This window comes from Scyliorhinus torazame, unplaced genomic scaffold (genome assembly GCF_047496885.1).
Source record: "Scyliorhinus torazame isolate Kashiwa2021f unplaced genomic scaffold, sScyTor2.1 scaffold_594, whole genome shotgun sequence".
Taxonomy (NCBI): domain Eukaryota; kingdom Metazoa; phylum Chordata; class Chondrichthyes; order Carcharhiniformes; family Scyliorhinidae; genus Scyliorhinus; species Scyliorhinus torazame.
This window is the reverse complement of record NW_027308321.1, coordinates 63014-128985: the sequence shown is the minus strand read 5'-3', so window position 1 is coordinate 128985 and position 65972 is coordinate 63014. Positions and strand designations below refer to the sequence as shown.

At 52.7% G+C, this 65972-nt stretch overlaps 2 protein-coding genes across 3 annotated transcripts in view; both read left to right on the top strand.

The window, feature by feature from the left end:
* Positions 1–5281: 5281 nt before the first annotated feature.
* Positions 5282–44102, top strand: LOC140406535 (mitogen-activated protein kinase kinase kinase kinase 5-like; the record flags this gene model as incomplete). The annotated part of the gene is made up of 9 exons (XM_072494538.1): positions 5282–5399; positions 5682–5740; positions 18061–18167; positions 23772–23946; positions 31508–31576; positions 35751–35837; positions 36190–36260; positions 42922–42977; positions 43866–44102. Coding segments are annotated over 9 exons (830 nt in total), but the record flags the coding sequence as incomplete, so codon positions are not given.
* Positions 44103–55380: 11278 nt separating this feature from the next.
* The window catches only part of LOC140406536 (splicing factor 1-like), a 25180-nt gene continuing 14588 nt past the window's right edge, over positions 55381–65972 (top strand). For both annotated transcript variants that reach the window (XM_072494540.1, XM_072494539.1), the window contains exons 1-2: positions 55381–55608; positions 61562–61693. In XM_072494540.1, the coding sequence (XP_072350641.1) occupies positions 55548–55608; positions 61562–61693 (193 nt within the window). In that variant the 5' untranslated portion in view covers positions 55381–55547. The remainder of the gene's footprint in view (positions 55609–61561; positions 61694–65972) is intronic.

The window sequence follows — 65972 nt, the reverse complement described above, 5'->3', positions numbered from 1 at the left end:
TGATGATGTTGTGTTGTGTGTGGAGATGGGGGTTTATGGTTGTGTTGTGTTGTGTGTGGAGATGGGGGTGTATGACGATGTTGTGTTGTGTGTGGAGATGGGGGTGTATGACGATGTTGTGTTGTGTGTGAAGATGGGGGTTTATGACGATGTTGTGTTGTGTGTGGAGATGGGGGTTTATGACGATGTTGTGTTGTGTGTGGAGATGGGGGTTTATGACGATGTTGTGTTGTGTGTGGAGATGGGGGTTTATGACGATGTTGTGTTGTGTGTGGAGATGGGGGTGTATGACGATGTTGTGTTGTGTGTGGAGATGGGGGTTTATGACGATGTTGTGTTGCGTGTGGAGATGGGGGTTTATGACGATGTTGTGTTGTGTGTGAAGATGGGGGTTTATGACGATGTTGTGTTGTGTGTGAAGATGGGGGTGTATGACGATGTTGTGTTGCGTGTGGAGATGGGGGTGTGTGACGATGTTGTGTTGTGTGGAGATGGGGGTTTATGGGGGTGTTGTGTGTGGAGATGGGGGTGTATGACGATGTTGTGTTGTGTGTGGAGATGGGGGTGTATGACGGTGTTGTGTTGTGTGTGGAGATGGGGGTTTATGACGATGTTGTGTTGTGTGTGGAGATGGGGGTGTATGGGGGTGTTGTGTTGTGTGTGGAGATGGGGGTTTATGACGATCTTGTGTTGTGTGTGGAGATGGGGGTTTATGACGATGTTGTGTTGTGTGTGGAGATGGGGGTTTATGACGATGTTGTGTTGTGTGGAGATGGGGGTGTATGACGATGTTGTGTTGTGTGTGGAGATGGGGGTTTATGGCTGTGTTGTGTTGCGTGTGGAGATGGGGGTTTATGGCGATGTTGTGTTGTGTGTGGAGATGGGGGTTTATGACGATGTTGTGTTGTGTGTGGAGATGGGGGTTTATGACGATGTTGTGTTGCGTGTGGAGATGGGGGTGTATGACGATGTTGTGTTGTGTGTGGAGATGGGGGTGTATGACGATGTTGTGTTGTGTGTGGAGATGGGGGTTTATGGCTGTGTTGTGTTGTGTGTGGAGATGGGGGTTTATGACGATGTTGTGTTGTGTGTGGAGATGGGGGTGTATGATGATGTTGTGTTGTGTGTGGAGATGGGGGTTTATGACGATGTTGTGTTGCGTGTGGAGATGGGGGTGTATGATGATGTTGTGTTGTGTGTGGAGATGGGGGTTTATGACGATGTTGTGTTGTGTGTGGAGATGGGGGTTTATGACGATGTTGTGTTGTGTGTGGAGATGGGGGTTTATGACGATGTTGTGTTGTGTGTGGAGATGGGGGTGTATGACGATGTTGTGTTGCGTGTGGAGATGGGGGTGTTGTGTTGTGTGTGGAGATGGGGGTTTATGACGATGTTGTGTCGTGTGTGGAGATGGGGGTGTATGACGATGTTGTGTTGTGTGTGGAGATGGGGGTTTATGACGATGTTGTGTTGTGTGTGGAGATGGGGGTTTATGATGATGTTGTGTTGTGTGTGGAGATGGGGGTTTATGACGATGTTGTGTTGTGTGTGGAGATGGGGGTGTATGACGATGTTGTGTTGTGTGTGGAGATGGGGGTTTATGACGATGTTGTGTTGTGTGTGGAGATGGGGGTTTATGACGATGTTGTGTTGTGTGTGGAGATGGGGGTTTATGACGATGTTGTGTTGTGTGTGGAGATGGGGGTGTATGACGATGTTGTGTTGTGTGTGGAGATGGGGGTGTATGACGATGTTGTGTGTGGAGATGGGGGTGTATGACGATGTTGTGTTGTGTGTGGAGATGGGGGTTTATGACGATGTTGTGTTGTGTGTGGAGATGGGGGTTTATGGGGGTGTTGTGTTGTGTGTGGAGATGGGGGTTTATGACGATGTTGTGTTGTGTGTGGAGATGGGGGTGTATGACGATGTTGTGTTGCGTGTGGAGATGGGGGTGTATGACGATGTTGTGTTGCGTGTGGAGATGGGGGTGTATGACGATGTTGTGTTGTGTGTGGAGATGGGGGTTTATGACGATGTTGTGTTGTGTGTGGAGATGGGGGTTTATGACGATGTTGTGTTGTGTGTGGAGATGGGGGTGTATGACGATGTTGTGTTGTGTGTGGAGATGGGGGTTTATGGGGGTGTTGTGTTGTGTGTGGAGATGGGGGTTTATGACGATGTTGTGTTGTGTGTGGAGATGGGGGTTTATGACGATGTTGTGTTGTGTGTGGAGATGGGGGTGTATGACGATGTTGTGTTGTGTGTGGAGATGGGGGTGTATGATGATGTTGTGTTGTGTGTGGAGATGGGGGTTTATGACGATGTTGTGTTGTGTGTGGAGATGGGGGTTTATGACGATGTTGTGTTGTGTGTGGAGATGGGGGTTTATGACGATGTTGTGTTGTGTGTGGAGATGGGGGTTTATGACGATGTTGTGTTGTGTGTGGAGATGGGGGTGTATGACGATGTTGTGTTGTGTGTGGAGATGGGGGTGTATGACGATGTTGTGTGTGGAGATGGGGGTGTATGACGATGTTGTGTTGTGTGTGGAGATGGGGGTTTATGACGATGTTGTGTTGTGTGTGGAGATGGGGGTTTATGGGGGTGTTGTGTTGTGTGTGGAGATGGGGGTTTATGACGATGTTGTGTTGTGTGTGGAGATGGGGGTGTATGACGATGTTGTGTTGCGTGTGGAGATGGGGGTGTATGACGATGTTGTGTTGCGTGTGGAGATGGGGGTGTATGACGATGTTGTGTTGTGTGTGGAGATGGGGGTTTATGACGATGTTGTGTTGTGTGTGGAGATGGGGGTTTATGACGATGTTGTGTTGTGTGTGGAGATGGGGGTGTATGACGATGTTGTGTTGTGTGTGGAGATGGGGGTTTATGGGGGTGTTGTGTTGTGTGTGGAGATGGGGGTTTATGACGATGTTGTGTTGTGTGTGGAGATGGGGGTTTATGACGATGTTGTGTTGTGTGTGGAGATGGGGGTGTATGACGATGTTGTGTTGTGTGTGGAGATGGGGGTGTATGATGATGTTGTGTTGTGTGTGGAGATGGGGGTTTATGACGATGTTGTGTTGTGTGTGGAGATGGGGGTTTATGACGATGTTGTGTTGTGTGTGGAGATGGGGGTTTATGACGATGTTGTGTTGTGTGTGGAGATGGGGGTGTATGACGATGTTGTGTTGTGTGTGGAGATGGGGGTGTATGATGATGTTGTGTTGTGTGTGGAGATGGGGGTTTATGACGATGTTGTGTTGTGTGTGGAGATGGGGGTTTATGGTTGTGTTGTGTGTGGAGATGGGGGTGTATGACGATGTTGTGTTGTGTGTGGAGATGGGGGTTTATGACGATGTTGTGTTGTGTGTGGAGATGGGGGTTTATGGGGGTGTTGCGTGTGGAGATGGGGGTGTATGACGATGTTGTGTTGTGTGGAGATGGGGGTGTATGACGATGTTGTGTTGTGTGTGGAGATGGGGGTTTAAGACGATGTTGTGTTGTGTGTGGAGATGGGGGTTTATGACGATGTTGTGTTGCGTGTGGAGATGGGGGTGTATGACGATGTTGTGTTGTGTGGAGATGGGGGTTTATGACGATGTTGTGTTGTGTGTGGAGATGGGGGTTTATGACGATGTTGTGTTGCGTGTGGAGATGGGGGTTTATGGGGGTGTTGTGTTGTGTGTGGAGATGGGGGTGTATGATGATGTTGTGTTGTGTGTGGAGATGGGGGTGTATGACGATGTTGTGTTGTGTGTGGAGATGGGGGTTTATGACGATGTTGTGTTGCGTGTGGAGATGGGGGTGTATGACGATGTTGTGTTGTGTGGAGATGGGGGTTTATGACGATGTTGTGTTGTGTGTGGAGATGGGGGTTTATGACGATGTTGTGTTGCGTGTGGAGATGGGGGTGTATGACGATGTTGTGTTGTGTGTGGAGATGGGGGTTTATGACGATGTTGTGTTGTGTGTGGAGATGGGGGTGTATGGGGGTGTTGTGTTGCGTGTGGAGATGGGGGTGTATGACGATGTTGTGTTGTGTGGAGATGGGGGTGTATGACGATGTTGTGTTGTGTGTGGAGATGGGGGTTTATGACGATGTTGTGTTGCGTGTGGAGATGGGGGTGTATGACGATGTTGTGTTGTGTGTGGAGATGGGGGTGTATGACGATGTTGTGTTGTGTGTGGAGATGGGGGTGTATGACGATGTTGTGTTGTGTGTGGAGATGGGGGTGTATGACGATGTTGTGTTGTGTGGAGATGGGGGTGTATGACGATGTTGTGTTGTGTGTGGAGATGGGGGTGTATGACGATGTTGTGTTGTGTGTGGAGATGGGGGTGTATGACGATGTGTTGTGTGTGGAGATGGGGGTGTATGACGATGTTGTGTTGTGTGTGGAGATGGGGGTGTATGACGATGTTGTGTTGTGTGTGGAGATGGGGGTTTATGACGATGTTGTGTTGTGTGTGGAGATGGGGGTTTATGTCTGTGTTGTGTTGTGTGTGGAGATGGGGGTGTATGACGATGTTGTGTTGTGTGTGGAGATGGGGGTTTATGACGATGTTGTGTTGTGTGTGGAGATGGGGGTTTATGACGATGTTGTGTTGTGTGTGGAGATGGGGGTGTATGACGATGTTGTGTTGTGTGTGGAGATGGGGGTTTATGACGATGTTGTGTTGTGTGTGGAGATGGGGGTTTATGACGATGTTGTGTTGTGTGTGGAGATGGGGGTTTATGACGATGTTGTGTTGTGTGTGGAGATGGGGGTGTATGACGATGTTGTGTTGTGTGTGGAGATGGGGGTGTATGACGATGTTGTGTTGTGTGTGGAGATGGGGGTGTATGACGATGTTGTGTTGCGTGTGGAGATGGGGGTGTATGACGATGTTGTGTTGTGTGTGGAGATGGGGGTGTATGACGATGTTGTGTTGTGTGTGGAGATGGGGGTGTATGACGATGTTGTGTTGTGTGTGGAGATGGGGGTTTATGACGATGTTGTGTTGTGTGGAGATGGGGGTGTATGACGATGTTGTGTTGTGTGGAGATGGGGGTGTATGACGATGTTGTGTTGTGTGTGGAGATGGGGGTTTATGACGATGTTGTGTTGTGTGTGGAGATGGGGGTGTATGACGATGTTGTGTTGTGTGTGGAGATGGGGTGTATGATGATGTGTTGTGTGTGGAGATGGGGGTGTATGGCCGTGTTGTGTTGTGTGTGGAGATGTGGGAGTGCTGAGTTATGTCTGTGACCTGTGGTTGAATTTCCCCTTTCATTTCCCAGGTAAGTCATTACAGCTCTACTCGCACAACTTGGCGACGCTCTTCGATCAGAGGAAGAACTCGCACAACCTGCATATCTCCCTCACCGCCAACAAGCTGACCGACAGAATCATTCCCAAGTAAGGGTTGTTCCGGACTCCCGGTCCTCTCTTGTCTTCTCTCTCCATCCCGACCTTTCCCAAAAGCTTTGATCCAATTCTGCTCAGACCTCCTCGATCCCCCTCTCTCCCTCATTCTGCTCCCTGCCTCTTTACCCTCCCTGTGCCAAGTGCCTTCCACCCGTCTCTGCTCCCATCTCATTGCTCCCCAGACTGTGCAATGCCTCACCTACTTCCCCTTGACAGGTTTGAGAAAACCTCAGCTGGGACACCAGCAGCTAACTCTCTCTGATCCTATTGCAGAAAGTTCGCCCCTTCTTTGAAAATTCCAGACACGAAAGGCTGCCGGAAGTGCCGTGTGGGTAAGAAACTGACCCTGGAGGAACCCTCTCTTTGAGAAAGAGGCTCTTCCCATCTCTGTCTGTGTCACTTCCAGCAAACCCGAGAAACAATTCTGTACCACCACCTGTACTGTCACCCCGTTTTTCACCAGGCCAACCCCTCGATTAGATTCCAGTCTGTAACTCACTCCCGGGTATCTGTTATTCTGTATATAAACTACCCCGAACCCCTCGATTAGATTCCAGTCTGTAACTCACTCCCGGGTATCTGTTATTCTATATATAAACCACCCCGAACCCCTCGATTAGATTCCAGTCTGTAACTCACTCCCGGGTATCTGTTATTCTATATATAAACCACCCCAAACCCCTCGATTAGATTCCAGTCTGTAACTCACTCCCGGGTATCTGTTATTCTGTATATAAACCACCCCGAACCCCTCGATTAGATTCCAGTCTGTAACTCACTCCCGGGTATCTGTTATTCTATATATAAACCACCCCTAACCCCTCGATTAGATTCCAGTCTGTAACTCACTCCCGGGTATCTGTTACTCTATATATAAACCACCCCGAACCCCTCGATTAGATTCCAGTCTGTAACTCACTCCCGGGTATCTGTTATTCTGTATATAAACCACCCCGAACCTCTCGATTAGATTCCAGTCTGTAACTCACTGCCGGGTATCTGCTATCCTATATATAAACCACCCCGAACCCCTTGATTAGATTCCAGTCTGTAACTCACTCCCGGGTATCTGTTATTCTGTATATAAACCACCCCGAACCTCTCGATTAGATTCCAGTCTGTAACTCACTGCCGGGTATCTGCTATCCTATATATAAACCACCCAGAGCCCCTCGTTTAGATTCCAGTCTGTAACTCACTCCCGGGTATCTGCTATCCTATATATAAACCACCCCGAGCCCCTCGATTAGATTCCAGTCGGTAACTCACTCCCGGGTATCTGTTATTCTGTATATAAACCACCCCGAACCCCTCGATTAGATTCCAGTCTGTAACTCACTCCCGGGTATCTGTTATTCTATATATAAACCACCCCGAACCCCTCGATTAGATTCCAGTCTGTAACTCACTCCCGGGTATCTGTTATTCTGTATATAAACCACCCTGAACCCCTCGATTAGATTCCAGACTGTAACTCACTCCCGGGTATCTGTCATTCTATATATAAACCACCCCGAACCCCTCGATTAGATTCCAATCTGTAACTCACTCCCGGGTATCTGTTATTCTGTATATAAACCCCCTGAACCCCTCGATTAGATTCCAGCCTGTAACTCACTCCCGGGTATCGGTTATTCTAGAAAAACCACCCCGAACCACTCGATTAGATTACAGTCTGTAACTCACTCCCGGGTATCGGTTATTCTATATATAATCCACCCCAAACCCCTCGATTAGATTCCAGTCTGTAACTCACTCCCGGGTATCTGTTATTCTAGAAAAACCACCCCGAACCCCTCGATTAGATTACAGTCTGTAACTCACTCCCGGGTATCGGTTATTCTATATATAAACCACCCCAAACCCCTCGATTAGATTCCAGTCTATAACTCACTCCCGGGTATCTGTTATTCTATATATAAACCACACCGAACCCCTCGATTAGATTCCAGTCTGTAACTCACTCCCCGGTATCTGTTGTTCTATATATAACCACCCCGAACCCCTCGATTCGATTCCACTCTGTAACTCACTCCCGGGTATCTGTTATTCTATATATAAACCACCCCGAACCCCTCGATTAGATTCCAGTCTGTAACTCACTCCCAGGTGTCTGTTACTCTATATATAAACCACCCCGAACCCCTCGATTAGATTCGAGTCTGTAACTCACTCCCGGGTATCTGTTATTCTATATATAAACCACCCCGAACCCTTCGATTAGATTCCAGTCTGTAACTCACTCCCGGGTATCTGTTATTCTATATATAAACCACCCCGAACCCCTCGATTAGATTCCAGTCTGTAACTCACTCCCGGGTATCTGTTATTCTATATATAAACCACCCCGAACCCCTCGATTAGATTCCAGTCTGTAACTCACTCCCAGGTATCTGATATTCTATATATAAACCACCCTGAACCCCTCGATTAGATTCCAGTCTGTAACTCACTCCCGGGTATCTGTTATTCTATATATAAACCACCCCGAACCCCTCGATTAGATTCCAGTCTGTAACTCACTCCCGGGTATCTGTTATTCTATATATAAAGCACCCCGAACCCGTCGATTAGATTCCAGTCTGTAACTCACTCCCGGGAATCTGTTATTCTATATATAAACCACCCCGAACCCCTCGATTAGATTCCAGTCTGTAACTCACTCCCGGGTATCTGTTATTCGATCTATAAACCCCCTGAACCCCTCGATTAGATTCCAGTCTGTAACTCACTCCCGGGTATCGGTTATTCTAGAAAAACCACCCCGAACCCCTCGATTAGATTACAGTCTGTAACTCACTCCCGGGTATCGGTTATTCTATATATAATCCACCCCAAACCCCTCGATTAGATTCCAGTCTGTAACTCACTCCCGGGTATCTGTTATTCTAGAAAAGCCACCCCGAACCCCTCGATTAGATTACAGTCTGTAACTCACTCCCGGGTATCGGTTATTCTATATATACACTACCCCAAACCCCTCGATTAGATTCCAGTCTATAACTCACTCCCGGGTATCCGTTATTCTATATATAAACCACACCGAACCCCTCGATTAGATTCCAGTCTGTAACTCACTCCCGGGTATCTGTTGTTCTATATATAACCACCCCGAACCCCTCGATTAGATTCCACTCTGTAACTCACTCCCGGATATCTGTTATTCTATATATAAACCACCCCGATCCCCTCGATTAGATTCCAGTCTGTAACTCACTGCCGGGTATCTGTTACTCTATACATAAACCACCCCGAACCCCTCGATTAGATTCGAGTCTGTAACTCACTCCCGGGTATCTCTTATTCTATATATAAACCACCCCGAACCCCTCGATTAGATTCCAGTCGGTAACTCACTCCTGGGTATCTGTTACTCTATATATAAACCACCCCGAATCCCTCGATTAGATTCGAGTCTGTAACTCATTCCCGGGTATCTGTTATTCTATATATAAACCACCCTGAACCCCTCGATTAGATTCCAGTCTGCAACTCTCTCCCGGGTATCTGTTATTCTATATATAAACCACCCCGAACCCCTCGATTAGATTCCAGTCTGTAACTCACTCCCGGGCATCTGTTATTCTATATATAAACCACCCCGAACCCCTCGATTAGATTCCAGTCTGTAACTCACTCCCGGGTATCTGTTATTCTATATATAAAGCTCCCCGAACCCCTCGATTAGATTCCAGTCTGTAACTCACTCCCGGGTATCTGTTATTCTATAAACCACCCTGAACCCCTCGATTAGATTCCAGTCTGTAACTCACTCCCGGGTATCTGTTATTCTATATATAAACTGCCCCAAACCCCTCGATTAGATTCCAGTCTGGAACTCACTCCCGCGAATCTGTTATTCTATATATAAACCACCCCAAACCCCTCGATTAGATTCCAGACTGTAACTCACTCCCGGATATCTGTTATTCTATATATAAACCACCCCGAACCACTCGATTAGATTCCAGTCTGTAACTCACTCCCGGATATCTGTTATTCTATATATAAACCACTCCGAACCCCTCGATTAGATTCCAGTCTGTAACTCACTCCCGGGTATCTGTTATTCTATATATAAACCACCCCGAACCCCGCGATTCGATTCCAGTCTGTAACTCACTCCCGGGTATCTGTTATTCTATATATAAACCACCCTGAACCCCTCAATTAGATTCCAGGCTGTAACTCACTCCCGGGTTTCTGTTATTCTATATATAAACCACCCCGAACCTCTCGATTAGATTCCAGTCTGTAACTCACTGCCGGGTATCTGCTATCCTATATATAAACCACCCCGAACCCCTCGATTAGATTCCAGTCTGTAACTCACTCCCGGGTATCTGTTATTCTGTATATAAACCACCCCGAACCCCTCGATTAGATTCCAGTCTGTAACTCACTCCCGGGTATCTGGTATTCTATATATAAACCACCCCGAACCCCTCGATTAGATTCCAGTCTGTAACTCACTCCCGGGTCACTGTTATTCCATATATAAACCACCCTGAACCCCTCGATTAGATTCCAGTCTGTAACTCACTCCCGGGTATCTGTTATTCTGTATATAAACCACCCTGAACCCCTCGATTAGATTCCAGTCTGTAACTCACTCCCGGGTATCTGTCATTCTATATATAAACCCCCTGAACCCCTCGATTAGATTCCAGTCTGTAACTCACTCCCGGGTATCTGTTATTCTGTATATAAACCACCCTGAACCCCTCGATTAGATTCCAGTCTGTAACTCACTCCCGGGTATCTGTTTTCCTATATATAAACCACCCCGAACCCCTCGATTAGATTCCAGTCTGTAACTCACTCCCGGGTATCGGTTATTCTAGAAAAACCACCCCGAACCCCTCGATTAGATAACAGTCTGTAACTCACTCCCGGGTATCGGTTATTCTATATATAATCCACCCCAAACCCCTCGATTAGATTCCAGTCTGTAACTCACTCCCGGGTATCTGTTATTCTAGAAAAACCACCCCGAACCCCTCGATTAGATTACAGTCTGTAACTCACTCCCGGGTATCGGTTATTCTATATATAAACCACCCCAAACCCCTCGATTAGATTCCAGTCTATAACTCACTCCCGGGTATCTGTTATTCTATATATAAACCACACCGAACCCCTCGATTAGATTCCAGTCTGTAACTCACTCCCCGGTATCTGTTATTCTATATATAACCACCCCGAACCCCTCGATTAGATTCCACTCTGTAACTCACTCCCGGGTATCTGTTATTCTATATATAAACCACCCCGAACCCCTCGATTAGATTCCAGTCTGTAACTCACTCCCGGGTGTCTGTTACTCTATATATAAACCACCCCGAACCCCTCGATTAGATTCGAGTCTGTAACTCACTCCCGGGTATCTGTTATTCTATATATAAACCACCCCGAACCCCTCGATTAGATTCCAGTCTGTAACTCACTGCCGGGTATCTGCTATCCTATATATAAACCACCCCGAACCCCTTGATTAGATTCCAGTCTGTAACTCACTCCCGGGTATCTGTTATTCTGTATATAAACCACCCCGAACCTCTCGATTAGATTCCAGTCTGTAACTCACTGCCGGGTATCTGCTATCCTATATATAAACCACCCAGAGCCCCTCGTTTAGATTCCAGTCTGTAACTCACTCCCGGGTATCTGCTATCCTATATATAAACCACCCCGAGCCCCTCGATTAGATTCCAGTCGGTAACTCACTCCCGGGTATCTGTTATTCTGTATATAAACCACCCCGAACCCCTCGATTAGATTCCAGTCTGTAACTCACTCCCGGGTATCTGTTATTCTATATATAAACCACCCCGAACCCCTCGATTAGATTCCAGTCTGTAACTCACTCCCGGGTATCTGTTATTCTGTATATAAACCACCCTGAACCCCTCGATTAGATTCCAGTCTGTAACTCACTCCCGGGTATCTGTTATTCTATATATAAACCACCCCGAACCCCTCGATTAGATTCCAGTCTGTAACTCACTCCCAGGTGTCTGTTACTCTATATATAAACCACCCCGAACCCCTCGATTAGATTCGAGTCTGTAACTCACTCCCGGGTATCTGTTATTCTATATATAAACCACCCCGAACCCTTCGATTAGATTCCAGTCTGTAACTCACTCCCGGGTATCTGTTATTCTATATATAAACCACCCCGAACCCCTCGATTAGATTCCAGTCTGTAACTCACTCCCGGGTATCTGTTATTCTATATATAAACCACCCCGAACCCCTCGATTAGATTCCAGTCTGTAACTCACTCCCAGGTATCTGATATTCTATATATAAACCACCCTGAACCCCTCGATTAGATTCCAGTCTGTAACTCACTCCCGGGTATCTGTTATTCTATATATAAACCACCCCGAACCCCTCGATTAGATTCCAGTCTGTAACTCACTCCCGGGTATCTGTTATTCTATATATAAAGCACCCCGAACCCGTCGATTAGATTCCAGTCTGTAACTCACTCCCGGGAATCTGTTATTCTATATATAAACCACCCCGAACCCCTCGATTAGATTCCAGTCTGTAACTCACTCCCGGGTATCTGTTATTCGATCTATAAACCCCCTGAACCCCTCGATTAGATTCCAGTCTGTAACTCACTCCCGGGTATCGGTTATTCTAGAAAAACCACCCCGAACCCCTCGATTAGATTACAGTCTGTAACTCACTCCCGGGTATCGGTTATTCTATATATAATCCACCCCAAACCCCTCGATTAGATTCCAGTCTGTAACTCACTCCCGGGTATCTGTTATTCTAGAAAAGCCACCCCGAACCCCTCGATTAGATTACAGTCTGTAACTCACTCCCGGGTATCGGTTATTCTATATATACACCACCCCAAACCCCTCGATTAGATTCCAGTCTATAACTCACTCCCGGGTATCCGTTATTCTATATATAAACCACACCGAACCCCTCGATTAGATTCCAGTCTGTAACTCACTCCCGGGTATCTGTTGTTCTATATATAACCACCCCGAACCCCTCGATTAGATTCCACTCTGTAACTCACTCCCGGATATCTGTTATTCTATATATAAACCACCCCGATCCCCTCGATTAGATTCCAGTCTGTAACTCACTGCCGGGTATCTGTTACTCTATACATAAACCACCCCGAACCCCTCGATTAGATTCGAGTCTGTAACTCACTCCCGGGTATCTCTTATTCTATATATAAACCACCCCGAACCCCTCGATTAGATTCCAGTCGGTAACTCACTCCTGGGTATCTGTTACTCTATATATAAACCACCCCGAATCCCTCGATTAGATTCGAGTCTGTAACTCATTCCCGGGTATCTGTTATTCTATATATAAACCACCCTGAACCCCTCGATTAGATTCCAGTCTGCAACTCTCTCCCGGGTATCTGTTATTCTATATATAAACCACCCCGAACCCCTCGATTAGATTCCAGTCTGTAACTCACTCCCGGGCATCTGTTATTCTATATATAAACCACCCCGAACCCCTCGATTAGATTCCAGTCTGTAACTCACTCCCGGGTATCTGTTATTCTATATATAAAGCTCCCCGAACCCCTCGATTAGATTCCAGTCTGTAACTCACTCCCGGGTATCTGTTATTCTATAAACCACCCTGAACCCCTCGATTAGATTCCAGTCTGTAACTCACTCCCGGGTATCTGTTATTCTATATATAAACTGCCCCAAACCCCTCGATTAGATTCCAGTCTGGAACTCACTCCCGCGAATCTGTTATTCTATATATAAACCACCCCAAACCCCTCGATTAGATTCCAGACTGTAACTCACTCCCGGATATCTGTTATTCTATATATAAACCACCCCGAACCACTCGATTAGATTCCAGTCTGTAACTCACTCCCGGATATCTGTTATTCTATATATAAACCACTCCGAACCCCTCGATTAGATTCCAGTCTGTAACTCACTCCCGGGTATCTGTTATTCTATATATAAACCACCCCGAACCCCGCGATTCGATTCCAGTCTGTAACTCACTCCCGGGTATCTGTTATTCTATATATAAACCACCCTGAACCCCTCGATTAGATTCCAGGCTGTAACTCACTCCCGGGTTTCTGTTATTCTATATATAAACCACCCCGAACCTCTCGATTAGATTCCAGTCTGTAACTCACTGCCGGGTATCTGCTATCCTATATATAAACCACCCCGAACCCCTCGATTAGATTCCAGTCTGTAACTCACTCCCGGGTATCTGTTATTCTGTATATAAACCACCCCGAACCCCTCGATTAGATTCCAGTCTGTAACTCACTCCCGGGTATCTGGTATTCTATATATAAACCACCCCGAACCCCTCGATTAGATTCCAGTCTGTAACTCACTCCCGGGTCACTGTTATTCCATATATAAACCACCCTGAACCCCTCGATTAGATTCCAGTCTGTAACTCACTCCCGGGTATCTGTTATTCTGTATATAAACCACCCTGAACCCCTCGATTAGATTCCAGTCTGTAACTCACTCCCGGGTATCTGTCATTCTATATATAAACCCCCTGAACCCCTCGATTAGATTCCAGTCTGTAACTCACTCCCGGGTATCTGTTATTCTGTATATAAACCACCCTGAACCCCTCGATTAGATTCCAGTCTGTAACTCACTCCCGGGTATCTGTTTTCCTATATATAAACCACCCCGAACCCCTCGATTAGATTCCAGTCTGTAACTCACTCCCGGGTATCGGTTATTCTAGAAAAACCACCCCGAACCCCTCGATTAGATAACAGTCTGTAACTCACTCCCGGGTATCGGTTATTCTATATATAATCCACCCCAAACCCCTCGATTAGATTCCAGTCTGTAACTCACTCCCGGGTATCTGTTATTCTAGAAAAACCACCCCGAACCCCTCGATTAGATTACAGTCTGTAACTCACTCCCGGGTATCGGTTATTCTATATATAAACCACCCCAAACCCCTCGATTAGATTCCAGTCTATAACTCACTCCCGGGTATCTGTTATTCTATATATAAACCACACCGAACCCCTCGATTAGATTCCAGTCTGTAACTCACTCCCCGGTATCTGTTATTCTATATATAACCACCCCGAACCCCTCGATTAGATTCCACTCTGTAACTCACTCCCGGGTATCTGTTATTCTATATATAAACCACCCCGAACCCCTCGATTAGATTCCAGTCTGTAACTCACTCCCGGGTGTCTGTTACTCTATATATAAACCACCCCGAACCCCTCGATTAGATTCGAGTCTGTAACTCACTCCCGGGTATCTGTTATTCTATATATAAACCACCCCGAACCCCTCGATTAGATTCCAGTCTGTAACTCACTCCCGGGTATCTGTTATTCTATATATAAACCACCCCGAACCCCTCGATTAGATTCCAGTCTGTAACTCACTCCCGGATATCTGTTATTCTATATATAAACCACCCCGAACCCCTCGATTAGATTCCAGTCTGTAACTCACTCCCAGGTATCTGATATTCTATATATAAACCACCCTGAACCCCTCGATTAGACTCCAGTCTATAACTCACTCCCGGGTATCTGTTATTCTATATATAAACCACCCGAACCCCTCGATTAGATTCCAGTCTGTAACTCACTCCCGGGTATCTGTTATTCTATATATAAACCACCCCGAACCCCTCGATTAGATTCCAGTCTGTAACTCACTCCCGGGAATCTGTTATTCTATATATAAACCACCCCGAACCCCTCGATTAGATTCCAGTCTGTAACTCACTCCCGGGTATCTGTTATTCTATATATAAACCACCCCGAACCCCTCGCTTAGATTCCAGTCTGTAACTCACTCCCGGGTATCTGGTATTCTGTATATATACCACCCTGAACCCCTCGATTAGATTCGAGTCTGTAACTCACTCCCGGGTATCTGTTATTCTATATATAAACCACCCCTAACCCCTCGATTAGATTCCAGTCTGTAACTCACTCCCGGGTATCTGTTATTCTATATATAAACCACCCCGAACCCCTCGATTAGATTACAGTCTGTAACTCACTCCCGGGTATCGGTTTTCTATATATAATCCACCCCAAACCCCTCGATTAGATTCCAGTCTATAACTCACTCCCGGGTATCTGTTATTCTATATATAAACCACCCCGAACCCCTCGATTAGATTCCAGTCTGTAACTCACTCCCGGGTATCTGTTATTCTATATATAAACCACACCGAACCCCTCGATTAGATTCCAGTCTGTAACTCACTCCCGGGTATCTGTTGTTCTATATATAACCACCCCGAACCCCTCGATTAGATGCCACTCTGTAACTCACTCCCGGATATCTGTTATTCTATATATAAACCACCCCGAACCCCTCGATTAGATTCCAGTCTGTAACTCACTGCCGGGTATCTGTTACTCTATACATAAACCACCCCGAACCCCTCGATTAGATTCGAGTCTGTAACTCACTCCCGGGTATCTGTTATTCTATATATAAACCACCCCGAACCCCTCGATTAGATTCCAGTCGGTAACTCACTCCTGGGTATCTGTTACTCTATATATAAACCACCCCGAACCCCTCGATTAGATTCCAGTCTGTAACTCACTCCCGGATATCTGTTATTCTATATATAAACCACTCCGAACCCCTCGATTAGATTCCAGTCTGTAACTCACTCCCGGGTATCTGTTATTCTATATATAAACCACCCCGAACCCCGCGATTCGATTCCAGTCTGTAACTCACTCCCGGGTCTCTGTTATTCTATATATAAACCACCCCGAACCCCTCGATTAGATTCCAGTCTGTAACTCACTCCCGGGTATCTGTTATTCTATATATAAACCACCCCGAACCCCTCGATTAGATTCCAGTCGGTAACTCACTCCTGGGTATCTGTTACTCTATATATAAACCACCCCGAACCCCTCGATTAGATTCCAGTCTGTAACTCACTCCCGGATATCTGTTATTCTATATATAAACCACTCCGAACCCCTCGATTAGATTCCAGTCTGTAACTCACTCCCGGGTATCTGTTATTCTATATATAAACCACCCCGAACCCCGCGATTCGATTCCAGTCTGTAACTCACTCCCGGGTCTCTGTTATTCTATATATAAACCACCCCGAACCCCTCGATTAGATTCCAGTCTGTAACTCACTCCCGGGTATCTGTTATTCTATATATAAACCACCCCGAACCCCTCGATTAGATTTCAGTCTGTAACTCACTCCCGGGTATCTGTTATTCTATATATAAACCATCCCAAACCCCTCGATTAGATTCCAGTCTGTAACTCACTCCCGGGTATCTGTTATTCTATATATAAACCACCCCGAACCCCGCGATTAGATTCCAGTCTGTAACTCACTCCCGGGTTTCTGTTATTCTATATATAAACCACCCCAAAACTCTCGATTAGTTTCCAGTCTGTAACTCACTCCCGGGTATCTGTGATTCTATATATAAACCACCCCGAACCCCTCGATTAGATTCCAGTCTGTAACTCACTCCCGGGTATCTGTTATTCTATATATAAACCACCCCTAACCCCTCGATTAGATTCCAGTCTGTAACTCATTCCCTGGTGTCTGTTATTCTATATATAAACCACCCTGAACTCCTCGATTAGATTCCAGTCTGTAACTCACTCCCGGGTATCTGTTATTCTGTATATAAACCACCCCGAACCCCCGATTAGATTCCAGTCTGTAACTCACTCCCGGGTTTCTGTTATTCTATATATAAACCACCCCTAACCCCTCGATTAGATTCCAGTCTGTAACTCACTCCCGGGTATCTGTTATTCTATATATAAACCACCCTGAACCTCTCGATTAGATCCCAGTCTGTAACGCACTCCCGGGTTTCTGTTATTCTATATATAAACCACCCCTAACCCCTCGATTAGATTCCAGTCTGTAACTCACTCCCGGGTATCTGTTATTCTGTATATCAACCACCCCGAACCACTCGATTAGATTCCAGTCTGTAACTCACTCCCGGGTATCTGTTATTCTGTATATAAACCACCCCGAACCCCTCGATTAGATTCCAGTCTGTAACTCACTCCCGGGTATCTGTTATTCTATATATAAACCACCCTGAACCTCTCGATTAGATTCCAGTCTGTAACTCACTCCCGGGTATCTGTTATTCTATATATAAACCACCCCGAACCCCTCGATTAGATTCCAGTCTGTAACTCACTCCCGGGTATCTGTTATTCAGTATATAAACCACCCCGAACCCCTCGATTAGATTCCAGTCTGTAACTCACTCCCGGGTATCTGTTATTCTATATATAAACCACCCCGAACCCCTCGATTAGATTCCAGTCTGTAACTCACTCCCGGGTATCTGTTATTCTATATATAAACCACCCCGAACCCCTCGATTAGATTCCAGTCTGTAACTCACTCCCGGGTATCTGTTATTCTATATATAAACCACCCTGATCCCCTCGATTAGGTTCCAGTCGGTATCCAGGTCCCCTGGTTTGCTGTTCCTCATTCTGTCAAGAGTCAATAGCCTCTTACTGCCGAGCTGTCAGAACGAGAGCAGGATCAGTGGACTGTGATGCCCATCAGTGTCGAGCAGCCGCCAGCACGTGGCGAATTGTAACAGTCTATTTGTGTGTTACAGTGAGGAATCCTTACACAAAGTGCACCTTCCTGTGTGGGGTCCTGGACAGCGCAATTATCCTGATGCAGTGGTACGAGCCCCTCCAGAAATTCATGCTTCTCAAGAAGGTAAACGTCGTCTTCTCGCTGATCAGTCTTGTTAGAAAATTGACCTCTCCCTCACGTTCGGGTTAGCCACAGTTTACTGCGCTGGATTAGAAGCAGCGCACTGTCAGAGGGTCAGTACTGAGGGAGTGCTGCACTGTCAGAGGGTCAGTACTGAGGGAGTGCTGCACTGTCAGAGGGTCAGTACTGAGGGAGTGCTGCACTGTCAGAGGGTCAGTACTGAGGGAGTGCCGCACTGTCAGAGGGTCAGTACTGAGGGAGTGCTGCACTGTCAGAGGGTCAGTACTGAGGGAGTGTCGCACTGTCAGAGGGTCAGTACTGAGGGAGTGCCGCACTGTCAGAGGGTCAGTACGGAGGGAGTGCCGCACTGTCAGGGGGTCAGTACTGAGGGAGTGCCGCACTGTCAGAGGGTCAGTACTGAGGGAGTGCTGCACTGTCATAGGGTCAGTACTGAGGGAGTGCCGCACTGTCAGAGGGTCAGTACTGAGGGAGTGCCGCACTGTCAGAGGGTCAGTACTGAGGGAGAGCTGCACTGTCATAGGGTCAGTACTGAGGGAGTGCCGCACTGTCAGAGGGTCAGTACTGAGGGAGTGCTGCACTGTCATAGGGTCAGTACTGAGGGAGTGCCGCACTGTCAGAGGGTCAGTACTGAGGGAGTGCCGCACTGTCAGAGGGTCAGTACTGAGGGAGAGCTGCAGCGTCAGAGGGTCAGTACTGAGGGAGTGCCGCACTGTCAGAGGGTCAGTACTGAGGGAGTGCCGCACTGTCAGAGGGTCAGTACTGAGGGAGTGCTGCACTGTCAGAGGGTCAGTACTGAGGGAGTGCCGCACTGTCAGAGGGTCAGTACTGAGGGAGTGCCGCACTGTCAGAGGGTCAGTACTGAGGGAGTGCTGCACTGTCAGAGGGTCAGTACTGAGGGAGTGTCGCACTGTCAGAGGGTCAGTACTGAGGGAGTGCCGCACTGTCAGAGGGTCAGTACTGAGGGAGTGCCGCACTGTCAGAGGGTCAGTACTGAGGGAGTGCCGCACTGTCAGAGGGTCAGTACGGAGGGAGTGCCGCACTGTCAGGGGGTCAGTACTGAGGGAGTGCCGCACTGTCAGAGGGTCAGTACTGAGGGAGTGCTGCACTGTCATAGGGTCAGTACTGAGGGAGTGCCGCACTGTCAGAGGGTCAGTACTGAGGGAGTGCCGCACTGTCAGAGGGTCAGTACTGAGGGAGAGCTGCAGCGTCAGAGGGTCAGTACTGAGGGAGTGCCGCACTGTCAGAGGGTCAGTACTGAGGGAGTGCCGCACTGTCAGAGGGTCAGTACTGAGGGAGTGCTGCACTGTCAGAGGGTCAGTACTGAGGGAGTGCCGCACTGTCAGAGGGTCAGTACTGAGGGAGTGCCGCACTGTCAGAGGGTCAGTACTGAGGGAGTGCCGCACTGTCAGAGGGTCAGTACTGAGGGAGTGCCGCACTGTCAGAGGGTCAGTACTGAGGGAGTTCCTCACTGTCAGAGGGTCAGTACTGAGGGAGTGCCGCACTGTCAGAGGGTCAGTATTGAGGGAGTGCCGCACTGTCAGAGGGTCAGTACTGAGGGAGTGCCGCACTGTCAGAGGGTCAGTACTGAGGGAGTGCCGCACTGTCAGAGGGTCAGTACTGAGGGAGTGCTGCACTGTCATAGGGTCAGTACTGAGGGAGTGCCGCACTGTCAGAGGGTCAGTACTGAGGAAGTGCCGCATTGTCAGAGGGTCAGTACTGAGGGACTGCCGCACTGTCAGAGGGTCAGTACTGAGGGAGAGCTGCAGCGTCAGAGGGTCAGTACTGAGGGAGTGCCGCACTGTCAGAGGGTCAGTACTGAGGGAGTGGCGCACTGTCAGAGGGTCAGTACTGAGGGAGTGCCGCACTGTCAGAGGGTCAGTACTGAGGGAGTGCCGCACTGTCAGAGGGTCAGTACTGAGGGAGTGCCGCACTGTCAGAGGGTCAGTACTGAGGGAGTGCCGCACTGTCAGAGGGTCAGTACTGAGGGAGTGCCGCACTGTCAGAGGGTCAGTACTGAGGGAGTGCCTCACTGTCAGAGGGTCAGTACTGAGGGAGTGCCGCACTGTCAGAGGGTCAGTACTGAGGGAGTGCCGCACTGTCAGAGGGTCAGTACTGAGGGAGTGCCGCACTGTTAGAGGGTCAGTACTGAGGGAGCGCCGCACTGTGAGAGGGTCAGTACTGAGGGAGTGCCGCACTGTCAGAGGGTCAGTACTGAGGGAGTGCCGCACTGTCAGAGGGTCAGTACTGAGGGAGTGCCTCACTGTCAGAGGGTCAGTACTGAGGGAGTGCCGCACTGTCAGAGGGTCAGTACTGAGGGAGTGCCGCACTGTCAGAGGGTCAGTCCTGAGGGAGTGCCGCACTGTCAGAGGGTCAGTACTGAGGGAGTGCCGCACTGTCAGAGGGTCAGTACTGAGGGAGTGCTGCACTGTCAGAGGGTCAGTACTGAGGGAGTGCCGCACTGTCAGAGGGTCAGTACGGAGGGAGTGCCGCACTGTCAGAGGGTCAGTACTGAGGGAGTGCCGCACTGTCAGAGGGTCAGTACTGAGGGAGTGCCGCACTGTCAGAGGGTCAGTACTGAGGGAGTGCCGCACTGTCAGAGGGTCAGTACTGAGGGAGTGCCGCACTGTCAGAGGGTCAGTACTGAGGGAGCGCCGCACTGTCAGAGGGTCAGTACTGAGGGAGTGCCGCACTGTCAGAGGGTCAGTACTGAGGGAGCGCCGCACTGTCAGAGGATCAGTACTGAGGGAGTGCCGCACTGCCGGAGTGTCAGTGCTGAGGGAGTGCCGCACTGTCAGAGGGTCAGGACTGAGGGAGGGCCGCACTGTCAGAGAGTCAGTACTGAGGGAGTGCCGCACTGTCAGAGGGTCAGTACTGAGGGAGTGCCGCACTGTCAGAGGGTCAGTGCTGAGGGAGTGCCGCACTGTCAGAGGGTCAGTACTGAGGGAGGGCCGCACTGTCAGAGGGTCCGTACTGAGGGAGTGCCGCACTGTCAGAGGGTCAGTACTGAGGGAGTGCTGCACTGTCAGAGGGTCAGTACTGAGGGAGTGCCGCACTGTCAGAGGATCAGTACTGAGGGAGCGCTGCACTGTCAGAGAGTCAGTACTGAGGGATCGCCGCACTGTCAGAGGGTCAGTACTGAGGGAGCGCTGCACTGTCAGAGGATCAGTACTGAGGGAGGGCCGCACTGTCAGAGGGTCAGTACTGAGGGAGTGCCACACTGTCAGAGGGTCAGTACTGAGGGAGTGCCGCACTGTCAGAGGGTCAGTACTGAGGGAGTGTCTCACTGTCAGAGGGTCAATACTGAGGGAGTGCCGCACTGTCAGAGGGTCAGTACTGAGGGATTGCCGCACTATCAGAGGGTCAGTACTGAGGGAGTGCCGCACTGTCAGAGGGTCAGTACTGAGGGAGCGCCGCACTGTCAGAGGATCAGTACTGAGGGAGTGCCGCACTGTCAGAGGGTCAGTACTGAGGGAGCGCCGCACTGTCAGAGGGTCAGTACTGAGGGAGTGCCGCACTGTCAGAGGGTCAGTACTGAGGGAGTGCTGCACTGTCAGAGGGTCAGTACTGAGGGAGTGCCGCACTGTCAGATGATCAGTACTGAGGGAGTGCCGCACTGTCAGAGGGTCAGTACTGAGGGAGCGCCGCACAGTCAGAGGATCAGTACTGAGGGAGCGCCGCACTGTCAGAGGGTCAGTACTGAGGGAGTGCTGCACTGTCAGAGAGTCAGTACTGAGGGAGAGCCGCACTGTCAGAGGATCAGTACTGAGGGAGTGCCGCACTGTCAGAGCGTCAGTACTGAGGGAGTGCCGCACTGTCACAGGGTCAGTACTGAGGGAGTGACGCACTGTCAGAGGGTCAGTACTGAGGGAGTGCCGCACTGTCAGAGGGTCAGTACTGAGGGGGTGCCGCACTGTCAGAGGGTCAGTACTGAGGGAGTGCCGCACTGTCAGAGGGTCAGTACTGAGGGAGCGCTGCACTGCCGGAGTGTCAGTACTGAGGGAGTGCCGCACAGTCAGAGGGTCAGTACTGAGGGAGGGCCGCACTGTCAGAGAGTCAGTACTGAGGGACGGCCGCACTGTCAGAGAGTCAGTACTGAGGGAGTGCTGCACTGTCAGAGGGTCAGTACTGAGGGAGTGCCGCACTGTCAGAGGGTCAGTACTGAGGGAGCGCCGCACTGTCAGAGGGTCAGTACTGAGGGAGCGCTGCACTGTCAGAGAGTCAGTACTGGGGGAGCGCCGCACTGTCAGAGGGTCAGTACTGAGGGAGCGCTGCACTGTCAGAGGGTCAGTACTGAGCGAGTGCCGCACTGTCAGAGGGTCAGTACTGAGGGAGTGCCGCACTGTCAGAGGGTCAGTACTGAGGGAGTGCCGCACTGTCAGAGGGTCAGTACTGAGGGAGTGTCTTACTGTCAGAGGGTCAGTACTGAGGGAGTGCCGCACTGTCAGAGGGTCAGTACTGAGGGAGTGCCGCACTGTCAGAGGGTCAGTACTGAGGGAGCGCCACACTGTCAGAGGATCAGTACTGAGGGAGTGCCGCACTGTCAGAGGGTCAGTACTGAGGGAGCGCCGCACTGTCAGAGGGTCAGTACTGAGGGAGTGCCGCACTGTCAGAGGGTCAGTACTGAGGGAGTGCTGCACTGTCAGAGGGTCAGTACTGAGGGAGTGCCGCACTGTCAGAGGATCAGTACTGAGGGAGTGCCGCACTGTCAGAGGGTCAGTACTGAGGGAGCGCCGCACTGTCAGAGGATCAGTACTGAGGGAGCGCTGCACTGCCGGAGTGTCAGTGCTGAGGGAGTGCCGCACTGTCAGAGGGTCAGTACTGAGGGAGTGCCGCACTGTCAGAGGGTCAGTACTGAGGGAGTGCTGCACTGTCAGAGGGTCAGCACTGAGGGAGTGCCGCACTGTCAGAGGGTCAGTACTGAGGGAGTGCCGCACTGTCAGAGGGTCAGTACTGAGGGAGCGCCGCACTGTCAGAGGGTCAGTACTGAGGGAGCGCTGCACTGCCGGAGTGTCAGTGCTGAGGGAGTGCCGCACTGTCAGAGGGTCAGTACTGAGGGAGGGCCGCACTGTACTGAGGGAGTGCCGCACAGTCAGAGGGTCAGTACTGAGGGAGTGCCGCACTGTCAGAGGGTCAGCACTGAGGGAGTGCCGCACTGTCAGAGGGTCAGTACTGAGGGAGTGCCGCACTGTCAGAGGGTCAGTACTGAGGGAGCGCCGCAGTGCCGGAGTGTCAGTGCTGATTCCGCTAGCGGGATCATTTAGACTCCGGAACGGCGAATCCCGCCCATTAAACACAGGCTCCGTCTGGCCTCTCGAATTGGTGCAAAAAGATCCCATGGCCACAAACGGAAACAAAGGTTCAGTACGCCGGCCCGTCAACGCCCATCTTCCCTCTGCGGTATAAATTGTTGTGAGAGTTTAATATTTGGTGTTCTCCAGTTTGTCCTGATGAGTGCAAAATGAAAAGCTTCGACCATCACTCTCTTCACAAGGATGTCTGATGATCTTAAGTCGGTTGCTAACCAGGCCCCCCCCCCCCCACCCCCCCCCCCCCACCCCCCCACTCTCTCGATTCTTCGCCCAGCAGTTCAGCCTCACGCTCCCGAACCCTCTCCAAATCTTCGAGCTGCTGGTTTTCCCGAGCGAGGAGTACCCGCGGGTGTGTCTGGGGGTGCGGGCTCCGACCCAGCCCAGCCAGGTCTTACAGTTCGACACCGTGCAGCTCAACGCGTCTGCCTCCCTGGGGCCCGAGGAACGGTCAGGTAGGGTGACCTCCAACAACCAGGGGCGGCGGAACCTTACATTAGCCTAGCGACCGGAACCAAAGTGCCCAGGCCTCTGCGTGGCGCCATCGTCAGACACTGCTGCCCCAGCCGCACGAGCAGGTGTGGAGACAAGAGCGTGGTTAAAAAGGTCGGGGTTCGAAATGAAGGAAGAGAGAGACAGAGAGAGAGGCGGAGGGGTTTAGGGAGGGGATTCCAGAGCTCAGCCCCCCCCCCAGGCAGCTGAAGGCACGGCCGCCAATGGTGGAGCGATGGGAATGGGGGGGATGGTCAAGGGGCCGGAATTGGAGGAGCGCAGAGATCTAGGAGGGTTGTAGGGACTGGAGGGGGTTACAGAGATAGGGAGGGTTGTAGGGGCTGGAGGAGGTGACAGAGATAGGGAGGGTTTGGGGGCAGGACGGGGTTACAGAGATAGGGAGGGTTGTAGGGGCTGGAGGAGGTTACAAAGATAGGGACGGTTGTAGGGGCTGGAGGAGGTTACGGCCATAGGGAGGATTGTAGGGAGTGGAGGAGGTTACAGAGATAGAGAGGGTTGTAGGGACTGGGGGAGGTTATAGAGATAGGGAGGGTTGTTGGGCTGGAGGAGGTTACAGAGTTAGGGAGGGGTGTAGGGACTGGAGGAGGTTGCAGAGATAGGGAGGGTTGTAGGGCTGGAGGAGGTTACAGAGATGGGGAGGGTTGTAGGGACTGGAGGAGGTTACAGAGATAGGGAGGGTTGTAGGGACTGGAGGGGGTTACAGAGATAGGGAGAGTTGTAGGGACTGGAGGAGGTTACAGAGATAGGGAGGGTTGTGGAAGTGGAGGAGGTTACAGAGATGGGGTGGGTTGTGGAAGTGGAGGAGGAGATGGGGAGGGTTGTGGAAGTGGAGGAGGTTACAGAGATAGGGAGTGTTGTCGGGGCTGGAGGAGGTTACAGAGATAGGGAGGGTTGTCGGGGCTGGAGGAGGTTACAGAGATAGGGAGGGTTGTACGGGCTGGAGGAGGTTACAGAGTTTGGGATGGGTGTAGGGGCTGGAAGAGGTTACAGAGATAGGGAGGGTTGTCGGGGCTGGAGGAGGTTACAGAGATAGGGATGGGTGTAGGGACTGGAGGAGGTTACAGAGATAGGGAGGGTTGTCGGGGCTGGAGGATGTTACAGAGAAAGGGAGGGTTGTAGCGGCTGGTGGAGGTTACAGAGACAGGGAGGATTGTCGGGGCTGGAGGAGGTTACAGAGATAGGGAGGGTTGAGGGGGCTGGAGGAGGTCACATAGGGAAGGTTGTAGGGACTGGAGGAAGTTACAGAGATAGGGAGGGTTGTCGGGGCTGGAGGAGGTGACAGAGATAGGGAGGGTAGTAGGGGCTGGAGGAGGTTACAGAGATAGGGAGGGTTGTAGGAGCTGGAGGAGGTTACAGAGATAGGCAGGGCTGTAGGGACTGGAAGAGGTTACAGAGTTTGGGAGGGTTGTAGGGGCTGGAGGAGGTTACAGAGATAGGCAGGGCTGTAGGGACTGGAAGAGGTTACAGCGATAGGGAGGGTTGTAGGGACTGGAGGAGGTTACAGAGATAGGGAGGGTTGTCGGGGCTGGAGGAGGTTACAGAGTTAGGGAGGGTTGTAGGGGCTGGAGGAGGTTACAGAGATAGGGAGAGTTGTAGGGGCTGGAGGAGGTTACAGAAATAGGGAGGGTTGTAGGGGCTGGAGGAGGTTACAGAGATATAGAGGGTTGTAGGGGCTGGAGGAGGTTACAGAGATAGGGAGGGTTGTCGGGGCTGGAGGAGGTTACAGAGTTAGGGAGGGTTGTAGCGGCTGGAGGAGGTTACAGAGTTAGGGAGGGTTGTAGGGGCTGGAAGAGGTTAGAGATAGGGAGGATTGTAGGGGCAGGAGGAGGTTACAGAGATAGGGAGGGTTGGAGGGACTGGAGGAGGTTACAGAGATAGGGAGGATTGTAGGGGCTGGAGGAGGTTACAGAGATAGGGAGGATTGTAGGAGGTTACAGAGATAGGGAGGGTTTTGGGGCAGGACGGGGTTACAGAGATAGGGAGGGTTGTAGGGGCTGGAGGAGGTTACAAAGATAGGGACGGTTGTAGGGGCTGGAGGAGGTTACGGCCATAGGGAGGATTGTAGGGAGTGGAGGAGGTTACAGAGATAGAGAGGGTTGTAGGGACTGGGGGAGGTTATAGAGATAGGGAGGGTTGTTGGGCTGGAGGAGGTTACAGAGTTAGGGAGGGGTGTAGGGAATGGAGGAGGTTGCAGAGATAGGGAGGGTTGTAGGGCTGGAGGAGGTTACAGAGATGGGGAGGGTTGTAGGGACTGGAGGAGGTTACAGAGATAGGGAGGGTTGTAGGGATTGGAGGGGGTTACAGAGATAGGGAGAGTTGTAGGGACTGGAGGAGGTTACAGAGATAGGGAGGGTTGTGGAAGTGGAGGAGGTTACAGAGATGGGGTGGGTTGTGGAAGTGGAGGAGGAGATGGGGAGGGTTGTGGAAGTGGAGGAGGTTACAGAGATAGGGAGTGTTGTCGGGGCTGGAGGAGGTTACAGAGATAGGGAGGGTTGTCGGGGCTGGAGGAGGTTACAGAGATAGGGAGGGTTGTACGGGCTGGAGGAGGTTACAGAGTTTGGGATGGGTGTAGGGGCTGGAAGAGGTTACAGAGATAGGGAGGGTTGTCGGGGCTGGAGGAGGTTACAGAGATAGGGATGGGTGTAGGGACTGGAGGAGGTTACAGAGATAGGGAGGGTTGTCGGGGCTGGAGGATGTTACAGAGGAAGGGAGGGTTGTAGGGGCTGGTGGAGGTTACAGAGACAGGGAGGATTGTCGGGGCTGGAGGAGGTTACAGAGATAGGGAGGGTTGAGGGGGCTGGAGGAGGTCACATAGGGAAGGTTGTAGGGACTGGAGGAAGTTACAGAGATAGGGAGGGTTGTCGGGGCTGGAGGAGGTGACAGAGATAGGGAGGGTTGTAGGGGCTGGAGGAGGTTACAGAGATAGGGAGGGTTGTAGGAGCTGGAGGAGGTTACAGAGATAGGCTGGGCTGTAGGGACTGGAAGAGGTTACAGAGTTTGGGAGGGTTGTAGGGGCTGGAGGAGGTTACAGAGGCAGGGCTGTAGGGACTGGAAGAGGTTACAGCGATAGGGAGGGTTGTAGGGACTGGAGGAGGTTACAGAGATAGGGAGGGTTGTCGGGGCTGGAGGAGGTTACAGAGTTAGGGAGGGTTGTAGGGGCTGGAGGAGGTTACAGAGATAGGGAGAGTTGTAGGGGCTGGAGGAGGTTACAGAAATAGGGAGGGTTGTAGGGGCTGGAGGAGGTTACAGAGATATAGAGGGTTGTAGGGGCTGGAGGAGGTTACAGAGATAGGGAGGGTTGTCGGGGCTGGAGGAGGTTACAGAGTTAGGGAGGGTTGTAGCGGCTGGAGGAGGTTACAGAGTTAGGGAGGGTTGTAGGGGCTGGAAGAGGTTAGAGATAGGGAGGATTGTAGGGGCAGGAGGAGGTTACAGAGATAGGGAGGGTTGGAGGGACTGGAGGAGGTTACAGAGATAGGGAGGATTGTAGGGGCTGGAGGAGGTTACAGAGATAGGGAGGATTGTAGGAGGTTACAGAGATAGGGAGGGTTTTGGGGCAGGACGGGGTTACAGAGATAGGGAGGGTTGTAGGGGCTGGAGGAGGTTACAAAGATAGGGACGGTTGTAGGGGCTGGAGGAGGTTACGGCCATAGGGAGGATTGTAGGGAGTGGAGGAGGTTACAGAGATAGAGAGGGTTGTAGGGACTGGGGGAGGTTATAGAGATAGGGAGGGTTGTTGGGCTGGAGGAGGTTACAGAGTTAGGGAGGGGTGTAGGGAATGGAGGAGGTTGCAGAGATAGGGAGGGTTGTAGGGCTGGAGGAGGTTACAGAGATGGGGAGGGTTGTAGGGACTGGAGGAGGTTACAGAGATAGGGAGGGTTGTAGGGATTGGAGGGGGTTACAGAGATAGGGAGAGTTGTAGGGACTGGAGGAGGTTACAGAGATAGGGAGGGTTGTGGAAGTGGAGGAGGTTACAGAGATGGGGTGGGTTGTGGAAGTGGAGGAGGAGATGGGGAGGGTTGTGGAAGTGGAGGAGGTTACAGAGATAGGGAGTGTTGTCGGGGCTGGAGGAGGTTACAGAGATAGGGAGGGTTGTCGGGGCTGGAGGAGGTTACAGAGATAGGGAGGGTTGTACGGGCTGGAGGAGGTTACAGAGTTTGGGATGGGTGTAGGGGCTGGAAGAGGTTACAGAGATAGGGAGGGTTGTCGGGGCTGGAGGAGGTTACAGAGATAGGGATGGGTGTAGGGACTGGAGGAGGTTACAGAGATAGGGAGGGTTGTCGGGGCTGGAGGATGTTACAGAGGAAGGGAGGGTTGTAGGGGCTGGTGGAGGTTACAGAGACAGGGAGGATTGTCGGGGCTGGAGGAGGTTACAGAGATAGGGAGGGTTGAGGGGGCTGGAGGAGGTCACATAGGGAAGGTTGTAGGGACTGGAGGAAGTTAAAGAGATAGGGAGGGTTGTCGGGGCTGGAGGAGGTGACAGAGATAGGGAGGGTTGTAGGGGCTGGAGGAGGTTACAGAGATAGGGAGGGATGTAGGAGCTGGAGGAGGTTACAGAGATAGGCAGGGCTGTAGGGACTGGAAGAGGTTACAGAGTTTGGGAGGGTTGTAGGGGCTGGAGGAGGTTACAGAGGCAGGGCTGTAGGGACTGGAAGAGGTTACAGCGATAGGGAGGGTTGTCGGGGCTGGAGGAGGTTACAGAGTTAGGGAGGGTTGTAGGGGCTGGAGGAGGTTACAGAGATAGGGAGAGTTGTAGGGGCTGGAGGAGGTTACAGAAATAGGGAGGGTTGTAGGGGCTGGAGGAGGTTACAGAGATATAGAGGGTTGTAGGGGCTGGAGGAGGTTACAGAGATAGGGAGGGTTGTCGGGGCTGGAGGAGGTTACAGAGTTAGGGAGGGTTGTAGCGGCTGGAGGAGGTTACAGAGTTAGGGAGGGTTGTAGGGGCTGGAAGAGGTTAGAGATAGGGAGGATTGTAGGGGCAGGAGGAGGTTACAGAGATAGGGAGGGTTGGAGGGACTGGAGGAGGTTACAGAGATAGGGAGGATTGTAGGGGCTGGAGGAGGTTACAGAGATAGGGAGGATTGTAGGAGGTTACAGAGATAGGGAGGGTTATAGGGACTGGAGGAGGTTACAGAGATAGGGAGGGATGTAGGGGCTGGAGGAGGTTACAGAGATAGGGATGGTTGTAGGGACTGGAGGAGGTTACAGAGATAGGGAGGGTTGTAGGGACTGAAGGGGGTTACAGAGATAGGGAGGGTTGTACGGACTGGAGGAGGTTACAGAGATAGGGAGGGATGTAGGGGCTGGAGGAGGTTACAGAGATAGAGAGGGATGTAGGGACTGGAGGAGGTTACAGAGATAGGGAGGCTTATAGGGGCTGGAGGATGTTAAAGGGATAGGGAGAGTTTAATGGGTGGACGAGGTTAGAGAGATAGGGAAGGTGGGATAAGGAATTTCAAAATGAGGATGACCTGTCCTGGGAGTGTTCGATGGGGACAGTGTAGAGGGAGCTTTACTCTGTATCTAACCACGTGCTGTACCTGTCCTGGGAGTGATTGATGGGGACAGTGTAGAGGGAGCTTTACTCTGTATCTAACCCCGTGCTGTACCTGTCCTGGGAGTGTTTGATGGGGACAGTGTAGAGAGAGCTTTACTCTGTATCTAACCCCGTGCTGTACCTGTCCTGGGAGTGTTTGATGGGGACAGTGTAGAGGGAGCTTTACTCTGTATCTAACCCTCTGCTGTACCTGTCCTGGGAGTGTTTGATGGGGACAGTGTAGAGGGAGCTTTACTCTGTATCTAACCCCGTGCTGTACCTGTCCTGGGAGTGTTTGATGGGGACAGTGTCGAGGGAGCTTTACTCTGTATCTAACTCCGTGCTGTACCTGTCCTGGGAGTGTTTGGTGGGGACAGTGTAGAGGGAGGTTTACTCTGTATCTAACCCCGTGCTGTACCTGTCCTGGGAGTGTTTGATGGGGACAGTGTAGAGGGAGCTTTACTCTGTATCTAACTCCGTGCTGTACCTGTCCTGGGTGTGTTTGATGGGGACAGTGTAGAGGGAGCTTTACTCTGTATCTAACCCTGTGCTGTACCTGTCCTGGAAGTGTTTGATGGGGACAGTGCAGAGGGAGCTTTACTCTGTATCTAACCCCGTGCTGTACCTGTCCTGGGAGTGTTTGATGGGGACAGTGCAGAGGGAGCTTTACTCTGTATCTAACCCCGTGCTGTACCTGTCCTGGGAGTGTTTGATGGGGACAGTGTAGAGGGAGCTTTACTCTGTATCTAACCCCGTGCTGTACGTGTCCTGGGAGTGTTTGATGGGGACAGTGTAGAGGGAGCTTTACTCTGTATCTAACCCCGTGCTGTACCTGTCCTGGGAGTGTTTGATGGGGACAGTGTAGAGGGAGCTTTACTCTGTATCTAACCCCGTGCTGTCACTGTCCTGGGAGTGTTTGATGGGGACAGTGTAGAGGGAGCTTTACTCTGTATCTAACCCCGTGCTGTACCTGTCCTGGGAGTGTTTGATGGGGACAGTGTAGAGGGAGCTTTACTCTGTATCTAACCCCGTGTTGTACCTGTCCTGGGAGTGTTTGATGGGGACAGTGTAGAGGGAGCTTTACTCTGTATCTAACTCCGTGCTGTACCTGTCCTGGGAGTGTTTGATGGGGACAGTGTAGAGGGAGCTTTACTCTGTATCTAACCCCGTGCTGTACCTGTCCTGGGAGTGTTTGATGGGGACAGTGTAGAGGGAGCTTTACTCTGTATCTAACCCCGTGCTGTACCTGTCCTGGGAGTGTTTGATGGGGACAGTGTAGAGGGAGCTTTACTCTGTATCTAACCCCGTGCTGTACCTGTCCTGGGAGTGTTTGATGGGGACAGTGTAGAGGGAGCTTTACTCTGTATCTAACCCCGTGCTGTACCTGTCCTGGGAGTGTTTGATGGGGACAGTGTAGAGGGAGCTTTACTCTGTATCTAACACCGTGCTGTACCTGTCCTGGGGGTGTTTAATGAGGACAGTGCAGAGGGAGATTTACTCTGTATCTAACCCCGTGCTGTACCTGTCCTGGGAGTGTTTGATGGGGACAGTGTAGAGGGAGCTTTACTCTGTATCTAACCCCGTGCTGTCACTGTCCTGGGAGTGTTTGATGGGGACAGTGTAGAGGGAGCTTTACTCTGTATCTAACCCCGTGCTGTACCTGTCCTGGGAGTGTTTGATGGGGACAGTGTAGAGGGAGCTTTACTCTGTATCTAAGCCCGTGCTGGACCTGTCCTGGGAGTGTTTGATGGGGACAGTGTAGAGGGAGCTTTACTCTGTATCTAACCCCGTGCTGTACCTGTCCTGGGAGTGTTTGATGGGGACAGTGTAGAGGGAGCTTTACTCTGTATCTAACCCTGTGCTGTACCTGTCCTGGGGGTGTTTAATGAGGACAGTGCAGAGGGAGTTTTACTCTGTATCTAACCCTGAAGAACTCAGGTTAGTTATTGATTTTCTTTTTTTGTTTTCAGAGACCTCACTGATGAATGCCAGTCACGTCTCCCAGCTGGACCGAGACAGTGTTCTTGTCTGTGTTGACAGTAAGTTTTTTACATTACACTCGGTACCTGACAAGAGGTTGTTTCTGTCACTCAATCCTGTTTCTGTCAGTGTTCAATCCAGGAGAACACACACCGAGGGTCAGTACTGAGGGAGCGCCGCACTGTCAGAGGGTCAGTACTGAGGGAGAGCTGCACTGTCAGAGGGTCAGTACTGAGGGAGTGCCGCACTCTCAGAGGGTCAGTGCTGAGGGAGCGTTGCACTGTCAGAGGGTCAGTACTGAGGGAGTGCTGCACTGTCAGAGGGTCAGTACTGAGGGAGTGCTGCACTGTCAGAGGGTCAGTACTGAGGGAGTGCTGCACTGTCAGAGGGTCAGTACTGAGGGAGGGCCGCACTGTCAGAGGGTCAGTACTGAGGGAGTGCTGCACTGTCAGAGGGTCAGTACTGAGGGAGGGCCGCACTGTCAGAGGGTCAGTACTGAGGGAGCGTTGCACTGTCAGAGGGTCAGTACTGAGGGAGTGCTGCACTGTCAGAGGGTCAGTACTGAGGGAGTGCTGCACTATCAGAGGGTCAGTACTGAGGGAGGGCCGCACTGTCAGAGGGTCAGTACTGAGGGAGTGCTGCACTGTCAGAGGGTCAGTACTGAGGGAGCGCCGCACTGTCAGAGGGTCAGTACTGAGGGAGTGCTGCACTGTCAGAGGGTCAGTACTGAGGGAGTGCCGCACTGTCAGAGGGTCAGTACTGAGGGAGGGCCGCACTGTCAGAGGGTCAGTACTGAGGGAGCGCTGCACTGTCAGAGGGTCAGTACTGAGGGAGTGCCGCACTGTCAGAGAGTCAGTACTGAGGGAGTGCTGCACTGTCAGAGGGTCAGTACTGAGGGAGCGCCGCACTGTCAGACGGTCAGTACTGAGGGAGTGCCGCACTGTCAGAGGGTCAGTACTGAGGGAGTGCCGCACTGTCAGAGAGTCAGTACTGAGGGAGTGCTGCACTGTCAGAGGGTCAGTACTGAGGGAGTGTCACACTGTCAGAGGGTCAGTCCTGAGGGAGCGCCGCACTGTCAGAGGGTCAGTCCTGAGGGAGTGCCGCACTGTCAGAGGGTCAGTACTGAGGGAGCGCCGCACTGTCAGAGGGTCAGTACTGAGGGAGTGCCGCACTGTCAGAGAGTCAGTACTGAGGGAGTGCTGCACTGTCAGAGGGTCAGTACTGAGGGAGTGCTGCACTGTCAGAGAGTCAGTACTGAGGGAGTGCTGCACTGTCAGAGGGTCAGTACTGAGGGAGTGCTGCACTGTCAGAGGGTCAGTACTGAGGGAGTGCTGCACTGTCAGAGGGTCAGTACTGAGGGAGTGCCGCACTGTCAGAGGGTCAGTACTGAGGGAGTGCCGCACTGTCAGAGGGTCAGTACTGAGGGAGTGCCGCACTGTCAGAGGGTCAGTACTGAGGGAGTGCCGCACTGTCAGAGGGTCAGTACTGAGGGAGTGCCGCACTGTCAGAGGGTCAGTACTGAGGGAGTGCCGCACTGTCAGAGGGTCAGTACTGAGGGAGCGCTGCACTGTCAGAGGGTCAGTACTGAGGGAGTGCCGCACTGTCAGAGGATCAGTACTGAGGGAGTGCCGCACTGTCAGAGGGTCAGTACTGAGGGAGTGCCGCACTGTCAGAGAGTCAGTACTGAGGGAGTGCTGCACTGTCAGAGGGTCAGTACTGAGGGAGTGTCACACTGTCAGAGGGTCAGTCCTGAGGGAGCACCGCACTGTCAGAGAGTCAGTCCTGAGGGAGCGCCGCACTGTCAGAGGGTCAGTACTGAGGGAGCGCCGCACTGTCAGAGGGTCAGTACTGAGGGAGTGCTGCACTGTCGGAGGGTCAGTACTGAGGGTGTGCCGCACTGTCAGAGTGTCAGTATTGAGGGAGCGCCGCACTGTCGGAGGGTCAGTGCTGAGGGAATGCCGCACTGTCAGAGGGTCGGTACTGAGGGAGTGCCGCACTGTCAGAGGGTCAGTACTGAGGGAGTGCTGCACTGTCAGAGAGTCAGTACTGAGGGAGTGCTGCACTGTCAGAGGGTCAGTACTGAGGGAGTGCTGCACTGTCAGAGGGTCAGTACTGAGGGAGTGCCGTACTGTCAGAGGGTCAGTACTGAGGGAGTGCCGCACTGTCAGAGGGTCAGTACTGAGGGAGTGCCGCACTGTCAGTGGGTCAGTACTGAGGGAGTGTCACACTGTCAGAGGGTCAGTCCTGAGGGAGCGCCGCACTGTCAGAGGGTCAGTCCTGAGGGAGTGCCGCACTGTCAGAGGGTCAGTACTGAGGGAGCGCCGCACTGTCAGAGGGTCAGTACTGAGGGAGTGCTGCACTGTCAGAGGGTCAGTACTGAGGGTGTGCCGCACTGTCAGAGTGTCAGTATTGAGGGAGCGCCGCACTGTCGGAGGGTCAGTGCTGAGGGAACGCCGCACTGTCAGAGGGTCGGTACTGAGGGAGTGCCGCACTGTCAGAGGGTCAGTACTGAGGGAGTGCTGCACTGTCAGAGAGTCAGTACTGAGGGAGTGCTGCACTGTCAGAGGGTCAGTACTGAGGGAGTGCTGCACTGTCAGAGGGTCAGTACTGAGGGAGTGCCGCACTGTCAGAGAGTCAGTACTGAGGGAGTGCTGCACTGTCAGAGGGTCAGTACTGAGGGAGTGCTGCACTGTCAGAGAGTCAGTACTGAGGGAGTGCCGCACTGTCAGAGGGTCAGTCCTGAGGGAGCGCCACACTGTCAGAGGGTCAGTCCTGGGGGAGAGATGGGGGAGAGGAGCCGGAGAGATGGGGGAGAGGAGCCGGAGAGATTGGGGGAGAGGAGCCGGAGTGATGGGGGGAGAGGAGCCGGAGAGATGGGGGGAGAGGAGCCGGGGAGATGGGGGGAGAGGAGCCGGAGAGATGGGGGGAGAGGAGCCGGAGAGATGGGGGAGAGGAGGGGGAGAGATGGGGGGAGAGGGGTCGGGGAGATGGGGGGAGAGGAGCCGGAGAGATGGGGGGAGAGGTGCCGGAGAGATGGGGGAGTGGAGGGGGAGAGATGGGGGGAGAGGGGCCGGGGAGATGGGGGGAGAGGAGCCGGAGAGATGGGGGGAGAGGAGCCGGAGAGATGGGGGGAGAGGAGCCGGAGAGATGGGGGGAGAGGAGGGGGAGAGATGGAGGGAGAGGAGGGGGAGAGATGGAGGGAGAGGGGCCGGGCAGATGGGGGGAGAGGAGCCGGAGAGATGGGGGAGAGGAGGGGGAGAGATGGAGGGAGAGGAGGGGGAGAGATGGAGGGAGAGGGGCCGGGCAGATGGGGGAGAGGAGCCGGAGAGATGGGGGGAGAGGAGCCGGAGAGATGGGGGAGAGGAGGGGGAGAGATGGGGGGGGAGGAGCCGGAGAGATGGGGGGAGAGGAGCCGGAGAGATGGGGGTAGAGGAGCCGGAGAGATGGGGGGAGAGGAGCCGGAGAGATGGGGGGTGAGGAGCCGGAGAGATGGGGGGAGAGGAGCCGGAGAGATGGGGGAGAGGAGCCGGAGAGATGGGGGGAGAGGAGCCGGAGAGATGGGGGGAGAGGAGCCGGAGAGATGGGGGAGAGGAGCCGGAGAGATGGGGGGTGAGGAGCCGGAGAGATGGGGGGAGAGGAGGGGGAGAGATGGGGGGAGAGGAGCCGGAGAGATGGGGTGAGAGGAGCCGGAGAGATGGGGGGAGTGGAGCCGGAGAGATGGGGGGAGAGGAGCCGGAGAGATGGGGGGAGAGGTGCCGGAGAGATGGGGGGAGAGGTGCCGGAGAGATGGGGGGAGAGGAGCCGGAGAGATGGGGGAGAGGAGCCGGAGAGATGGGGGAGAGGAGCCGGAGAGATGGGGGGAGAGGAGCCGGAGAGATGGGGGGAGAGGAGGGGGAGAGATGGGGGGAGAGGAGCCGGAGAGATGGGGGGAGAGGAGCCGGAGAGATGGGGGGAGAGGAGCTGGAGAGATGGGAGTAGAGGAGCCGGACAGATGGGGGGAGAGGAGCCGGAGAGATGGGGGAGAGGAGCCGGAGAGATGGGGGAGAGGAGCCGGAGAGATGGGGGGAGAGGAGCCGGAGAGATGGGGGGAGAGGAGCCGGAGAGATGGGGGGAGAGGAGCCGGAGAGATGGGGGGAGAGGAGCCGGAGAGATGGGGGGAGAGGAGCCGGAGAGATGGGGGGAGAGGAGCCGGAGAGATGGGGGACTGTCTAACAGTGTTGCGGTGATTTTCAGACTGTGTGAAGATTGTGAACATGCACGGGGAGCTGTGTCACCGGATGGGGACTGAGATGACATTCAGATTTTGTGTGCAGACGGTGGGTGAGTATCTGGCGACGGGATCTTCCTCAGCCTGTTTCCCTGGTAACGGGGGTGACGGGCAGGCGGGCACCCTTCCCAATATCTGCAGTGGAAGTGCAATCCGAGCTGACGGTCCACGATTCGCATGGAGGTGATTCACTAACTGACCTGTCACTCGCGCTTCGAGCTCTCCACAATACGGCAATACTGTCCTCCACCGACGGTAAATTGTGTGGAGCAATCACCGCCTCCTCTCCAGAGACCTGTCTGTCGTTCTGCTCGCAGGGCCTGCCGACTCCATCCGGTCAGCACTCTGCACCCATTCTCTATTCACCCTGTAACTCGACTCACACACCTGTTTTCCATTGTGTAGTGTGCCTGCAGGATAGTGTCCTCGCGTTCTGGAGACACGGGATGCAAGGCCAGAGCCTGCAGACAAATGAGGTAATATTTACAGTCGTGGTGGGGACGGGTCTGTCACTGTGTAACACTGGGATACAGTACTGGTGGGGATGGGTCTGTCACTGTGTAACACTGGGGTACAGTACTGGTGGGGATGGGTCTGTCACTGTGTAACACTGGGGTACAGTACTGGTGGGGACGGGTCTGTCACTGTATAACACTGGGGTACAGTACTGGTGGGGACGGGTCTGTCACTGTGTAACACTGGGGTACAGTACTGGTGGGGATGGGTCTGTCACTGTGTAACACTGGGGTACAGTACTGGTGGGGACGGGTCTGTCACTGTATAACACTGGGGTACTGTACTGGTGGGGATGGGTCTGTCACTGTATAACACTGGGGTACAGTACTGGTGGGGATGGGTCTGTCACTGTGTAACACTGGGGTACAGTACTGGTGGGGACGGGTCTGTCACTGTATAACACTGGGTACAGTACTGGTGGGGACGGGTCTGTCACTGTATAACACTGGGGTACAGTACTGGTGGGGACGGGTGTCACTGTATAACACTGGGGTACAGTACTGGTGGGGACGGGTCTGTCACTGTATAACACTGGGATACAGTACTGGTGGGGATGGGTCTGTCACTGTGTAACACTGGGGTACAGTACTGGTGGGGACGGGTCTGTCACTGTATAACACTGGGGTACAGTACTGGTGGGGACGGGTCTGTCACTGTATAACACTGGGCTACAGTACTGGTGGGGACGGGTCTGTCACTGTGTAACACTGGGGTACAGTACTGGTGGGGACGGGTCTGTCACTGTATAACACTGGGGTACAGTACTGTTGGGGACGGGTCTGTCACTGTATAACACTGGGGTACAGTACTGGTGGGGACGGGTGTCACTGTATAACACTGGGGTACAGTACTGGTGGGGACGGGTCTGTCACTGTATAACACTGGGATACAGTACTGGTGGGGACGGGTCTGTCACTGTGTAACACTGGGGTACAGTAATGGTGGCGACGGGTCTGTCACTGTGTAACACTGGGGTACAGTACTGGTGGGGACGGGTCTGTCGCTGTATAACACTGGGGTACAGGACTGGTGGGGACGGGTCTGTCTCTGTATAGCACTGGGTACAGTACTGGTGGGGACGGGTCTGTCACTGTATAACACTGGGGTACAGTACTGGTGGGGACGGGTCTGTCACTGTATAACACTGGGGTACAGTACTGGTGGGGACGGGTCTGTCACTGTATAACACTGGGGTACAGTACTGGTGGGGACGGGTCTGTCACTGTATAACACTGGGGTACAGTACTGGTGGGGACGGGTCTGTCACTGTAACACTGGGGTACAGTACTGGTGGGGACGGGTCTGTCACTGTATAACACTGGGGTACAGTACTGGTGGGGACGGGTCTGTCAGTGTATAACACTGGGGTACAGTACTGGTGGGGACGGGTCTGTCACTGCATAACACTGGGATACAGTACTGGTGGGGACGGGTCTGTCACTGTATAACACTGGGGTACAGTACTGGTGGGGACGGGTCTGTCACTGTATAACACTGGGGTTCAGTACTGGTGGGGACGGGTCTGTCACTGTGTAACACTGGGGTACAGTACTGGTGGGGACGGGTCTGTCACTGTGTAACACTGGGGTACAGTACTGGTGGGGACTGGTCTGTCACTGTAACACTGGGGTACAGTACTGGTGGGGTTGGGTCTGTCACTGTATAACACTGGGGTACAGTACTGGTGGGGACGGGTCTGTCACTGTATAACACTGGGGTACAGTACTGGTGGGGACGGGTCTGTCACTGTATAACACTGGGATACAGTACTGGTGGGGACGGGTCTGTCACTGTATAACACTGGGGTACAGTACTGGTGGGGACGGGTCTGTCGCTGTATAACACTGGGGTACAGTACTGGTGGGGACGGGTTTTTCACTGTATAACACTGGGGTACAGTACTGGTGGGGACGGGTCTGTCACTGTATAACACTGGGGTACAGTACTGGTGGGGACGGGTCTGTCACTGTATAACACTGGGGTTCAGTACTGGTGGGGACGGGTCTGTCACTGTATAACACTGGGGTACAGTACTGGTGGGGACGGGTCTGTCACTGTATAACACTGGGGTACAGTACTGGTGGGGACGGGTTTTTCACTGTATAACACTGGGGTACAGTACTGGTGGGGACGGGTCTGTCTCTGTATAACACTGGGGGACAGTGCTGGTGGGGACGGGTCTGTCACTGTATAACACTGGGGTACAGTACTGGTGGGGATGGGTCTGTCACTGTGTAACACTGGGGTACAGTACTGGTGGGTACGGGTCTGTCACTGTGTAACACTGGGGTACAGTACTGGTGGGGATGGGTCTGTCACTGTGTAACACTGGGGTACAGTACTGGTGGGGACGGGTCTGTCACTGTATACCACTGGGGTACAGTACTGTTGGGGACGGGTCTGTCACTGTATAACACTGGGGTACAGTACTGGTGGGGACAGGTCTGTCACTGTATAACATTGGGATACAGCACTGGTGGGGACGGGTCTGTCTCTGTATAGCACTGGGTACAGTACTGGTGGGGACGGGTCTGTCACTGTATAACACTGGGGTACAGTACTGGTGGGGACGGGTCTGTCACTGTATAACACTGGGGTACAGTACTGGTGGGGACGGGTCTGTCACTGTATAACACTGGGGTACAGTACTGGTGGGGACGGGTCTGTCACTGTATAACACTGGGGTACAGTACTGGTGGGGACGGGTCTGTCACTGTATAACACTGGGGTACAGTACTAGTGGGGACGGGTCTGTGACTGTATAACACTGGGGTACAGTATTGGTGGGGACGGGTCTGTCACTGTATAACACTGGGGTACAGTATTGGTGGGGACGGGTCTGTCACTGTATAACACTGGGGTACAGTACTGGTGGGGACGGGTCTGTCACTGTATAACACTGCGGTACAGTACTGGTGGGGACAGGTCTGTCACTGTATAACACTGGGGTACAGTCCTGGTGGGGACGGGTCTGTCACTGTATAACACTGGGGTGCAGTACTGGTGGGGACGGGTCTGTCGCTGTATAACACTGGGGTACAGTACTGGTGGGGACGGGTCTGTCACTGTATAACACTGGGGTACAGTACTGGTGGGGACGGGTCTGTCACTGTATAACACTGGGGTACAGTACTGGTGGGGACGAGTCTGTCACTGTATAACAGTGGAGTACAGTACTGGTGGGGACGGGTCTGTCACTGTATAACACTGGGATACAGTACTGGTGGGGATGGGTCTGTCACTGTATAACACTGGGGTACAGTACTGGTGGGGACGGGTCTGTCACTGTATAACACTGGGGTACAGTACTGGTGGGGACGGGTCTGTCACTGTATAACACTAGGGTACAGTACTGGTGGGGATGGGTCTGTCACTGTATAACACTGGGGTACAGTACTGGTGGGGACGGGTCTGTCACTGTATAACACTGGGGTACAGTACTGGTGGGGACGGGTCTGTCACTGTATAACACTGGGGTACAGTACTGGTGGGGACGGGTTTTTCACTGTATAACACTGGGGTACAGTACTGGTGGGGACGGGTCTGTCTCTGTATAACACTGGGGCACAGTACTGGTGGGGACGGGTCTGTCACTGTATAACACTGGGGTACAGTACTGGTGGGGATGGGTCTGTCACTGTGTAACACTGGGGTACAGTACTGGTGGGGACGGGTCTGTCACTGTGTAACACTGGGGTACAGTACTGGTGGGGATGGGTCTGTCACTGTGTAACACTGGGGTACAGTACTGGTGGGGACGGGTCTGTCACTGTATAACACTGGGGTACAGTACTGTTGGGGACGGGTCTGTCACTGTATAACACTGGGGTACAGTACTGGTGGGGACGGGTCTGTCACTGTATAACATTGGGATACAGCAATGGTGGGGACGGGTCTGTCTCTGTATAGCACTGGGTACAGTACTGGTGGGGACGGGTCTGTCACTGTATAACACTGGGGTACAGTACTGGTGGGGACGGGTCTGTCACTGTATAACACTGGGGTACAGTACTGGTGGGGACGGGTCTGTCACTGTATAACACTGGGGTACAGTACTGGTGGGGACGGGTCTGTCACTGTATAACACTGGGGTACAGTACTGGTGGGGACGGGTCTGTCACTGTATAACACTGGGGTACAGTACTGGTGGGGACGGGTCTGTCACTGTATAACACTGGGGTACAGTACTAGTGGGGACGGGTCTGTGACTGTATAACACTGGGCTACAGTATTGGTGGGGATGGGTCTGTCACTGTATAACACTGGGGTACAGTATTGGTGGGGACGGGTCTGTCACTGTATAACACTGGGGTACAGTACTGGTGGGGACGGGTCTGTCACTGTATAATACTGCGGTACAGTACTGGTGGGGACAGGTCTCTCACTGTATAACACTGGGGTACAGTACTGGTGGGGACGGGTCTGTCCCTGTATAACACTGGGATACAGTACTGGTGGGGACGGGTCTGTCACTGTATAACACTGGAGTACAGTACCGGTGGGGACGGGTCTGTCGCTGTATAACACTGGGGTACAGTACTGGTGGGGACGGGTCTGTCACTGTATAACACTGCGGTACAGTACTGGTGGGGACGGGTCTGTCACTGTATAACACTGGGGTACAGTACTGGTGGGGATGGGTCTGTTACTGTATAACACTGGGGTACAGTACTGGTGGGGACGGGTCTGTCGCTGTATAACACTGGGGTACAGTACTGGTGGGGACGGGTCTGTCACTGTATAACACTGGGGTACAGTACTGGTGGGGATGGGTCTGTCACTGTATAACACTGGGGTACAGTACTGGTGGGGATGGGTCTGTCACTGTATAACACTGGGGTACAGTACTGGTGGGGACGGGTCTGTCACTGTGTAACACTGGGGTACAGTACTGGTGGGGACTGGTCTGTCACTGTATAACACGGGGATACAGTACTGGTGGGGACGGGTCTGACACTGTATAACACTGGGGTACAGTACTGGTGGGGACGGGTCTGTCACTGTATAACACTGGGGTACAGTACTGGTGGGGACGGGTCTGTCACTGTATAACACTGGGGTACAGTAATGGTGGGGACGGGTCTGTCACTGTATAACACTGTGGTACAGTACTGGTGGGGATGGGTCTGTCACTGTATAACACTGGGGTACAGTACTGGTGGGGACGGGTCTGTCACTGTATAACACTGGGCTACAGTACTGGTGGGGATGGGTCTGTCACTGTATAACACTGGGGTACAGTAATGGTGGGGACGGGTCTGTCACTGTATAACACTGTGGTACAGTACTGGTGGGGATGGGTCTGTCACTGTATAACACTGGGGTACAGTACTGGTGGGGATGGGTCTGTCACTGTATAACACTGCGGTACAGTACTGGTGGGGACGGGTCTGTCACTGTATAACACTGGGGTACAGTACTGGTGGGGATGGGTCTGTCACTGTATAACACTGTGGTACAGTACTGGTGGGGACGGGTCTGTCACTGTATAACACTGCGGTACAGTACTGGTGGGGACGGGTCTGTCACTCTATAACACTGGGGTACAGTACTGGTGGGGACGGGTCTGTCACTCTATAACACTGGGGTACAGTACTGGTGGGGACGGGTCTGTCACTGTATAACACTGGGGTACAGTACTGTTGGGGACGGGTCTGTCACTGTATAACACTGGGGTACAGTACTGGTGGGGACGGGTCTGTCACTGTATAACACTGGGGTACAGTACTGGTGGGGACGGGTCTGTCACTGTATAACACTGGGGTACAGTACTGGTGGGGACGGGTCTGTCCCTGTATAACACTGGGGTACAGTACTGGTGGGGACGGATCTGTCACTGTATAACACTGCGGTACAGTACTGGTGGGGACGGGTCTGTCACTGTATAACACTGGGGTACAGTACTGGTGGGGATGGGTCTGTCACTGTATAACACTGTGGTACAGTACTGGTGGGGACGGGTCTGTCACTGTATAACACTGCGGTACAGTACTGGTGGGGACGGGTCTGTCACTGTATAACACTGGGGTACAGTACTGGTGGGGACGGGTCTGTCACTGTATAACACTGGGGTACAGTACTGTTGGGGACGGGTCTGTCACTGTATAACACTGGGGTACAGTACTGGTGGGGACGGGTCTGTCACTGTATAACACTGGGGTACAGTACTGGTGGGGACGGGTCTGTCACTGTATAACACTGGGGTACAGTACTGGTGGGGATGGGTCTGTCACTGTATAACACTGGGGTACAGTACTGGTGGGGATGGGTCTGTCACTGTATAACACTGGGGTACAGTACTGGTGGGGACGGGTCTGTCACTGTATAACACTGGGGTACAGTACTGGTGGGGACGGGTCTGTCACTGTGTAACACTGGGGTACAGTACTGGTGGGGACGGGTCTGTCACTGTATAACACTGGGGTACAGTACTGGTGGGGACGGGTCTGTCACTGTATAACACTGGGGTACAGTACTGGTGGGGACGGGTCTGTCACTGTATAACACTGGGGTACAGTACTGGTGGGGACGGGTCTGTCACTGTATAACACTGGGGTACAGTACTGGTTGGGAGAGACACTGTGGAGAGATTATGTTTCCTACTTTGATTTCCCTCTGTAGATAACTCAGGAAATAACAGATGAAACGAGGATGTTCCGTGTGCTGGGCACCCAGAGGTGAGAATCCCGGTGGGGTGTCAGTTGTCCTGTTGGTCAGTTGGACCATGTTCGGAGGGAGCGAGCGAGGCACCACCCACTCAGCCCCAGGGTGCAGAGAGGAGCTCCCCTCACTTCCAAGCGGGATTCTTCTACCCTGGGGAAAAGCCTCTGACTACCCACTCTGTCCATGCCCCTCATAATCTTGTGGACCTCTATCAGGTCGCCCCTCACCCTCGGTCATTCCAGTGAAAACAATCGAGTTTATCCAACCGCTCCTCATAGCTAATGCCCTCCATACCAGGCAACATTCTGGTAAATCTCTTCTGCACCCTCTCGAAAGCCTCCACATCCTTCTGGTAGTGTGGCGACCAGAATTGAACACTATACTCCAAGTGTGGCCTAACTAAGGTTCTCTTCAGCTGCAACATGACTTGCCAATTCTTATACTCAATGCCCCGGCCAATGAAGGCAAGCATGCCATATGCCTTCTTGACTACCTTCTCCACCTGTGTTGCCCCTTTCAGTGACCCGTGGACCTGTACTCCTAGATCTCTCTGCCTGTCAATACTCTTGAGGGTTCTACCATTCACTGTATATTCCCTACCTGCATTAGACCTTCCAAAATGCATTACCTCGCATTTGTTCGGATTAAACTCCATCTGCCACCTCTCTGCCCAAGTCCCCAACCGATCCATATCCTGCCCGATCCTCCGCTGTCGGTCCAGCTGTGGAAAAACAGCCCGACTTTCACAGCCAGAGAGGTTCATCATCAGGCGCAATATTCCAAAGTATCGGGAAAGGGAAACCTGCTGGGAGGGAGCGGAGCGAATTGGTTTGATCAGCCGAGTGGCCAGCTGCAGTGGTCGGACTCTTGCCTGCTAATACGGATGGGTTGTCTTCCCACAGGGATATCATTCTGGAGAGCACACCGACTGACAATCCAGACGCCCAGAGTAATCTCTACATCCTCACAGGCCACAAGAGCACTTACTGACACGGGAGCCGTGGGAGTGTTGGGAATGGGAGCGGCGCGGATCTTCGAAGAGACGAAACCTCTCCGGGTTCAGGAAGGTCTTGGGTTACGTGTTATTTAAGTGATTGTGTAAATGTCCAGATTAAACTCAAAGTTAACTTTCCAATCAAGCATTTGTGTCACTTCTAAACGAGATCACCCTATCTCTATAACCACCTCCAGTCCCGACAACCCTCCCTATCTCTATAACCACCTCCAGTCCCTACAACCCTTCCTATCTCTATAACCACCTCCAGTCCCGACAACCCTCCCTATCTCTGTAACCTCCTCCAGTCCCTACACCCCTCCCTATCTCTGTAACCTCCTCCAGTCCCGACAACCCTCCCTATCTCTGTAACCTCCTCCAGTCCCTACAACCCTCCCTATCTCTGTAACCTCCTCCAGCCCCTACAACCCTCCCTATCTCTGTAACCTCCTCCAGTCCCTACAACCCTCCCTATCTCTGTAACCTCCTCCAGCCCTACAACCCTCCCTATCTCTGTCACCTCCTCCAGCCCCTACAACCCTCCCTATCTCTGTAACCTCCTCCAGCCCCTACAACCCTCCCTATCTCTGTAACCTCCTCCCAGCCCCGACACCCCTCACTATCTCTATAACCGCCTCCAGCCCCTACAACCCTCCCTATCTCTATAACCGCCTCCAGTCCCGACAACCCTCCCTATCTCTGTAACCTCCTCCAGTCCCTACAACCCTCCCCATCTCTATAACCGCCTCCAGTCCCGACAACCCTCCCTATCTCTATAACCGCCTCCAGTCCCGACAACCCTCCCTATCTCTATAACCGCCTCCAGTCCTGACAACCCTCCCTATCTCTATAACCGCCTCCAGTCCCGACAACCCTCACTATCTCTATAACCGCCTCCAGCCCCGACACCCTCCCTATCTCTGTAACCTCCTCCAGTCCCTACAACCCTCCCTATCTCTATAACCGCCTCCAGTCCCGACACCCTCCCTATCTCTATAACCTCCTCCAGCCCCTCCAACCCTCCCTATCTCTGTAACCTCCTCCAGTCCCTACAACCCTCCCTATCTCTGTAACCTCCTCCAGTCCCTACAACCCTCCCTATCTCTGTAACCTCCTCCCGTCCCTACAACCCTCCCTATCTCTGTAACCTCCTCCGGTTCCTACACCCCTTCCTATCTCTATAACCGCCTCCAGACCCTACACCCCTCCCTATCTCTGTAACCTCCTCCAGTCCCTACACCCCTTCCTATCTCTATAACCGCCTCCAGACCCTACAACCCTCCCTATCTCTGTAACCGCCTCCAGTCCCTACACCCCTCCCTATCTCTGTAACCTCCTCCAGTCCCTACAACCCCTCCCTATCTCTGTAACCTCCTCCTGCGCCTACAACCCACCCTATCTCTGTAACCGCCTCCAGTCCCTACACCCCTTCCTATCTCTATAACCGCCTCCAGCCCCTACAACCCTCCCTATCACTGTAACCGCCTCCAGCCCCTACAACCCTCCCAATCTCTGTAACCTCCTCCAGCTCCTACAATCCTCCATATTTCAGTAACCTCCTCCAGTCCCTACAACCCTCCCTATCTCTGTAACCGCTTCCAGTCCCTACAACCCTCCCTATCTCTGTAACCTTCTCCAGCCCCTACAGCCCTCCCTATCTAAGTAACCTCCTCCAGCCCCTACACCCTCCCTATCTCTGTAACCTCCTCCAGCCCCAACAATCCTACCTATCTCTGTAACCTCCTCCAGTCCCTACAATCCTCCCATCTCTGTAACCGCTTCCAGTCCCTACAACCCTCCCTATCTCTGTAACCTCCTCCAGCCCCTACAACCCTCCCTATCTCTGTAACCTCCTCCAGCCCCTACACCCCTCCCTATCTCTGTAACCTCCTCCAGCCCCTACAACCCTCCCTATCTCTGTAACCTTCTCCAGCCCCTACAGCCCTCCCTATCTAAGTAACCTCCTCCAGCCCCTACACCCTCCCTATCTCTGTAACCTCCTCCAGCCCCAACAATCCTACCTATCTCTGTAACCTCCTCCAGTCCCTACACCCCTCCCTATCTCTGTAACCTCCTCCAGCCCCTACACCCCTCCCTATCTCTGTAACCTCCTCCAGCCCCCTACACCCCTCCCTATCTCTGTAACCTCCTCCAGCCCCTACAACCCTCCGAGATCTCTGCGCTCCTCCCATTCCGGCCTCTTGACCATCCCCCCCCCCCATTCCCATCGCTCCGCCATTGCCTGGGGGGGGGGGGGGCGCTGAGCTCTGGAATCCCCTCCGTAAACCCATCTGCCTCTTTCTCCTCCTGAAAATTACATTTGACGAACTTTTAGTCACCTGTCCCTATTGTTTCTTTGGCATTCCTGTCTTGAGCAATAACATCAACCGAGACTGATGGAAATGAGGCTATGACAGGTGAGGATCTTGAGACGAGTGTCATCACTAAGGAGGTAGTGATGGGCAAGATAATGGGGCTAAAAGTAGACAAGTCTCCTGGACCTGATGGAATGCATCCCAGAGTGCTAAAAGAGATGGCTAGGGAAATTACAAATGCACTAGTGATAATTTCCCAAAATTCACTAGACTCTGGGGTGGTCCCGGCGGATTGGAAATTAGCAAACGTGACACCACTGTTTAAAAAAGGAGGTAGGCAGAAAGCGGGTAATTATAGGCCAGTGAGCCTAACTTCGGTAGCAGGGAAGATGCTGGAATCTATCATCAAGGAAGAAATAGCGAGGCATCTGGATGGAAATTGTCCCATTGGGCAGACGCAGTATGGGTTCATAAAGGGCAGGTCGTGCCTAACTAATTTAGTGGAATTTTTTGAGGACATTACCAGTGCGGTAGATAACGGGGAGCCAATGGATGTGGTATATCTGGATTTCCAGAAAGCCTTTGACAAGGTGCCACACAAAAGGTTGTTGCATAAGGTAAAGATGCATGGCATTAAGGGGAAAGTAGTAGCATGGATAGAGGATTGGTTAATTAATAGAAAGCAAAGAGTGGGGATTAATGGGTGTTTCTCTGGTTGGCAATCAGTAGCTAGTGGTGTCCCTCAGGGATCAGTGTTGGGCCCACAACTGTTCACAATTTACATAGATGATTTGGAGTTGGGGACCAAGGGCAATGTGTCCAAGTTTGCAGACGACACTAAGATGAGTGGTAAAGCAAAAAGTGCAGAGGATACCGGAAGTCTGCAGAGGGATTTGGATTGGCTAAGCGAATGGGCTAGGGTCTGGCAGATGGAATACAATGTTGACAAATGTGAGGTTATCCAGTTTGGTAGGAATAACATCAAAAGGGATTATTATTTAAATGATAAAATATTAAAACATGCTGCTGTGCAGAGAGACCTGGGTGTGCTAGTGCATGAGTCACAAAAAGTTGGTTTAAGAAGGCGAATGGAATTTTTTTTTTTTAATAAAATATTTTATTGAAAATTTTTGGTCAACCAACACAGTACATTGTGCATCCTTTACACAATATTATAACAACACAAATAACAATGACCTCTTTTATAAACAGAAAATGAATAAATAATAAATAACAAAAATGAAAACTAACCCTAATTGGCAACTGCCTTATCACAAGTAACACTCTCCAAAAATATAATTTAACAGTCCAATATATAATTATCTGTAGCAACGACCTATACATACTATACAGTATATATTAACAACCCTGAGAGTCCTTCTGGTCCCCCCCCCCCCCCCCCCCCCGATCCTGGGCTGCTGCTGCTGCCTTCTTTTTTCCATTCCATCTATCTTTCTGCGAGGTATTCGACGAACGGTTGCCACCGCCTGGTGAACCCTTGAGCCGACCCCCTTAGAAAGAACTTAATCCGCTCTAGCTTTATAAACCCCGCCATGTCATTTATCCAGGTCTCCACCCCCGGGGGCTTGGCTTCTTTCCACATTAGCAATATCCTGCGCCGGGCTACTAGGGACGCAAAGGCCAAAACATCGGCCTCTCTCGCCTCCTGCACTCCCGGCTCTTGTGCAACCCCAAATATAGCCAACCCCCAGCTTGGTTCGACCCGGACCCCCACTACTTTTGAAAGCACCTTTGTCACCCCCATCCAAAACCCCTGTAGTGCCGGGCATGACCAAAACATAAGGGTATGATTCGCTGGGCTTCTCGAGCACCTCGCACACCTATCCTCCACCCCAAAAAATTTACTGAGCCGTGCTCCAGTCATATGCGCCCTGTGTAATACCTTAAACTGAATCAGGCTTAGCCTGGCACACGAGGACGACGAGTTTACCCTGCTTAGGGCATCTGCCCACAGCCCCTCCTCGATCTCCTCCCCCAGCTCTTCTTCCCATTTCCCTTTTAGTTCATCTACCATAGTCTCCCCTTCGTCCCTCATTTCCCTATATATATGACACCTTACCATCCCCCACCCATGTCTTTGAGATCACTCTGTCCTGCACCTCTTGTGTCGGGAGCTGCGGGAATTCCCTCACCTGTTGCCTCGCAAAAGCCCTCAGTTGCATATACCTGAATGCATTCCCTTGGGGCAACCCATATTTCTCGGTCAGCGCTCCCAGACTCGCGAACTTCCCATCCACAAACAGATCTTTCAGTTGCGTTATTCTTGCTCTTTGCCACATTCCATATCCCCCATCCATTCCCCCCTGGGCAAACCTATGGTTGTTTCTTATCAGGGACCCCCCCCAAGGCTCCAGTCTTTCCCCTATGCCGTCTCCACTGTCCCCAAATCTTCAGTGTAGCTACCACCACCGGGCTTGTGGTGTAGTTCCTCGGTGAGAACGGCAATGGGGCTGTCACCATAGCCTGTAGGCTAGTCCCCCTACAGGACGCCCTCTCTAATCTCTTCCACGCCGCTCCCTCTCCCATCCACTTACTCACCATTGAAATATTAGCGGCCCAATAATACTCACTTAGGCTCGGTAGTGCCAGCCCCCCCCCCCCTATCCCTGCTACGCTGTAAGAATCCCTTCCTCACTCTCGGGGTCTTCCCGGCCCACACAAAACCCATGATGCTCTTTTCAATCCTTTTAAAAAAAGCCTTCGTGATCACCACCGGGAGGCACTGAAACACAAAGAGGAATCTCGGGAGGACCACCATCTTAACCGCCTGCACCCTCCCTGCCAGTGACAGGGATACCATATCCCATCTCTTGAAATCCTCCTCCATTTGTTCCACCAACCGCGTTAAATTTAACCTATGCAATGTGCCCCAATTCTTGGCTATCTGGATTCCCAGGTAACGAAAGTCCCTTGTTACCTTCCTCAACGGTAGGTCCTCTATTTCTCTACTCTGCTCCCCTGGATGCACCACAAACAACTCACTTTTCCCCATGTTCAATTTATACCCTGAAAAATCCCCAAACTCCCCAAGTATCCGCATTATTTCTGGCATCCCCTCCGCCGGGTCTGCCACATATAGTAACAAATCGTCCGCATACAAAGATACCCGGTGTTCTTCTCCTCCTCTAAGTACTCCCCTCCACTTCTTGGAACCCCTCAACGCTATCGCCAGGGGCTCAATCGCCAGTGCAAACAATAATGGGGACAGAGGGCATCCCTGCCTTGTCCCTCTATGGAGCCGAAAATATGCAGATCCCCATCCATTCGTGACCACGCTCGCCATCGGGGCCCTATACAACAGCTGCACCCATCTAACATACCCCTCTCCAAAACCAAATCTCCTCAACACCTCCCACAAATAATCCCACTCCACTCTATCAAATGCTTTCTCGGCATCCATCGCCACTACTATCTCCGTTTCCCCCTCTGGTGGGGGCATCATCATTACCCCTAACAGCCTCCGTATATTCGTGTTCAGCTGTCTCCCCTTCACAAACCCAGTTTGGTCCTCGTGGATCACCCCCGGGACACATTCCTCTATTCTCATTGCCATTACCTTGGCCAGGATCTTGGCATCTACATTTAGGAGGGAAATAGGTCTATAGGACCCGCATTGTAGCGGGTCCTTTTCCTTCTTTAAGAGAAGCGATATCGTTGCTTCAGACATAGTCGGGGGCAGTTGTCCCCTTTCCTTTGCCTCATTAAAGGTCCTCGTCAATACCGGGGCGAGCAAGTCCACATATTTTCCATAGAATTCGACTGGGAATCCATCCGGTCCCGGGGCCTTTCCCGCCTGCATGCTCCTAATTCCTTTCACCACTTCTTCTACCTCGATCTGTGCTCCCAGTCCCACCCTTTCCTGCTCTTCCACCTTGGGAAATTCCAGCCGATCCAAAAAGCCCATCATTCTCTCCCTCCCATCCGGGGGTTGAGCTTCATATAATTTTTTATAAAATGTCTTGAACACTCCATTCACTCTCTCCGCTCCCCGCTCCATCTCTCCTTCCTCATCCCTCACTCCCCCTATTTCCCTCGCTGCTCCCCTTTTCCTCAATTGGTGTGCCAGCAACCTGCTCGCCTTCTCCCCATATTCATACTGTACACCCTGTGCCTTCCTCCATTGTGCCTCTGCAGTGCCCGTAGTCAGCAAGTAAAATTCTACATGTAGCCTTTGCCTTTCCCTGTACAGTCCCTCCTCCGGTGCTTCCGCATATTGTCTGTCCACCCTCAAAAGTTCTTGCAGCAACCGCTCCCGTTCCTTACTCTCCTGCTTCCCTTTATGTGCCCTTATTGATATCAGCTCCCCTCTAACCACCGCCTTCAGCGCCTCCCAGACCACTCCCACCTGGACCTCCCCATTATCATTGAGTTCCAAGTACTTTTCAATGCACCCCCTCACCCTTAGACACACCCCCTCATCTGCCATTAGTCCCATGTCCATTCTCCAGGGTGGGCGCCCTCCTGTTTCCTCCCTTATCTCCAAGTCCACCCAGTGTGGAGCGTGATCCGAAATGGCTATAGCCGTATACTCTGTTCCCCTCACCTTCGGGATCAACGCCCTTCCCAGCACAAAAAAGTCTATTCGCGAGTAGACTTTATGGACATAGGAGAAAAACGAGAACTCGTTACTCCTAGGTCTGCTAAATCTCCACGGGTCTACTCCTCCCATCTGCTCCATAAAATCTTTAAGTACCTTGGCTGCTGCCGGCCTCCTTCCAGTCCTGGACTTCGACCTATCCAGCCCTGGTTCCAACACCGTATTAAAATCTCCCCCCATTATCAGCTTTCCCATCTCTAGGTCCGGAATGCGTCCTAGCATCCGCCTCATAAAATTGGCATCATCCCAGTTCGGGGCATATACGTTTACCAAAACCACCGTCTCCCCCTGTAGTTTGCCACTCACCATCACGTATCTGCCCCCACTATCCGCCACTATAGTCTTTGCCTCGAACATTACCCGCTTCCCCACTAATATAGCCACCCCCCTGTTTTTCGCATCTAGCCCCGAATGGAACACCTGCCCCACCCATCCTTTGCGTAGCCTAACCTGGTCTATCAGTTTCAGGTGCGTTTCCTGTAACATAACCACATCTGCCTTAAGTTTCTTAAGGTGTGCGAGTACCCGTGCCCTCTTTATCGGCCCGTTCAGCCCTCTCACGTTCCACGTGATCAGCCGGGTTGGGGGGCTTCCTACCACCCCCCCCCCCCCCCCCCCCCTTGTCGATTAGCCATCCCCTTTTTCCAGCTCCTCACCCGGTTCCCACGCAGCTGTATCTCCCCCAGGCGGTGCCCCCCCGCCCATCCTCTCCCATACCAGCTCCCCCCTTTCCCCAGCAGCAGCAACCCAGTAATTCCCCCCTCCCACCCCTCCCCGCTAGATCCCCCGCTAGCGTAATTACTCCCCCCATGTTGCTCCCAGAAGTCAGCAAACTCTGGCCGACCTCGGCTTCCCCCCGTGACCTCGGCTCGCACCGTGCGACGCCCCCTCCTTCCTGCTTCTCTATTCCCGCCATGATTATCATAGCGCGGGAACCAAGCCCGCGCTTCTCCCTTGGCCCCGCCCCCAATGGCCAACGCCCCATCTCCTCCACCTCCCCTCCTCCCCCCATCACCACCTGTGGAAGAGAGAAAAGTTACCACATCGCAGGATTAGTACATAAAACTCCTCTTTCCCCCCTTTTTAACCCCCCTCTTCGCCCCCCACATTCGCCCCACCACTTTGTTCAAACGTTCTTTTTAATAACCCGCTCATTCCAGTTTTTCTTCCACAATAAAAGTCCACGCTTCATCCGCCGTCTCAAAGTAGTGGTGCCTCCCTCGATATGTGACCCACAGTCTTGCCGGTTGCAGCATTCCAAATTTTATCTTCTTTTTATGAAGCACGGCCTTGGCCCGATTAAAGCTCGTCCTCCTTCTCGCCACCTCCGCCCTCCAGTCTTGATAAACGCGGATCACTGCGTTCTCCCATTTGCTGCTCCGAGTTTTCTTTGCCCATCTAAGGACCATTTCTCTATCCTTAAAACGGAGGAATCTCACCACTATGGCTCTGGGAATTTCTCCTGCTCTCGGTCCTCGCGCCATCACTCGGTATGCTCCCTCCACCTCCAACGGACCCGCCGGGGCCTCCGCTCCCATTAACGAGTGCAGCATCGTGCTCACATATGCCCCGACGTCCGCTCCCTCCGCACCTTCAGGAAGACCAAGAATCCTCAGGTTGTTCCTCCTTGCGTTGTTCTCCAGTGCCTCCAACCTTTCCACACAGCGTTTCTGATGTGCCTCATGCATCTCCGTCTTCACCACCAGGCCCTGTATGTCGTCCTCATTCTCGGCTGCCTTTGCCTTCACGACCCGAAGCTCCCGCTCCTGGGTCTTTTGTTCCTCCTTTAGCGCTTCGATCGCCTGTAGTATCGGGGCCAACAGCTCTTTCTTCATTTCCTTTTTGAGCTCTTCCACACAGCATTTCAAGAACTCTTGTTGTTCAGGGCCCCATGTTAAACTGCCACCTTCCGACGCCATCTTGGTTTTTGCTTGCCTTCCTTGCCGCTGTTCTAAAGGATCCACTGCAAGCCGGCCACTTTCTCCTCCTTTTTTCATCCGTATCCAGGGGGGATTCCCTTCTGGTTTACCGCACAGTGTTTTTAGCCGTCAAAATTGCCGTTGGGGCTCCTATCAAGAGCCCAAAAGTCCGTTTCACCGGGAGCTGCCGAAACGTGCGACTCAGCTGGTCATCGCCGCACCCGGAAGTCGGCGAATGGAATTTTGTCCTTCATTGCTAGAGGGATGGAGTTTAAGACTAGGGAGGTTCTGCTGCAATTGTATAAGGTGTTAGTGAGGCCACACCTGGAGTATTGTGTTCAGTTTTGGTCTCCTTACCTGAGAGAGGACGTACTGGCGCTGGAGGGTGTGCAGAGGAGATTCACGAGGTTAATCCCAGAGCTGAAGGGGTTGGATTACGAGGAGAGGTTGAGTAGACTGGGACTGTACTCGTTGGAATTTAGAAGGATGCGGGGGGATCTTATTGAAACATATAAAATTCTGAAGGGAATAGATAGGATAGATGCGGGCAGGTTGTTTCCACTGGCGGGTGAAAGCAGAACTAGGGGGGCATAGCCTCAAAATAAGGGGAAGTAGATTTAGGACTGAGTTTAGGAGGAACTTCTTCACCCAAAGGGTTGTGAATCTATGGAATTCCTTGCCCAGTGAAGCAGTAGAGGCTCCTTCATTAAATATTTTAAAGATAAAGATAGATAGTTTTTTGAAGAATAAAGGGATTAAGGGTTATGGTGTTCAGGCTGGAAAGTGGAGCTGAGTCCACAAAAGATCAGCCACGATCTCATTGACTGGCGGAGCAGGCTTGAGGGGCCAGATGGCCGACTCCTGCTCCGAGTTCTTATGTTCTTATATGTTCTTCTAAAGTTCCCAGCATGGATCAGAAAGGACCAAAGGACAAGATTCCAGATTTTAAGACTTTTAATGAAAGAAATAATCCACAAATTAAATGTTGGTTAACAGGCTGCAATGGCTCCAAACTAAGTTTCGTGGGCATTAATGCAACCAAGTTACGCTGTACAACCTCTTCCGTTACGCGTCACACTTCCGTCCGATATACTGCATTACAGGAACATTCCCTCCGTCATTCCCAGTCTGCAGTTGGCTCCCTCCTCCCTGCCATGCTTAAACTTCCAGTGTCTTCTTTCTTGACCTCACGTTCCCCCCACCTCTCCAAAAAGCTTTCATCCCTCTGCTGTGCATTACTGAGCCGGGGGAGGGGGGAAGAGAAACCATCCCATTTCAGTTGGTCTCTTCGGGTTTCGGCCCCATGGCCACCAGATCACGTGGGCCTGTCTCCGAGCAGGGGTGTTTGGCATGACCTGACCCACCCCTGTTTCTGCAGGTTCTGTTTCACCTTGGGAGTTCAAGGATTAAATACTTCACAGGCACAAAGCGCCAAGTGGCCTTGCAGCTGGGTTGCAGAGAAAGATCCCAGAGATTCAACAGTGATTGAACAGGGAAGCCACGTTCTCCCCGTGTCTGCGTGGGTTTCCTCCGGGTGCTCCGTTTTCCTCCCAAACGTCCTGAAAGACGGTTGCCGGGAGGGTCGCCCTGGGCGTGCCTGGATGACTCGGTCAGCACCCACACCTCTACGCCACCGCCGGACCCATGTCAGGGCAGGTGGAGCAGTCTTTTGAAGGGTCGGCGCACACTCGAGGGGCCTATTGGCCTCCTCCTGGGACGTGCCGGGATGCGATGGCCCTTCGAGGGTCCGAAACGTCCCCCGTGTTGAACCTCGGTGCAAAATATCTAATGTTATTTAATCAGCGTCCCGAGGGGCAGGAAAAGGCGGGAAATCTAAATCAAAAAGAATTCCCGCCCGCGTCGCCCCCCCCCCCCAGGCTGTCTGTGAACCAAGAAATTTATCTCCCAAAAAATAAATTATCTCCCGCCCGCATCGTGTGTGGAGGGTGGGGCGCCCACCCATTCTCCCATTGACCAACTCCCTGATGGACCAATAGGGAGGGCGATGTCTCCGGAGGCGGGAGCGGTCGACGCCTGTCCAATTGGGCAAGAGGACCGATGATTGACGTGGAGCCCGACCATTCAGGAGCTCAGTACGCCGCAGGCCGGGAGCCAATGAGCGGGCGGAAAGGAGGGGGCGGGACCGAATCGCACATTGATGGACGTCGAACGTCGACCAATCGGATCGGGCGACGGTCGGAGCCGCGGCCAATGAGCGGCCGGTCCCCGTGACGCTTTTTGACGGACGCGAGGGTGGGTCAATGGGAACGGGTGACGCGCAGGCGGCGCGGCCAATGAGCGGACGGAGGAGGCTGGGCCGTGACGTACTTTGACGGATGGGGGGGGGGGGTGGACGGCTGGGAACGGGCGACGCGCAGGAGGGCCTCGGCCAATGAACGGACGGAGGGGACGGGCGCCGTGACGCGTTTGACCAACCGACCAATGAAGAGGGAGGGGTGGAGGGGGCCGTGACGCATTTTGATTGGCGCGGCTGCCTACCAATCGGGGGATGGGCGCGGCGCTGAACCAATGAGGGCGGGCCCGGGAGGCGGGATGGAGGAGGGGCGCAGGCGCAGTCAGCCTCCGGCCTATTCCGCCGCCATGCTCGAGGTCGAGTGAAGCGAGCGAGACAGAAAGGAGCGAGCGTCCGAGTCCGCGACACGGCCCAGCCCAACCCATAAAGGGGGAAGAAAAGAAACAAAACGATAAATTAAGAAAGTCGCCAGCACTGCTCACCGATGGAGGAGCCGGGCCGCTTCTACATGATGTCTTCGTTCGGTCAGGCACCGCGGGAGAGAGGTGAGGGTGAGGCGCGGGGGGGATGGGCGGCCGCTTGGGCCGCGGGCAGCTCCCCAACTGTCAATCAATGACCACGCACTTCCGGCCCGCTTGACGGACGGGCGCCCCGACCAATGGCAGCCTGCAGCCCGCCTGGACTGACGGGGCGCGGGTCCAATGAGGGGCGGGGCGGTCAAGGGGAGGTCCCGCCCTCTGCCCGGCTCCCATTGTCACGCCTCTGAATGACGTGGCGCGCTTTCAATGGGCAGCGAGACCGGCCTCGAGCGACGTGGCGCGGCGGCCAGTGGGGGGGGGGGGCGGCGGCCTCTGATTGACGGGCGCCGGCCTCTGATTGACGGGCGCCGAGGCCAATGGGGGCGGACTCCGGAGCTGTCTGGTTCGACTGCCGGCCAATGGGAATGGAATGGGGGGGCCTTCCCTTGGCTGGCCCCGCCCCTTCCCTGCTCGGCGTCTCCCCGTCGCGGCCGCCATCTTGTGGCGGCGATGCCGGACCCGCTTAGCCGCCGACATGAGGTGCGGCGGGGCTCTGGATGGTGGGTTCTCACCCGGGCGTATTCCCAATTTGGGCAGCTTTAGGTCTGTGAGGAAAATGTGCGTCAACATGTCACGCTGCAGTGCCGGCCTCCCGCCGCGAGAGCGGCGCTCTTCCCTCTCCCACCACCATAGTTTCTCAATGTAAACATGTCACGCTGCAGTACTGGCCTACCGCCACGAGGGCGGCGTCCTTCTCCCCGTCAGGGGTTTATCAATGTAAACATGTCACGCTGCAGTACAGGCCTACCGCCAAGAGGGCGGCGTCCTTCTCCCCATCAGGGGTTTCTCAATGTAAACATGTCACGCTGCAGTACTGGCCTACCGCCACGAGGGCGGCGTCCTCCCCGTCGGGGTTTTCTCAATGTAAACATGTCACGCTGCAGTACTGGCCTACCGCCACGAGGGCGGCGTCCTTCTCCCCGTCGGGGTTTTCTCAATGTAAACATGTCACGCTGCAGTACTGGCCTACCGCCACGAGGGCGGCGTCCTTCTCCCCGTCGGGGTTTTCTCAATGTAAACATGTCACGCTGCAGTACTGGCCTACCGCCACGAGGGCGGCGTCCTTCTCCCCGTCAGGGGTTTATCAATGTAAACATGTCACGCTGCAGTACTGGCCTACCGCCACGAGGGCGGCGTGCTTCGCTCCGTCAGGGGTTTATCAATGTAAACATGTCACGCTGCAGTACAGGCCTACCGCCAAGAGGGCGGCGTCTTTCTCCCCGTCAGGGGTTTCTCAATGTAAACATGCGCTGCAGTATTGGCCTACTGCCACAAGGGTGGCGCCCTCCCCCGTTTGGGTTTCTCAATGTAAACATGTCACGCTGCAGTACTGGCCTACCGCCACGAGGGAGGCGTCCTTCTCCCCGTCAGGGGTTTCTCAATGTAAACATGTGGCAGGGGGGTGGGCACGGGAGCAATAGGTCGGAAGGTGAGAGCATTGATGGAGGAATAGGGACAGTGGGGCTCTGAGGCAGAGCAGACGGGGAGAAGTTGCTGAACACAGCGGGTCTGGTGGCCTGAAGTGCAGATGTTTTATGCAAGAAGTATTACGGGTAAGGCAGATGAACTTAGAGCTTGGATTACTACTTGGAACTATGATGATGTTGCCATTACAGAGACCTGGTTGAGGGAAGGGCAGGATTGGCAGCTAAACGTTCCAGGATTTAGATGTTTCAGGCTGGATAGAGGGGGATGTAAAAGGGGTGGCGGAGTTGCGCTACTGGTTAGGGAGAATATCACAGCTGTACTGCGGGAGGACACCTCAGAGGGCAGTGAGGCTATATGGGTAGAGATCAGGAATAAGAAGGGTGCAGTCACAATGTTGGGGGTTTACTATAGGCCTCCCAACAGCCAGCGGGAGATAGAGGAGCAGATAGGTAGACAGATTTTGGAAAAGAGTAAAAGCAACAGGGTTGTGGTGATGGGAGACTTCAACTTCCCCAATATTGACTGGGACTCACTTAGTGCCAGGGACTTAGACGGGGCGGAGTTTGTAAGGAGCATCCAGGAGGGCTTCTTAAAACAATATGTAGACAGTGAGCCCGGCCAGGTGGTAGATGTTTCAGTAGGGGAGCATTTCGGGAACAGTGACCACAATTCAGTAAGTTTTAAAGTGCTGGTGGACAAGGATCAGAGTGGCCCTAGGATGAATGTGCTAAATTGGGGGAAGGCTAATTATAACAATATTAGGCGGGAACTGAAGAACATGGATTGGGGGCGGATATTTGAGGGCAAATCAACATCTGACATGTGGGAGGCTTTCAAGTGTCAGTTGAAAGGAATTCAGGACCGGCATGTTCCTGTGAGGAAGAAGGATAAATACGGCAATTTTCGGGAACCTTGGATAACGAGAGATATTGTAGGCCTCGTCAAAAAGAAAAAGGAGGCATTTGTCAGGGCTAAAAGGCTGGGAACAGACGAAGCCTGTGTGGAATATAAGGAAAGTAGGAAGGAACTTAAGCAAGGAGTCAGGAGGGCTAGAAGGGGTCACGAAAAGTCATTGGCAAATAGGGTTAAGGAAAATCCCAAGGCTTTTTACACGTACATAAAAAGCAAGAGGGTAGCCAGGGAAAGGGTTGGCCCACTGAAGGATACAGTACGAAGTCTTACAACACCAGGTTAAAGTCCAACAGGTTTGTTTCGATGTCACTAGCTAATTCATTCACCTGAGGAAGGAGCAGCGCTCCGAAAGCTAGTGACATCGAAACAAACCTGTTGGACTTTAACCTGGTGTTGTAAGACTTCGTACTGTGCTCACCCCAGTCCAACGCCGGCATCTCCACATCACTGAAGGATAGGCAAGGGAATCTATGTGTGGAGCCAGAGGAAATGGGCGAGGTACTAAATGAATACTTTGCATCAGTATTCACCAAAGAGAAGGAATTGGTAGATGTTGAGTCTGGAGAAGGGTGTGTAGATAGCCTGGGTCACATTGAGATCCAAAAAGACGAGGTGTTGGGTGTCTTAAAAAATATTAAGGTAGATAAGTCCCCAGGGCCTGATGGGATCTACCCCAGAATACTGAAGGAGGCTGGAGAGGAAATTGCTGAGGCCTTGACAGAAATCTTTGGATCCTCACTGTCTTCAGGTGATGTCCCGGAGGACTGGAGAATAACCAATGTTGTTCCTCTGTTTAAGAAGGGTAGCAAGGATAATCCCGGGAACTACAGGCCGTTGAGCCTTACTTCAGTGGTAGGGAAATTACTGGAGAGAATTCTTCGAGACAGGATCTACTCCCATTTGGAAGCAAATGGACGTATTAGTGAGAGGCAGCATGGTTTTGTGAAGGGGAGGTCGTGTCTCACTAACTTGATAGAGTTTATCGAGGAGGTCACGAAGATGATTGATGCAGGTAGGGCAGTGGATGTTGTCTATATGGACTTTAGTAAGGCCTTTGACAAGGTCCCTCATGGTAGACTAGTACAAAAGGTGAAGTCACACGGGATCAGGGGTGAGCTGGCAAGGTGGATACAGAACTGGCTAGGTCAAAGAAGGCAGAGAGTAGCAATGGAAGGATGCTTTTCTAATTGGAGGGCTGTGTACCAGTGGTGTTCCACGGGGATCAGTGCTGGGACCTTTGCTCTTTGTAGTATATATAAATGATTTGGAGGAAAATGTAACTGGTCTGATTAGTAAGTTTGCAGACGAAACAAAGGTTGGTGGAATTGCGGATAGCGATGAGGACTGTCAGAGGATACAGCAGGATTTAGATTGTTTGGAGACTTGGGCGGAGAGATGGCAGATGGAGTTTAATCCGGACAAATGTGAGGTAATGCATTTTGGAAGGTCTAATGCAGGTAGGGAATATACAGTGAATGGTAGAACCCTCAAGAGTATTGAAAGTCAAAGAGATCTAGGAGTACAGGTCTACAGGTCACTGAAAGGGGCAACACAGGTGGAGAAGGTAGTCAAGAAGGCATACGGCATGCTTGCCTTCATTGGCCGGGGCATTGAGTATAAGAATTGGCAAGTCATGTTGCAGCTGTATAGAACCTTAGTTAGGCCACACTTGGAGTATAGTGTTCAATTCTGGTCGCCACACTACCAGAAGGATGTGGAGGCTTTCGAGAGGGTGCAGAAGAGATTTACCAGAATGTTGCCTGGTATGGAGGGCATTAGCTATGAGGAGCGGTTGAATAAACTCGGTTTGTTCTCACTGGAACGAAGGAGGTTGAGGGGAGACCTGATAGAGGTCTACAAAATTATGAGGGGCATAGACCGAGTGGATAGTCAGAGGCTTTTCCCCAGGGTAGAGGGGTCAATTACTAGGGGGCATAGGTTTAAGGTGTGAGGGGCAAGGTTTAGAGTAGATGTACGAGGCAAGTTTTTTTACACAGAGGGTAGTGGGTGCCTGGAACTCGCTACCGGAGGAGGTGGTGGAAGCAGGGACGATAGGGACATTTAAGGGGCATCTTGACAAATACATGAATAGGATGGGAATAGAGGGATACGGACCCAGGAAGTGTAGAAGATTGTAGTTTAGTCGGGCAGCATGGTCGGCACGGGCTTGGGAGGGCCGAAGGGCCGCTCCCCGTCGGGTGTTTCTCAATGTAAACATGTGCTGCAGTATTGCCCTACCGCCACAAGGGCGCCGCCCTCCCCCGTGGGGTTTCTCAATGTAAACATGTCACGCTGCAGTACTGGCCTACCGCCACGAGGGCGGCGCCCTCCCCCGGCCAGGGGTCATGACGCAGTCTCGACCTCCCGCTGCAGTCCAGGCTTCCCATAGCGAGGGCGGCGCTATTTCCTCTCCCGCCACCAGGGTTTCTCAATGTCAGCAGGGGCAGCACGGTAGCATTGTGGATAGCGCAATCGCTTCACAGCTCCAGGGTCCCAGGTTCGATTCCGGCTTGGGTCACTGTCTGTGCGGAGTCTGCATCTCCTCCCCGTGTGTGCGTGGGTTTCCTCCGGGTGCTCCGGTTTCCTCCCACAGTCCAAAGATGTGCAGGTTAGGTGGATTGGCCATGATAAATTGCCCTTAGTGTTGGGTGGGGTCACTGGGCTGGGTGGGGTTGCTGGGTTATGGGGATAGGGTGGAGGTGTGGACCTTGGGTAGGGTGATCTTTCCAAGAGCCGGTGCAGACTCGATGGGCCGAATGGCCTCCTGCACTAAATTCTATGAATCAACATGTCACGCTGCAGTCCAGGCTTCCCGCAGCGAGGGCGGCGCTCTTCCCTCTCCCGCCACCAGGGTTTCTGGAAAATGAAAATCACTTATTGTCACGAGTAGGCTTCAATGAAGTTACTGTGAAAAGCCCCTAGTCGCCTTATTCCAGCGCCTGTTCGGGGAGGCCGGCACGGGAATTGAACCGTGCTGCTGGTCTGCTTTAAAAGTCAGCGATTTAGCCCAGCGTGCTAAACCAGCCCCCTTTCTCAATGTAAACATGTTTTCTCAATGTAAACATGTCAAGCTGTCGTCCCTCACCCCGGACCAAGGGTTTCTCAATGTAAACCCGTCACGCCCCCTAGGTTCGACCCCCTCCTCCCACACTCACATACTCACAAGTGGAAGCCCCTTGTCGACATTGTGCTGCACAAACTAGGTGAATTCTGGAACATGGTGGGGGGGGGGGGGGGGGAGAGAGCGGGCTTCAGGCCTTCCTGTGGCTCAGCACCCGGCCCCTGCCACACTCCGTGAGGAATCCCAGAAGCTGCCACCTTCCTTCCGTGTTGGAGGAATGGGGAATCGTCGCAAGGCACGTCATTGCAAAACGCCGGTCTCATTTCCGCTGGCCGGGTTTGAGGTGGACGGCCTCACTCCAGTGGCGCAATACATGTACTCCACTGGCCTCCGAGCAGTTGTAGATCAAAACGTTTTGATGGGCTAATGTTTCGCACAATTCTCTGCCGGTGCTCGGGCGTGTCTGTGTGCGTGCCGTCGCTCTGACCTTTTCCTGCCTTTGTCCCATTTCCCCAAAAGATGACTTTGGACAGAAGAGGAGGAAGCGGAGTCGCTGGAGCAATGAGACTTCGGATCAGAAGACGGTGATCCCTGGAATGCCGACTGTGATCCCACCGGGACTGACGCGGGATCAGGAGCGTGCTTATATCGGTAAGGGTTCGGAGCAGTCCCGCTCTCTGTCTGCCATCTCTAATAGATAATCCACGTCTTCACAAAAATCATCTTAAGAGAGGCGTGTGCTGCAATGTTCATGTACAGAAGATATTAAAGTTGCGGTGTGTAATATTGTAATCTCATTCGAGTTATTGAATATATTGGGGATGCCACAATAATTAGTTACCACTTGGTGAGATTCCTTCCGTTGCCACCTTATTTCTGATGCTTGTAGCTTCTGCTTTTACAGATGTGAAACAGGATGTTTTTAACCTAACTTTGCAAACGAATGTAGTGTTCTGTAGAGCCAAGCTGTTTGATTCGACCGAGGTGTTGTCACTAGGGGTCTCGGCCAGCTTGAACAGGGGGCATTGGGAAATGCTCACTTAGCTGATCGGACTGTGGCGCATGGGAGCAATAAAAACATCCAAATGTACGGTTCTCGATTCTGCCTGTCCAGATTTTGCAGAGGGCATCCTCGAGCTTGCAGGACGCAGCGAGGGGGTCAATGTCCATGAAACTGAAGGGCGCTTGCTGGCTTGAGTTGTCCCTTGGTCCACACGGACTGCTGGACAAGTGAACCGAGTGACAACGCTGCACGCGGGAGCAGAGTCTGCCTTCCTGAGGATGAGTGTGACGCACGGCATCAAGGTGGCGTCTGCATTAAGTGACAATGGCAGATCCTTCAACAACACGTCGAGATTTACCGCTAATCCCGCCGCCCCAGCTTTCTCCCTCTCTTTCACAGTCACTCACAATCTCTTGCACTCACTCTCACAATCTCTTGCACTCACTCTCACAATCTCTTGCACTCACTCTCTCACAATCTCTTGCACTCACTCTCACAATCTCGTGCACTCGCTCTCTCTGTCTCTCACTCTCCCTCTCTCTCTCTCGACGCTCTAACTCTCCCTGTCTCTCTCTCTCGACGCTCTAACTCTCACTCTCCCTGTCTCTCTCTCTCGACGCTCTAACTCTCACTCTCCCTGTCTCTCTCTCGACGCTCTAACTCTCACTCTCCCTGTCTCTCTCTCTCTCTCCCTGTCTCTCTCTCTCTCCCTGTCTCTCTCTCTCTCCCTGTCTCTCTCTCTCTCCCTGTCTCTCTCTCTCTCCCTGTCTCTCTCTCTCTCCCTGTCTCTCTCTCTCTCCCTGTCTCTCTCTCTCTCCCTGTCTCTCTCTCTCTCCCTGTCTCTCTCTCTCTCCCTGTCTCTCTCTCTCTCCCTGTCTCTCTCTCTCTCCCTGTCTCTCTCTCTCTCCCTGTCTCTCTCTCTCTCTCCCTGTCTCTCTCTCTCTCCCTGTCTCTCTCTCTCTCTCTCTCCCTGTCTCTCTCTCTCTCTCCCTGTCTCTCTCTCTCTCTCCCTGTCTCTCTCTCTCTCTCTCTCCCTGTCTCTCTCTCTCTCTCTCTCCCTGTCTCTCTCTCTCTCTCCCTGTCTCTCTCTCTCTCTCCCTGTCTCTCTCTCTCTCTCCCTGTCTCTCTCTCTCTCTCCCTGTCTCTCTCTCTCTCTCCCTGTCTCTCTCTCTCTCTCCCTGTCTCTCTCTCTCCCTGTCTCTCTCTCTCTCTCCCTGTCTCTCTCTCTCTCTCCCTGTCTCTCTCTCTCTCTCCCTGTCTCTCTCTCTCTCTCCCTGTCTCTCTCTCTCTCTCTCCCTGTCTCTCTCTCTCTCTCTCCCTGTCTCTCTCTCTCTCTCTCCCTGTCTCTCTCTCTCTCTCTCTCCCTGTCTCTCTCTCTCTCTCTCCCTGTCTCTCTCTCTCTCCCTGTCTCTCTCCCTGTCTCTCTCTCTCTCTCTCTCCCTGTCTCTCTCTCTCCCTGTCTCTCTCTCTCTCTCCCTGTCTCTCTCTCTCTCTCCCTGTCTCTCTCTCTCTCTCCCTGTCTCTCTCTCTCTCTCCCTGTCTCTCTCTCTCCCTGTCTCTCTCTCTCTCTCTCCCTGTCTCTCTCTCTCTCTCTCCCTGTCTCTCTCTCTCTCTCTCCCTGTCTCTCTCTCTCTCTCTCTCCCTGTCTCTCTCTCTCTCTCTCCCTGTCTCTCTCTCTCTCTCTCCCTGTCTCTCTCTCTCTCTCTCCCTGTCTCTCTCTCTCTCTCTCCCTGTCTCTCTCTCTCTCTCTCTCCCTGTCTCTCTCTCTCTCTCTCTCCCTGTCTCTCTCTCTCTCTCTCCCTGTCTCTCTCTCTCTCTCTCCCTGTGTCTCTCTCTCACTCTCTCTCGATGCTCTAACTCTCACTGAAAACAGTGGCCACTGGAGGGATAAATTCCAAAAGCGTGTAGCTTAAGCGGCTGTAAATCGACCGCACTGTGAATCTTCCAGCTGCGTTTCTGTGATAAACAGGCTACTTGGCCAACATCATATTTGTTTTACTACAGTGGAGCCAATTAACTGCAGTCGTATTTCCAACCGGCTCCGCACGTTTCCTGATCTCAGCAATTTCATTGAAGGGAACTTTCCTCTCGCTGAACCCTCCCTTCCCCGCTCCGTCCCTCGAGATTTCAAGGTCACTTGGGAAACGTTGGGGTTGGATCGGCTGTTTACCTGTTCCTGGGTGCAGGGGTGAATCCTCGATACAGGTCCGGGATTGGGGGAGCTGAGGCCTCCTACATGTGTTAACTGTAAGCTGGCTGCCTAGCTATTTGATTGTGAATGGGGGAAGTTTCCTTCAAGCAGCCAGTGTGCAAGATGTCTTGAATCGTGGAGAGAGTTATTGAGTAACGCGAATGGCTCTGGTTGCGGAGAATTCTGCTGTAGTGTGGGCTGGTCTCCGTTTTGTTCCGTTGCATGTTCTTGTCGAATGGATACGATTCATAATTGCTTGTATCACGTCCACCCCTTAATTGGCATGCCCCAAAGATCTAGGGGCTCTGAAAAAGAAAGTCCCAACCCCTGCCTTCTAATGAACCCCCCCCCCCGCCCTTCCCCAGTCAGCCATTTTGTAAACATTAACGCCCAAATGCACTGTCCCCTTGTTCAAATGCTGAGTGGGTCGGAGCAGGGTGCCCCCAGCTTGCGTTCTCTTTCACTGTTCTTTTAAAAAATTTTATAAATTTAGAGTACCAATTCTTATCCCAATTAAGGGGCAATTTAGCGCGGCCAATCCACCTACCCCGGTCATCTTTGGGTTGTGGGGGTGTGACCCACGCAAACGCTTGGGAGAATGCACAAACTCCACACGGACAGTGACCCGGGTTCGAACCTGGGACCTCGGCGCCGTGCTGCCCTCAGAATTGCAAATTCTGATCAATAATTGATCGGCCAATTTCCCCCACACCCCCGCTGTCCACTTGCCCTCCAGCCACTTATCCCGGCAACTCCTGAAGGTGGATGGCTGAGCGTGCAATTGTGGGAAGTTCTCCCGAGATCCTTAACCCAACCTGCCGATTGACAGAACCGGCTGTTCAGCTGGGCTGGATGCTGCTCGTTGCTTAAGTCTGCAGCTCCTGTTTGTAAAATTCAACTCAGCCCATAGAGCAGCACGTGTAAAATAAGAGATTCTAGTCAACTCACAGCTACTTGTTGACGTACTCCAACCGTGTCCACCCTTTGATGCTGAAATGTAAATGGGGCGCTTCCTGCTTCTGGACGGTTTGGGATGTCCAAAATCAAACTTGCAATAGGCTCCCCTGACCACAGCGCCGTCCAGATTCAAACAGTGACCTAAGTACCGGTGGGGACAGTCCACCCCACGGTGACCATTGGTGACCCGGTCAGTCTGTGTGTGTGTGTGTGACTTGCTGCGCAGGGAGGGCTTTCTCTCCCGCCTCCGTCCCCGGTTAGTTAGCACACTGAAACGCGCCTCTCTCCGTGTTGACATTGTGGACCAGCGGCAGAATGGGGTCCTGTCTTGTGCGGCAGGGTGGCGGTGAATTCACATCGGCGCGGATCAGTAACCTGTGTCTGCTGCCCGGCCTGGGTTTCCGAGATTTGAAACTGTGCCTGCAAAAATGGCAACGTTTCTCCGATGCTTTGCAGAGGTTGAGTCGATGGATTGTGTTTCCTTTCCCCGCCGAGCGAAGCACGTTCATCACCTCCCACCCCGTAGCCTTCCTAAGGTTTCTCTTGTTTTATTGCTGCGCGATGTTGCCAGGTTTAATATCTCGAGGGTTAAGTTAAAAATGGCAGATTCCACTTGTACCGCGCTCTCGAATTGAAACCGATATATTCAATATCGGAATATTGAAACATTCCAGTAGAGTTTGGATGGGCAGCACGGCTGTGTAAGTATCGCGCAGCCTCGGAGTCCTGATCTGCCGGGCGAATCAGGGTTAGCGTGGTCCAGGATCCCGTCTCCCCGC